Source organism: Gorilla gorilla, chromosome 17 (genome assembly GCF_029281585.2).
Source record: "Gorilla gorilla gorilla isolate KB3781 chromosome 17, NHGRI_mGorGor1-v2.1_pri, whole genome shotgun sequence".
Lineage (NCBI taxonomy): Eukaryota > Metazoa > Chordata > Mammalia > Primates > Hominidae > Gorilla > Gorilla gorilla.
The window spans coordinates 61,790,087-61,862,175 of record NC_073241.2 but is presented as its reverse complement, the minus strand read 5'-3'; the positions used below and the strand labels follow the sequence as shown (position 1 = coordinate 61,862,175).

Below are 72,089 nucleotides of genomic sequence, written 5' to 3'. Positions count from 1 at the left end.
TAGGACATTCTCTTTGACTTAGCATCAGTTATGAAAGATGAATAAGTTCAGCATGTCTACTGTATAGTAATGTGACTATAGTTAAAAACACTTTATCATGTACTTGAAATTTGCCAAGAAGGTAGATTTTAAATGTTCACACCACAAAAATAAAAAGGAAATGGTAACTAAGTGACCTAATAAATATGTTATTCACAATGAATATATGTATCAGAGCATCACCTTGTATACCTGAAATACACACAAATTTTTATTTGTCAATCATACCTCAATACAGCTGGAAAAAAAAGTAGTTGATCTAGTTAATTATTACAAAAATATTCTTATCTTCAACATTAAAATTAGAAATTTTCTGAACCAAAAAAAAAAAAAAGTTCTATCGGACAGTGCTGCTCTAGATAGCTAAGACACAAAGGAAAATAAGGGAAAATACCAGCTCACAGGACAGTCCCTAAAGGAATAATATTTACTATTTTCTGGTACATGAATGCTAATGTGGCCTTATTCTAGAGGATATTTGCTATGCAAATAAGCACAGGCAAAAATACGTGGTGGGACTTCCATGGGATGAAGATTAGAGAAAGAGGTACCATATGATAAAAAGTGAGTAGGAAATTGAAGCTGCTGGTATAAGAATCATTTTATTGCCAAATTCAAAAGAGCCAGCCCAACCAGGAAATTAATCGAAGCCAAATGAAAACAAATGGATCCTGAGACTGAAAACTGAGACTAGGAAAGAGATGGGAGATCTGGGTACTGATGAATTAGGGAGAATGAATGGGAGTGGGCAAAGTGAAAAGTGAGTCCAGATAAGGAAACCTTAAGGTCTGAAATCTTGGAGGAGAAATAGCATGGGTGATGTGGAAGTCCAGTATGTGCAGTTGCCCATGGTAACTGAAACAGAGGTGAAGTTTATATTCAAGAACTCTTAAGACCAGGATTTTGGAAAGAGTCATCAACATGGAGTGTTTTAGCTTTCTGTTATGAAAAGCTTCAATCATGTATAAAAGTAGAAAATTAATATAATAAACCCCAATATATGCTTCACTCAGCATCAACAATGAATAATTTGTGGCCAATCTTGTCAACATGGATTTTAATGTTACCATTACAGACATTGGAAGATCTGGTCTTGGTGTGGAGAAAGAAAAGTGGGAACAGGTGGTAAAAACAGGAAAAGAAGGATGGGAGGTCCTCCTCCCACGGGTAACAGTGGAACAAAAGAAGAAGTGGAATTGGAAGTGGTGCTATTGCAAGAACAATGGAAAGCACCTAGCACAACATCCGGTACAGAGTACAGACTCAATAAATAAGAAGCGAAGAGACAGTGAAGAGCAAGGAACGTCTTACTCCCATCTCACTACATCTGTGGGGGAATTTAAGCAGCAGGAGACAAACACAATGAAAGAGCAACCCCTTTAGAAAAGACTGAATTTTTAAAAATCTAGGTTGCAGTAATGGATACAGCCCCCATAGCTTATAATTGTAATAATCCAGTGAAGCCACATTATATCAATAAAATGTTGAGCAAAAATGACACAGCAGAGTTCACTCCCTGCTGACATTTGAAAATAAAACACGCTACAAAGAGTGATCTCCATTAATGTGACTCCCACCAGCCCTCTGTCACCTTTCCCTTGTCCTAATGAAGATCAGCCTCACCTGTGTGATTTGCCCTCAATCAGCACAAATATTCTCCATGAGCCAGTGAGCTACTCTTTCAGGTTAAGTGGGCATGACTACAAATGTATAGTCCTATGATGCCTCAAAGGCCTTCAGTGGTTTTCTGAATTTCTTTCAATTTTAATAGAAATTTGCAAGTGACAAAAGCCCAAAATCACAGCAAATGCTGGCTCCAAAGTTGGCCTCTTGGGACATTCTTAGTCCTAAAAATCTAAATGCAGTAAGTAAAAGCATTCCTGTGTGTTTAAGAAAATGTACTAAATTTACCTTCCCTTTCCTAGAGGTTAAAAAAAAAAAAAAACCAAAAACTCTAAGTCTCCTGACATCACACAAGTTCAATGTTTGGTTTCCTAAAACACTCTGGTTCAGTTTCAGTCTGTAAGTCTATTGAACTAGTAAGATGGGTACCACTAATACATGTGGTTTACATTAATGCTATTCATGATGTTTATCCTAACTCTCTGCAGGAAGCAGCTCCACCATATGGTATTCATGTTTGTGTATTGCTATAATACATTCAGAATCCCCATTCTAAAGAATAATTCATCAGTTGCAACATAAATAAAACACATGCCTCTGCATTTGTTATTTAAAGAGCCATTTTCAATCAGAGTGGAAATACTGCAACAGTACACTCAGAATTAAATGTTAAAATCAGATGTCTTCCCAAGCCTGAATTGTGATTTGGGATCAGCTAATACCTGTAAAACAAAACAGATGCTTAGAAAAGAGAATTTCAAATAAGTGAGAGTTTGGTGGCTTTAAAGAGGAGAGCAAGTGATTCAGTGCTAAAAAGAGTAAATTTCCTCAGCACCTTCCTAACTGTGAGGACATTGTGCACATCTCAGGCGGATACTAAGTGATGCAGTAAAGCAGCAAATTAGAAGAATGTAAATTCTTTAGTAGGAATTGCACGCAGGGGAAAAATGCCTCCTAATGCTCATATTTGTTTTCATGTAAATAATGTACACTCTTCCTAAAATCAGACTGTCCGAGGCTAAGTAAGATGTCAAAATCTACAATAGATAATAAGCTGGACTCCAAAATGGCAGGTAGAGTTATATTCCTTCTTGGGTGCAATTCTTCCTGGTAAATGAGAAAGACGTACCCAACGTTGAAATCCAGCAGTTTCAGTCTTTTGCTTTCTCTCTTATTTTTGGTAGGCGCATGTGTTCTTGTTCTTATCCTCTCTTTTTCTCCCTTTCTCTGATTTCTTATTACACTGAATTATATGCTAATTGGTTGAGTAATCCCAGATGATATCATTTCTATTTTAATTGGCATAACTGTTATTGTTATTCCTCCTTCATCCCTGTGTTTGTCACCTTTGCACAGAACTGGTGATGCCTGCAGCTCTCTCTGAGGTTAATCGAAGCCTCATTGTCCCACAGTGGGTGAATCAGAGTTCTGTGTGTTTTCCTCCACTGTCTCTTACAACTGGGTGACTTAGGATAAAGGCTTATAGCCCCATCTCTAAAATGCTTTTAATTGGCTATCAGCCTCACCTTTGTTTTTCTATGTCTAACCATGTTTACAGCACTTATAGACCATATCCCAAAATTTAGCACCTAACTGTAATGTGCCTGGTATTCCACCCTCCCAAGGAAGCTTCTCAAGGGTTCACATGGTGGAGCACAAGGGGTTGTTTGCTGCCTTCTGCTCTGCCCTGGCAATGAGGAAGGTCCTGCCTCAGCTCTCAAGGAGCTCACAACCTAACGGCCAAGACAAACAAGTTAACAGGATTTACAATACAGTGCTCAGAAGGGAGTTAGCACAGGAGGTTTAAGATATCCTAGGAGGACACCTGGCATATTTGAAGAGTCTAGAGTTCTCTGTATAAAGGGATATCTGAGATAGGACCGGAAGGATGTGTAACAGCAGGAAAAGGATTGGGACAAAACAATCTCAGGCAGAGAACATAGGTCAAAGTTTTTTTGGGAGGTGGGAGCAGGGCAGTGGAGAAAGCAGCAAAAACCAGATCAGAAAACCAAGGAGATAGCACTCAAGTTCAGAGATTCTCAAGGAGTATGTATTTAGGTTGAATCATATGAAATTGCAAATCTTTAACTAAAAATTTCTAACCAAAAGTATAGCATTTTTGTACATTATGAAATTTAATATTCTTTCTTTGTACCTATGATTTTAACATATTCCCCTACAGACAATGTTGTGTAGGTAGTTTTCATCTAGCTGGAGGGAGGGAAGTCAGCTGCCCTAATTGAGAATATTCATTCCAGGGTGGTTGGATAGAAATTGAAAGCCTCTAATGGAAACTTCACCCTCCACATGAGGCTCTATCAATATTTCAGCTATCTTGACAACTGATCAACTCCAGAGACTTTGTTAGCATCATGGACTTAAAAAGTGATTTTTTACTGGTGAAATGAGTGATCAAGATGTGTGTATTGACCAAAATATTGCACAAGCATTCCATTCGTGCATAATCAAAATCCATCAAGCTCAATAGCCTATGCAGTTAACAACAGTGCCTAAGGCTTGATTCGGGAATTATCTTGGGTCCAGCTGCTGACTCAGAGAATTCTCCTCTCCTGAATCTGGCTGTGACTTTAGCTAAATCCTGCTACTAAACTATTGCCTCTGTGTCTCTAGTGAACCATTCATGCAAGGAGCTGTTGGAGCACTCAAAGGGATCCAGAGCTAGGACTTTGTATCAAGCTTACAGAACAGGTTCTATGACTGTTTTTGTGACTCTTGGCTAAAAAAATGTTTGTATATGCAGCAGAATTCAAGCTGAGCCTTGCTGACATTAAAACCTGATATCAAGCTTATCCCAAAAGAGATCTATCACTCTCACCAACTTTCAACTATTTGAGGCTATATTTATATGCTAATACCAATATACCAATATTTTTTCCCAAAAAGCTTAATGTGGATGATTAAATTGGCTTTGGTTGGTTCTCAAAATCCCTCTAGCATAGTGATAGGCATGTAGTAGGTAGTCCATCAAACTGTTAATTAAATTAGGGTTTTGACACTGGTTGAAATTATAGGATTATAGATGCATATGGGCTAATAAGAGTATGTCACAGATATTTGGGAAAAGATACTTTCTAAGAAAACATTAGAGAGAACAGCCAGTGTTTTCTCTAAGATATGTTCTGTTCCATAATCAGAATGAATCTCAGCCCTGACCAGGTTTGGCACTATGAAATTTTGTATTCTGGCCTTCACACTCAAGAATGATCCCTAACATGCCCTTGGGTATGTAGAGTGAGTTTCCATAGAGATGAAGACAGTGTACAGAGTCATCTCTAAATGGTCTTTCACCATAAGTGGCCATTCCCACTTATATGACCTCCAGTTGCAAGTTGAAATAGTTTATTTCACTGTACAGTGGCTCTGAAACTCCATAGTCTTCTGATCCTCCATGGGGTCTTTCTCAACTCTTTTGAGAATTACCCACAGTTAACAGATAGAGAAGGTGAGGCCCAGAGATCTTTAGCCACTTGGCCACAGTTTCACCAATACTTCATGACAATTGGCATCACAATCCAGGTTTTCTGACTCCGAGTAAGGTGTTTATTCACCATACAGTGGCTCACAAACTTGTGCATGCATCACAGTTCACAGCTTATTAAAACACAGACTGCTGGGCCCCATCCCTCGAGCATCTGATTCAGTGTGGGGCTGGGGTTAGTCTTTTGCATTTTAATAACTTCCCAGGTAAGACTAATGCTGCTGATTCAAGGACCACACCTTGAGAACTCCTGCACTATGTCATACTTCTTTCTTGCTTCTTAACCACCTTTCCCCTCCAACCAAACACACTCCTTCCTGTATAATCTGGATCAGCTCCACTTATATGACCTCTAACGGCAAGTTGAACCAAATACACTCAAAATACCACTCCATCTTCTTATGACACCAGGCTCTAGGCCCTGCATTCTCATCATAGGTTTAACAAATGGTCTATCTTCAGAGAACTTCAAGGGAACTTTTTCTTTTTTGGAACCTGGGATGTCCAAGAGGATATAATGTAAGTTGAGCCTGGAAAAACTTCTTGGGGCCAGATCATAGAGGGTCTAGATCACATTAAGGAGTAGAGACACCAACTTTTCTCAGTTTTAGCACTAAAAGTTCTTCATCCTGAAAAACTTCTCAGGATTTGGCAAACCAGGATAGTTGTTGATTCTATATAGCATGGAGCTTGATTTATGATTTTAGACAATGAAATCCAGCCATTTTTTCAGCATTCATGAGTTACCATGCTTTGTTCTAGCATTATGTCGGGTCCAGGAAGATGATATACTACCCCAGACCTTTGTGATCAATTGAAAGAGAAAGGTAGGTAGGCAACAAATTATCTTATTAGAGGGTACATAGTTTAATAGAAACTGTCTGCACCATAGTTATGGGAGCAGTATTGTGCTTTAGAAGTAGGAACCCAGAGAATAAAAAGCATGTAATTTTCAAGGACATGTTTTTTATAATAGAGAAGACTGAGTGTGTTCATGGGCAAGAGGGTGGGAGATAATACAGGGGAATAGTTCTCAGTTGAGAGGAGAGAATGAAACAGAGATAGTAGAATTACATGGAGAGGTTTTGGATTTGTTTTCCTTTTACACCACATACCATTAATTTACCTTTCCTGTTGAAAGTGAGCTTTTTTGAGAATCACCCATGCAGTGGGAGAAACTAAAGGTATAAAAAACAGGAAAAATTAATAGAGATTGTCCCAGAAGAGGCAGGAGGAGGAGTCTGAGGAAATCATCTAATTTTGCTGAATCACAATTCGCCTATTTAGAAAATAGAGATAGCATCACCCCTGTAAACTCGTATTTGTAGCTCCTCTTTCAGTTACCTGTGATTCTTAACCTTTAGAAAAAGCACTTCAAGAAAGCTCTAGGTACACCTTGTCTCCAGAAAAGTGCTTATCGATTCTAAATACTATTTCAGGGGGTAGACCAACACTTTGGAGCCCATCATGGATTTTCCCAGATTAAGACCTTGCATTTTAGAGCAGGAACCAATGAAGCAGAATGTGCCACACGATCTATTAGGGATTGGGAGAAATGCATAATTGATATATATTTATATTTTCATTGTTATATGTGCATTAGTGTAAGGTATATAATATTGGTGCTATAGTACCTATATATGTGTGTGTATATATATATCTATATATATATATTTTTTTGTTGTTGTTGAGATGGAGTCTCACTCTGTCACCCAGGCTGGAGTGTGGTGGCATGATCTCAGCTCACTGCAACCTCCGCCTCACAGGTTCATGCCATTCTCCTGCCTCAGCCTCCCGACTAGCTGGGACTACAGGTGCCCATCACCACGCCTGGCTAATTTTTTGTATTTTTAGTAGAGATGGGGTTTCACTGTGTTAGCCAGGATGGTCTTGATCTCCTGATCTTGTGATCCCCTCGCCTCAGCCTCCTAAAGTGCTGGGATTACAGGCGTGAGCCACCGCGCCCATCGAGTACATGTATATTTTAAGGTAACGATAAATCTATTTGGGGTCCTCCTCAAATTCACTAAAGGGTAATATTAAATTACTACCCACTTAGAAGAAATTTATATTTTAAGTGACTAAGGCTTAAATAATAAAAGAAAGTAATAGAATTTCAGAGTGTCCAGTACATGAGGGGACACTGGCAGTCAGGAAGGATTTGAGGCCTTCCTGGAGGTCTTTGCGGTATCCTGAAACCTCCCCCTCGGCTGCTGCCTGCTTCTTTTCTGCCTAGGCATAGCCCTGAAAGGAAGGAAGAGAATGATTAGTATTATCCTAGCCCACAAAGACAAAGAGAGAAGATTTATTGCTGTTCAACACTTAAGACCTCTATATTCTGCCATCATCCATTCCCCCTTAAACAAATGCTGGTTGTCACCAGACGATTATTATTACTATGCAGCCCAGATCCTCTGATGAATCGAAGCTGATGAAACAGTCCTCTCAAGTAAAGAGACTAAACTATTCCCAGGTGGCCTGATTTATCCCCTGGAAGTTGTGGTTTTCCAAGTGGAACCCTGGTTGCTGAAAAGCATTCCCTCATTGCAGTAGGATGGAAAGTTAACCCTGAAGAGCACTGTATTAGTCCATTCTCATTCTGCTAATAAAGACACACCTGAGACTGGGTAATTTATAAAGAAAAGAGGTTTAATTGACTCACAGTTTTGCATGGCTGGGGAGGCCTCAGGAAACTTACAATCATGGTGGAAGGGGAAGCAAATACGTCCTTCTTCATATGGTAGCAGGAGAGATAAGTGCAGTGTGAAGCAGGGGACAGGGAGGAAGCCCCTAATAAAACCATCAGATATCGTGAGAACTCACTCCCTATCAGGAGAACAGCATGGAGGTAACCACCCCATGATTCAGTTACCTCCCACCAGATTCCTCCCATGACACGTGGGGATTATGGGAACTACAGTTCAAGATGAGATTTGGGTGGGGACATAGCCAAACCATATCAAGCAAGTTTCTCCAGAACGGGAGATGGATATGAGTGTACACGCAGGTGACCAAAGAAGAATGAGATTGTTCCCATGGATATCCCTTACAGCAACATCCTCAACCTTGAATGTTTGTAAGAATTCCCCAGAGAGCATGTGAAAACAGTCTCCCGGACACCATCCCCATGGATTCAGATTCATAAGTCAGGGCAGGGCCTATAAATTTGCATTTCAAGTGAGCCCACAGGGTTGTCTGTGCTGCCAGGGTGGTGATCACCCTTCGAGTGACAGAGCTGTCTGGCAAGCACCCTGGTTAGAGACCCCAGACAGTGTCACATCAATAGCCTCCCTGGTGGTCTGCCTCCCTCAGTACTCCCTGCTTCTGCCTCTCTAATTTGTTGGCCACTAGAATGACCTTTCTAACACCATAATGTATCCTTATCTTGTTTAAAATAATGTTGACTGTGGCCCCCAGCTAATTCTACAATAGCTCAACATGACACCATCAATGATGTAGTATCGTAGGCCAAATTTGTTTTGTTTTGATTACAGTTTTCAACTGTGCCAGCACAGGCACATACACATCTCCTCTCCAGGAATTCCTTTTTCTCCTGTTAGAGAAAATCTGAAGATGATCAGGGACATGCCAAGTCATATCGGAAGGTCAGTGAGGTGACATTCACCAACCACATACTTTCTCTTAGATTCACCTTCATTAAGACACCTTTCCACAGCACACATCACAATCTTATTCTCGCCAAAACTAGAATGTCCCAGCTCCATTTGGAAAAATTCCAAAAAGAATTTTTCTTTTCTTACTTGCTTTTAATAAAATCAGAGTGTTTCCTCTTCCATGGGGTTTTAAAGATTTGGAGAAACAGAGTGGCTAGACTCAAACTCGTGGGCTCAAAGGATCCTCCTGCTTCAGCCTCCTGAGTAGTGGGGACTACAGGCATGCACCACCATGCCTGGCTCAAAAGTGTTTCTTAATCACACCCTTAGTCTAGGTCATTCTAAGAAAAAGCCATTTGTTGCTCAGCATTGCTTGGCAGTATACTGTGAGAATTGAGAACATGTGACGATCTTAGTCTCCTTATCATAGCTGACATCTACAAGTTCTCCTGTGTGTTTTTGTTTTAAGTCAGCCGGCACTAATGACCCTGCATTGGTCATCTTGTTAACAGTCCTACTGTACTGAGAGTGGGAGAAACTGAAACAGTCACAATTGAGGAAGACAGAAAACACTTTGGAACTGTCCACCAAGGCCTTTAGAAGAAATTCTGTCTAAAGACCTCTTATTTAGGTAACCACTGAAACAACTGAGAGAAGAAAAAAATAACCAAACATATCACTGGGAAATTAGTTTCTCTTGAAGAAAGCCTAAGATATTTTTGCTAAGATATCCCAGAACAGTGTGGCTGAATCTGCAGCGCCCATATCCCAGAACAAGCCCCACCTCAGAACCTGCCTCCACCATTCTGGCCCTTCTACTTGCAATTTCCAAAACCAAAATGTTCAGGAACTTAATTCTTAAGTTTTCAAGTTTTTATTTCAAACAAAAATTGTGAATAGATTTTCCTTAAAGAATAAATTGATCTGATCAAATAATTTAGAAATGTATGTTTATTGTAGGATTTATCTAAGTCCTTAGCTTATTAGAGTAGAATCTAGATGTGAAACCTGGCATGTATCTACACACACACACTCACACAATCACATATATGAAACTTAATTCACTTGCTACATTAACAGTCTTGCTGGCACTCTCTCATCTTTCAAGAATGGTACGGTTGGCTGCCTTTATGTTTTCATTTAGCATCTCAAAATGGGCACTTCCTATTTGAGAAGGGTTACGGCATGACTCAGCCATTTAGTTAATCTGACTAATTCGCATTCTGTTGCCCATTAACAGAACTAAAAACAACAACTGGAGTTCCAAATATTTCTCAGATTTCTGAACAGACCTTTTCAGTGTCAAGGACGTTTGTTGCTTCCTGACCTTGGTAAATTTTGGCCTAGTTAATACCCCAGAAGAAGCCCTCTTACTACCCTGAACAGAGAAGGCATCATTTTAAATGACCTCCTAAATTGGCAGCCTCCTAAACCATACCACTTTTTAAAAATACAATTCCAAATTAAAATTCCGTGTCAGGAAGAAAACATTAACCGAATTGCAAGCGTTCTTATGAGCCTCATTTAACTCAGGTGCATGAAGTTGAGAAGGCAAATTTACATAAAGCTTGTTTTGAGTTTCTGGCGGGGGCTGGGGGAGTGGGATCTATATATTTATAACTGTGAAAAGGCTGTAGCTAAAATTTAGATATAAAATTACAAAATTAAAATTCAGCATTTGCTCTAGGGCAGTGGGGAGGAAGAACGAGAAAGCTAGCTAAAATTGAGACAGCATAACAGTATGTGGATTGCGTGCCATGCAAACTTATTAGGTTTCCTTGATTCAAAGAGGGAAACCTAAGTGGCAACTTCACTGAAAGATTCAAAATACTCATGAATCAAACCAATGTTTTTAGTATTCTTAATTTCTCATTTATTTTATGTACACCTTTGCTGTAAAAATGTGAGAAAAATGCACAAATGTTTGTGCAATTTGTCCTGATTGTATGTTGATGATATCCAGAATAAAGACATGATTCTTAATATTAAAGAATCCACCCTCAAGGGGAAAGACCATCAGGAGAACAGTAATGTACCTGAAATGGGCAGACATGACCCGAGCAAAGAGGAGACCCCTCCTATAGGCAAGGGAGTGGGTCAGAGAATGTATTCTGGAAGAAATGACCCAGGAAGTGAACCTTTTTACTTCCTTTTCCAGCTAGGCAAGCACTTCCTTTCTAGGTCTGCAGGTTTCTTCTCATCTAGGTTATTTATTTAGTAGTTACTATAAGTAAATGTGTTAATTGTATTATACATATTTTCTCAATTATTCTTCCCCAAATCATATGAAATAGGTTTTACTATTATCACGTTTTTTATGGGATAAATGGTGTTCCCTGCACAATTAATATGTTGAAGTCCTAATCCCCTGGACCTTAGAATATGACTATATTTGGAGCTAGGACCTTTAAAGACGTAACTAAGTTAAAATGGAGGCATTAAGATGGGCTTTAATCCAATATGACTGGTGTCCTTACAAGAAGCAGTGATCAGGATATAGAGAACACAGAGGGACAACCAAGTGAGGACGCAGCAAGAAGGTGGCCATCAGCAAGCCAAGGACAGGGTCTCTGAAGAAATCAAACCTGACCTTGGACTTTTAGCCTCCAGAACTCTGAGAAAACTTTATTGTTAAAGCCACTTAGTCTGTGAGATTTTGCTATGAGAGCTCTAGCAAACTAATATACCCTTTTTACAAATAAGGAAACAGAAACTTAGAATAGTTGCTCAAAGTTATATAAAAAGTATCAGAACCAGGATTTGAGACTGGGTATCTCTAATCCAGAGCTTCTGTTAACTCCCAAACACAACTGCATCCTATGAGCCCTCGCCTGTCCAGGTGTGCTCTGAACCCCATCAGGAATAATCCCCTTTGTAGGGCTTCCCACTCCCTTTATGAGCCCTCTTCAGCATACCTAATTGTCATTAAATAAGAACTTGCACCAGCGGTGTATTCATTAGCATGGCAAATTCTCTCTGGGACTTAGGATCGGAGACAGGCTGGGACCTGAAGGAGATCACAATCCCATGGGAGATGAAAAGTAGCAGTTAAATAGCATCCCAAGGAATCAAGTGAATGCTGGATGACTAGTGCAGGTGACAGAGAAAGAGCTATCTACCTCCCCATTGCCATACTCTCCCTTACTACTATATCCGGTCCCCACCCCTAATCTGAAACTGCACTTGCCATGGTCTCCTAGTTTCCAAATCCAATGGACACTAGTTATCTTACGTGACATATTTGTAAGTTAGACACCATTGGCCCTGCCTTTTAAAAAAACAAAACAAAACAAAAAAAAACCCTTGTCCCTTAATATTCTTGGCATGATTCTCTGGTTTTCATTTTTTCTTTCTGATTACCCTTGTTCTGTATCCTTTTAGGTTTCCTTCTCTTTATCCCATCTTTCTATATTGGTGAGTCTTGGATTCTGTTCTCAGTCCATCTCTTTTCTCTCTGCATACTCAACCTTGATGATGGCATCCATTCCCATATTGTCAACCCCACCCACCTATGACTCCTATATCTATAGCTCTGGCCCAGACCTTGTTTCTGAGCTCTAAACCCACACATCCAGCTGCCACAAAAAGAAACCAAGCATCTTCTCCCAAAACTTATTCCTTCTCAATTCCGCTTCTTGGTGAATTGCATCCAGTCACTCATGCCAGAAGCATAGGAAGCAGAGGTTTAGAAAGTTTAGGATAGGCAGGTATGGGAACCATGCAGGTCTTCATTTACACCAAAGTTTCATTATTCTTTACTTAATTTCTTTGATCTTCAGTGTCCTCATCTATAAAAATGAAAATGATAATATCCACCTGAAGAAGCTCTTGTAAGGATGCAGTTCAGAAGTCCCCAAACCACTCTGACATTCGACAGTTGGCCAGAACTCACAGAACTCAGAAATGCTGTTATGCTCTCGATTACAGTTTCTTACAGCCAAAGAATAAAGACTCAAATCACAAAAGGAAGAGGCGCATAGGGCAGAGTCAGTAGAGACCAGGCACAGAGCTTCCAGCTGTCTTCTCCCAGTGGATCACATGGATAGCAGTAACTTCTCCTAGCAACAGTGTGGCACAAATGCATGGAGTATTGGCAACCAGGGAAGCTCATCTGAGCCTTAGTATTCAGAGTTTTTAATAAGGGTCAGTCACATACACATGGCTGACCACCCAGGTGGCTAACTTTTGCCTTTCCAGATGTCAAGCCCAAAGCCCCCACTATAAATCACCTTGTTAGCATAAACTATCTGGCATGGCCCAAGGCTCCAGGTAAACATCAATATTCTTATCAGGCCTCCAGGTTGATAAGAACCTCTAGGTTCCTAGGCACTGCTCAAGGGCCAATACCTTTATTGCAAAGAGGATTAATGAGTTCACGCATGTAATGTGTTTAGCACAGTGCCTGACACATAAGCGCTCAATAAATGTTAATTGTTGCTAATATTTTCACCTTGTGTTCTTCTTTATTTTCCATGTTCAGTCAGCTACCAAGTCCTAACAACACCATCCTCTTTTCTATTTTCCTTTATGCCCTTCCTTTATATAGTGGAGGAAATATCATAATGAAATAAGAAAATATGTAAAATGAACAGGAGAATTTGAAAAAAAAATCCAAATAAAACTTCTCAAAAAAGTGATCTTTGAAATTAAAAACTCAGTGAATGTCATAAACATCAGATTAGCCACAGATAAAAGAGCAATAAAAATTCCAACTTTAATTTTGTCCTAATTTGTCCACTTTTTTCATAAGAAAACATGCAAAAAGGATTCACTGTTCCATTCTTTGAAATAGTAGGAAATTAGAATCAATAAGGAAGTACATAAAAAATAATGGTGTATTTTCCATGGGATACTATGTGGCCATAAAAAGGAATGAGATCATGTCCTTTGCAGGGACATGGATGAAACTGGAAGCCATTATCCTCAGCAAACTAACACAGGAACAGAAAACCAAACACCACATGTTCTCACTCATAAGTGGGAGTTGATCAATGAGAGCACATGGACACAGAGAGGGGAACAACACACACCAGGGCCTGTTGGGGGGTTGGGGGCAAAGGGAGGGAACTTAGAGGTCAGGTCAATAGGTACAACAAACAACCATGGCACACGTATACCTATGTAACAAATCTGCACATTCTGCACATGTGTCTTGGAACCTAAAGTAAAATAAAAAAATTAAAAATTAAAATAAATTAAAAAATAATGTTGTATTTTTACAATGGAATGAGATTCAGAAGTTAAATGAACTAGATTTAAATGTATAAATTTGTATAAATGCATAATAAATTATAGTAGTGAAAAAGCAAGGTAAAAATGGATAAAGTATTATGCCATTTATGTGAATTTCTAAAATTCAAACTATAACACTCAGTACTTTATACACATTTACATATTTTGAAAATGTATAAACATAGATTAGAAGGATACACACCAGATGTAGAATATTTCTTATCCCAGGAGAGGAGGGGTAGTGAGTGGGGAAGTCAAGAAGAGATTATAAGATTTTCTACTGCATTCTATTGTTACATTTTTTAAAAAAATTTCAGCCTGGGCAACATAGCATGACCCCATCTCTACAAAACTTAAAAATTTAGCCAGGTGTTGTGGTGCATATCTGTAGTCCTAGCTACTCAGGAGGCTAAGACAGGAAGATCACTTGAGCCCACCCAGGAGTTCAAGGTTGCAGTTAGCTATGACTGCATCACTGCACTCAGCCTGGGTGACAGAGTAAGACCCTGTCTCTAAAAAACCTAAATAAATAATTTTTAAAAATGTAACTCGAGCAAATATAGCAAACATGCACCATGGATTACTTTCAGTTCTACAAATGTGTCATGCTCTCTCTTTCTCTTCCTTCCCCCATATCATACCTTTGTATTAGCCAGAGTTCAACCACGAAGAAAACCCAGTAAGAGATATATATAGTAAAGAACTATTGCATAGAATTATCATATGACCCAGCAATTTTATTCTTAGGTATACACCCACAGGAATTGAAAGCAAGGACTTACACAAATATTTATAATTCAGTGTTCGTTGCAGCATTATTCACAATAGCCAAAATGTTCAACCCAAGTGTCCAGCAACTGATGAATGGATAAATGAAATGTGGTATATACATACACTAGAATATTATTCAGCCATAGATACATGCTGCAACATTGGCGAACTTTGAAAACTTACGCTAAATGAAATAAGCCAGACACAAAAGAATAAATATTGTATGATTCTACTCATGTGAAATATTTAGAATAGTCAAATTCATAGAGACAGAGAATATATTGGAGGTTACCATGACCTGAAAAGAAAGAAAAAGGGAGAATTATTGCTCAATGGCTACAGAGTTTCTGTTTGGAATGATGAAAAAAATTTGGAAATACATAGTGGTGATGGTTTCATAACATTGTTGATATAATATAAAGCCACCGAATTGTATACTTAGAAATCTCTAAAACAGTAAATTTTGTTGTCTATATATTTACCACAATTTTTAAAAAATTAATAATGTAATATACCAAAAACCATTGATTTATAAACTTTAAATAGGTAAATTGTATTGTATGTGAATTATATATCCAAAAAAGAGAGAGAGATTTGTTGCAAAGAATTGGCTTATGCGGTTGTGGAAGCTGTCTAGGCAAGTGGAAATCCCCGGGACAGGCTGTGAGGAAGGGCAGTCTGGAAGGCTGACATGCAGACTAAAGCTGCAGTCCATAGGAGGAATTTCTTCTTCCACAGGGAAGCTTTTTCTGCTCTTAGGGCCTTGCGACTGATTAGATCAGGCCCACCCAGATTGTCTAGGAGGATCTTCCTTACTTGAAGCAAACTCATTATAGATTTTAGTGACCCTGCAAAATATCTTCATAGCAACACCTTGATTCATGTTTGATTGCATAACTGGCAGGAGCCTTGCTAGGTTGACCTACAAAACTAACCATCGCACTCAAGGTTTATGTAATGAGTACATCTTCTTGTCCTTGACACTTACATGGATTCAAATGGCCAGAAGTTCCATAGGGTCCAAAAGCACCATGGAATCATTTTGAAAAATATAAATTACTTAATGTATGATATGCAAATAATGAGTATCATAATAACCCAGTAGTTTTTAATATCTCCTGACAAAGATGACGATTAATGTATTCTTCAAGTGTCTAGCAGAAATTCTACACTTATCCTTTAACAAAAATAAAGTCTGTGCCAGGCATTGAGCTTAGGTTGAGGATATTAAAATTAATAAGGCACAAAAACTGGCTGAAGGGAGTTCCCAGTCTACTCCTATTTACACAATAATAAAACATGATCCTTCCCCAGTCACAGGATGATGGGCTCCACTGATTACCTGGGTCTGCCCTGCTGTCCACTCTGGCTCAGATGTCTGTGTAAACATCCTCTGCTGACTGGCTTCCAAACCTCAGGCAAAAGGCTATACCAGTTGGAAAATTCAACAGTAAAAAATTAAAACACCTCACATTCTTTCCGAAACATTACAGCCATTTCTCTCTGCTATACTTCTTTTCATGAAGAAATTTCGGAAGGCAAAATTTCAAACTTTTAAAGAAGCAAAAGCAAGACATTTTTTGCAATTGAGATGTAAGAAAACAATGGTCCCCATAGCTTAGGGTGTCTCCCTGTTCTCCAGTTTATCTGCTTTTCATCTTCTCCCCTACATTCTTGCTCCTGCTCTTCTTAGCTACTCTTCTTCTATATCTTTATTTTCCGTGGCACCTTCAGCATTTCCTTGATCATCATTTCATCCTGTGGTAGCACTCAGGATTCAAGAGAATGCCATTCAGAGAAATGCAAACCAAAACCACAATGAGGTACCATCTCACACCAGTCAGAATGGCCATTATTACAAACTCAAAAAATGACAGATGGCAGATGCTGTGGAGAAAAGGAAATGCTTACACACTGCTAGTGGGAATATAAATTAGGTCAAGCCACTGTGGAAAGCAGTCTGGAGATTTCTCAAAACACTCAGAACTACCATTTGACCCAGCAATACAATTACTGGGTATATATCCAAAAGAAAATGAATCGCTCTACCACAAAGACATATGCACTTGTATGTTCATCGCAGCACCATCCACAATAGCATACACACGGAATCCACCAATCGTGGATTGGATAAAGAAAATGTGATACATATATAACATAGAATACTACACAGCCATAAAAAAAAGAATGAAATCATGTCCTTTGCAGCAATGTAGTTGCAGCTATCACGAGGTCAGGAGATTGAGACCATCCTGGCCAACATGCTGAAACCCAGTCTCTACTAAAAATACAAAAATTAGCCAGGCGTGTTGGCACGTGCCTATAGTACCAGCTACTCAGGAGGCTAAGATAGGAGAATCACTGGAACCCAGGAGGCAGAGTTTGCGGTGAGCCGAGATCACGCCACTGCACTCCGGCCTTGGCGACAAAGTCAGACTCCATCTCAAAAAAAAAAAAAAAAGGAAGCGATTATCCTAAGCAAATTAATGTAGGAACAGAAGCCAAATATTGCACTTCTCACTTTTAAATGGGAGCTAAACTTTAGGTGCATATGGAATAAAGATGGGAACAACAGACACTGAAGACTACTAGAGCAAGGAGAGAGGGAGGGGGGCAAGGGTTGAAAAACTACCAATTGGGTATTATGCTCACAGCCTGGGGAATGGGATCATTCATACTGCAAACCTCAATGTCAGGCAATAAACCCTTGTAACAACCTGTACATGTATCCCCTAAATCTAGAATAAAAGTTGAAAAAACTGAAAATAAATAATTTTTTTTAAATGAACAGAATTCCACGAATCACTTTCTAACCTGTTGGGTAGAAAGACGCAAAAAAGAGCAAAGCAAAGAAAAACTCTGTTCAAGGTGAAATGGTAAGTAATTGGAACTTCTAAAATTGTTTTCTTTAAGTTTGTCTAACGGTATAATTTATTAAAAGATGCCCAATAATTATCTCATGTTGATGATAATGATGAACTACAAATGACCTTGTACTTTTAGGAAACTCTACTTCATGAAAAGAAACCACTGCTATAATGTTGCAGTATGTTCCTTTCTTAAGGCTTAGCAGTTTCGCCTCCCTGCATTTTCACTGCCTTTAATTATTGAATGTCTTTGGAAAAATAAAATCAATATTTTGCAAACTGAAACGACAATCTCCACCCTTATTGAACATCAGACAGCTGCAATCATGCATGTAAACTTAATTGTGAAAAAATGAATCAGAATTCTATGAAAATTAATTTAATTATGCTCTCAATGTTTTCCTATTGATAGAATGTGCATATAACTCCTTTAGGACAAAAACAGGGGTTATGAAATCTAACTCATATGAGCAAAGGGGTTTTTGTTGTTGTCGTTGCTGTTATTGAAATTATTTAATTTCTCATTTCTCTCAGGAACCATTTCATTCAAGTGAGCAGTTCCATTGCCATTTTAAAGGAGAAACTGAGGCAAATATATGATTAAACCAGGAGATTCCTGAGCAACATTACAACATATTCCTGTTTCATTTGCCTTCTATGCATCAAAATATCAGTGCAATGTTGTATGCTATTAGGCAATACAGAATCCCAGCACTGTATTATTTCCTGACATTTTAGTTGAGCAAATACCCAAAGGACCTTCCCAGGTGGATGTAACTTGGCTCTGGGCAATTAGTGTCCAAAGCCACATTAATGTTGTCTTCCTGAATCTGCAACTTGACAGTCTGATAAACAATAGCACTGAGAGAGGTGTGAACTTCCACTATTTATCTCAATGGGCTGTTAACTTTGAAACCTAATTATGATCACTTAAATGCCAACACTCTTAATCATTTCACTGCTGATCACTGTACCAGAAAAGTCCAGGCGCAGTAATGTGCTTCTTCCTGGGGCTGCTGGACTCAATGGCCATGTCCTGATGTGTTTTTTAGAATATCCTCTTGTTAGTAGTGTCAACCTCAGACTGGCTAAATGGGTATATTCAGCACTTGAGTTCTTGGTTAAGCAAAGCACCTATGATTGTGCTTTAAACAAAGAAAAGGAATGAATATCTGTTGCTTCATTTTGTTTATTTCTTTTTAAATACTGGGCTTGATGACTTTTCTTCATGAGAATCTCTTAAGTCCTTACAGAAATCGAAATCTTTCAGAATACCAGAGTCACCACTGGGAATAATGTAAAATAAGAGCAGAGAGGATGATTTTCCAAAAGTCACTGGCATGAATTTACAGTATAATCGAACTTGAGAAATTTCCAATATCATACACTTCAACTATCTAAAGCGGGAAATATTTTATACAGTCTGACCAAAACCATGCAGCCTCTCTCTTAATATTTTCTGGTTTAGCACATGGACACAGGAAGGGGAACATCACACACCGGGGACTGCTGTGGGGTTGGGGGAGGGGGGAGGGATAGCATTAGGAGATATACCTAATGCTAAATGACGAGTTAATGGGTGCAGCACACCAACATGGCACATGTATACATATGTAACAAACCTGCAGGTTGTGCACATGTACCCTAAAGCTTAAAGTATAATAATAATAAAATTTTAAAAAAAGAAAAAATATATATATTTTTTCTGATTTAGGTAACTCACTGCCCCACACAGAAACCCATCCCATTGTTTGCTTCTTGCTTCTTAGAAGGTTCTTTCTTGTATTCAATGTGATTCTCTATTGTACACTGTTTATCCTTTGGCCCGAATTCTCGTATCACACAGAAAATATTTATCCTTTCATCATCTTCAAATATTTTTAGCATTTCTTCCAGATCTTCCATCCTAAATACTAGCACGTCATTGATAACAGCCTCTTTTATTGAACACTTACGTGCCAGGCTCTTTGCATGTAACTCATTTAATTATCAAAACTTCAAGAAATAGATAAATTACCATTTTACAGATTAAGAGATTAAGACTCAGCAAGATTAAGCAAAAGGGGTTGGTAAGTGAAAAGGTGGGGCTTGAACTCCCAGCTGGCTCTCTTGCGTCCTCACCACGCTGCCTTCCAGCCACAGTTTCTCCAACACACCTTCTCATTGCAATAGGGCCCCCTCTTTTGAATCTCTTTCCTAGATTAACAGCATCCTCTAATGAATACATATTATTATCCTTATTTTACAGTGAAAGAACTGAGGCTCTTCTAATTCCTGTATCACTGTTTCAGTACTTATTGACATTTCAGGATCAAATTGCTTGATCTTTCCTGTTTGCATATGATATTAAAACAAGCCAGAGTCCACCAGCATGGGATTCACATGCAGCCATGTTCCCCACAAGACTCAACATTGACATGACTGATGATGGCATTCTTCCCCACTGAGCTCAGATACAGTCAAAATTTTTCTCAATCAGGGCTCCAAGCAGCCATTGTATGCCTATCAGTCAACTGAAAGCATAAACCCTGTTAGGCTCTTCAACAATGGCCACTAATTGGTTTATAGAAATAATATACTAAATTGAATATGACAAATTTCAAATGTGACAAATACGGGTACATTGGGATGAATAACCTGACAAAGATATTATAATGAGAAAAATGTACAACAGCAGCCAGGTTAAAGGCCATCATTAAATAAACAGCAACCATTTACCAAAAACACAAGTCCAAATGGGGTCTTGGCCTTAAAGGGTATACAGTTAGTTTGTTGATGTACAACACTCAGAAATTCAATAAACAAAGACTAAGAGCAAAATAAAACTGGTTCCTTCCCACTCCAGAAGGAATTTACATTGTCACTTATTTGCAGTGCAGAGGAGGCATGCATAATATAAATTTATTTTGTCCAGAAAAATCACCCAAAAGGTAGTAGGTGTTGCTTCACACATGGAGAAAGAAAAGATGATGGAAGGAAGAAAAATGAAATGAAGGGCTCAAACTGTCTTTGAGTTCAGTATATGTTATAGCAGGATTTCACTTTGACTTAAGTAAAATAGGCATACAATAAAAAATAAAAATCAGCAGAAAGTGGAAGGAAGGTCCCCTGGAAAACAAAAGTTCATGCCTTCCTTGAGGCGAATATGGAAAAAAAGACTGAATATTTTCTTTCTAATGAGCTTCCCACTCTGAGGCAAGAGGCAACGTACTGTCACACAAGAAAGGACCAGGACAGTTGTTCTCTAACTGTGCTCCTAAAAATGCAAATTCTCAGGCTTACCCCAGACCAAATGACTCAGACACTCTGGGAGAGCGGGGTGTGAGACTAAAACAGCAAGCTTCCAGGGATTCTGATGTTCTCTGAAGTCTGAGAACTATCGGTCTATGGGAAGCCTACAGTGAAGAAGCCAGGATTGGCCCAGCCACAGCCAATGTTGTCTTTATTTAAAACCAGCCACCAACTAGTTCTCTGCCCTTATTACCATTAATTTAATTGCAAAATTAAAAAGAAGGAAAATCCATATACTCATATTTAAAATCTGTGCTCCAATGTGCCACTGACCAAACCCTGCCTGGGAGCTCACATATTTGGGCTATTTTTTCACACAGTGTCCTGAGTAAAAGGACTGAGTTTTTTCACACAAACCCTGCGCCTGAGCTGCTAAGCAGAAAATTTTGGAAGAGATTAGATATGTGCATGAAATTTTAAGTAGTTTGAATAAAACCTTTGGGTTCAACCTTTCAAGTGTATGTCTTTTGCATACAACTTAGGAAAACATTCCTAAAATCTACTGAAAATTTTGAAAACTCACAATCTTTTGCCTCATATTCTGAAAATGCACAGTATTCAGAATCATTTTATTAAAATAAAATTATTATTCTTTGTACACTCTAATGTTCACTTTTTCTGAGCCAACTCTACAACTATAGTTCCTCCAGTAAACTTGTAAGATTTTCTCAAACAAGTGTTATTTATTAAAGAACAGCCCTTTTCCTGAATTCCTGTTTCTCTTGGCACTAGATAGGTTCTGTTGTTGATAGATGCGTGCCAAGCTCTAAAATAAAAATCCAAGTTGAGTGATTTTTCTCTATGTTTATTTTATCCATCCAAATGAGTCCACATCCCTTAAGGGAACCAAGCAAGTCAACTCAGCAAGGTCCTCATCTATTTTGCAAACTTAGGTTGGAAGCTCTGTTTGAAGATATTCTCAACCAGAATTAAGCTTCTTGGCTACCTCCAGAAAGTGATATTCTCACTTACACATTGTATTCGTTATTTAAGAGGTGGAGAAGAGCAGCAGCTGATACCAGGGATATACTACATGACAGCAGTTCATCAGAGATATTTGGATCATTGGACAGCAACTAGCTCTCTCAAAATATCAGGTTACTTTTTAGTTTTGGTGCTTTACTAGTAGCTGAAAGAATCATACACTCCATATGGAGGCAGTCAAAAATGATGAAAGGTCTGGGAGGAAGAGGCTGATTAAGATGGCCAAATAGAACCCTCCAGCAATCATCCTCCCCACAGTAACACAAATTGAACAACTATCCACTCACAAAAAAAGCACCTTCATAACAGCCAAAAATCAGGTAAGCAATCACAGTACCTGGTTTTAACATCTTATCAAGGAAGGAGGCACTGAAGAAGGTAGGTAGAAAAGACAGTCTTGAACTGCTGACACCACCCCTCCCCATCCCCCTAGCAGCAACTCCATGACACAGAGAGAGAATCTATGTGCTTGGGGATGGAAAGCACAGTTGTTTGTGAGATTTTGGACTGGAACTCAGTGCTGTCCTATAACAGCAGAAAGCAACACAGGGCAGAAATTGACTGGCACCTACAGAGGGAGCCTTCAGACTTGCCCTAGCCAGTGGTCGGAATCTGAGTTCTGGGAAGTCCCACCACCAAGGGCTAAAGCCCTCTGGTGTCCTAAATAAACTTGAAAGGCAATCTAGGCCACAAGGACTGCAATTCCTGGGCAAATCCTCATGCTGTGCTGGGCTTGGAGCCAGTGGACTTGGGGGGCATGTGACTTAGTGAGACAACAGCAGAGATGCCCAAAGTGTGTCACCTTTCCCCCAACCCTAGGCAACATAGCTTGCAGCCTCAGGAGAGACTCCTTCCTTCTGCTTGAGGAGAAGAGAGAGGCTATTAAAGAGGGCTTGGCCTTCCAATTGGGTTATGGTTACCAGCTCAGCCACAGTATAAGAAGGCAACAGGCAGAGTCTGGAGACCCCAATTCCAGGCCCTATCTCCAAGAAGAAATTTTTAAACACACCTGGTTCATAAGGGAACCCACTGCCTTGAAGGGAAGGACCTAGTCCCAGCAGAATTCATCAGCTGCTGGCTAAAGAGTCCTTGTTAAGTTTTTTTCAGTTTAAAATAACGTGCTATAAGGTCTTATTTGCAAGCTTCATGGTAGCCTCAATTAAACAAACCTGCAACCAAGAAATAAAAAATAAAAAGCAGGAAATTAAAACATTCCACCAGAGAAAATCACCTTCACAAAAGAAAAGAAGATAGGAAGAGAAGACAACAAAACAACTAGGAAACAACAAAATGGCAGGAGTAAGTTCTTACTTATCCACAGTAATATTGAATGTAAATGGACTAAACTCTCCTGTGAAAAGACACAGAGTGGCTGAATGGATTAAAAAAAAAAACAAGACCCAGTGATCTGTTGCCTACCAGAAACAGACTTCACCTATAAAGACACATATAGACTGAAAATTAAGGGAGGAATAAAAGGTATTCCATGCAAATGGAAACCAAAATAAAAGCAGGAGTAGCTCTTTTTTGTCTGATACTTATATCAGGCAAGATAGATTTCAAGACAAAAATTATAAAAAGTGACAAAGAAGGTCACTATATAATGGTAAAGGGGTCAATTCAGCAAGAGAATATAACAACTTTAAATATATATGCACCCAACTGGAACACCTAGATATATAAAGCAAATAGTATTAGAGCTAAAGAGAGAGATAGATCCCAATACAATAATAGCTGGGCACTTCAACACCCCACTTTCAGCATTCATCAGATTATCCAAATAGAAAATCAAAAAGGAAACATAAGACTTCATTTGCACTATAGATCAAATGTACCTAAGAGATATTTATGGAACATTCCATCCAATGGCTGCAGAATACACTTTGTTGTCCTCAGCACATGGATCATTCTCAAGGATAGACCATGTGTAAGGCCAAAAAGCAAGTCTTTAAAAATTCAAAAAAAATTGAAATTATATCACGTATCTTCTTTGATCACATTGGAATAAAACTAGAAACCAACAACAAACACATGGAAACTATACAAACACATGGAAATTAATACATTACTGAATGACCAGTGAGTGAGTCAATGAAGAAATTAAAAAAGAAATTAAAAATTTTTTGAAACAAATTAAAATGGAAACACAACATCCCAAAACCTATGGGATATAGTAAAAGCAGCACTAAGAGGAAAGTTTGTAGCAATAAGCAACTATACTTAAAAAGTAGGAAAACTTCAAATAAACAACCTAATGATGCATCTTAAAGAAGTAGAAAAGCAAGAGCAAACCAAACCAAACCCAAAATTAGTAGAAGAAAACAAGTAATAAAGATTGGAGCAGAAATAAATGAAATTGAAATGAAAAAAATACAAAAGGTCAATGATATAAAATGTTCCCTTTTTGAAAAAAAATAAAGTCAACAAACCTTTAGCCAGACTAAGAAAAAAGAGAAGACCCAAATAAACAAAATAAACATTTTATTAAGAAAAAATAGCCAAATAATAAACATTTTACTAAGAAAAATGAGAAAAGACCCAAATAAAATCAGTTATGAAAAAGGAGATATTACAACTGATACTGCAGAAATTCACAGGATCATTAGAGGCTACAATAAACAACTTTATACCAATAAACTGAAAAACCTAGAAGCAATGGATAAATTCCTAGATATATAAACTACCAAGATTGAACCATGAAGAAATCCAAAACTTGAACAGACCAATAACAAGTAACGAGATTAAATAATAACAAATAATAAGTAACGAGATCAAAGCCCAGCAAAGAAAGTCCCAGGACCCAATGGCTTCAATGATGAATTTTACCAGGCATTTAAAGAAGAACTAATACTGATCCTACCCAAGCTATCCTAAAAAATAAAGGAGGAGGTAATACTTCCAAACTCATTTTATGAGGCCAGTATTACCCTGATACCAAAACCAAAGATGCATTGAAAAAAAAAAAAGAAAACTACAGGCCAATATCCCTGATGAACATGAATGCAGAAAATCCTCAACAAAATACTAGCAAACTGAATTCAACAATGTATTAAAAAGATCACTCATCATGATGAAGTGGGATTTATCCCAGAGATGCAAGCATGCATGGTTCAACACACACAAAACAATCAATGTGATACATTGTATCAACAGAATGAAGGACAAAAACCATTTGATCATTTCAATTGATGCTGAAAAAGCATTTGATAAAATTCAATATCCTTTCATGATAAAAACCCTAAAAATAAAACTGGGTATAGAAGAAACATACCTCAACAAAATAAAAGCCCTATATGGACAAACCCACAACTAGTATCTTACAGAATGGGGAAAAAGTGAAAGCCTTTCCTCTAAGATCTGGAACACAACAAGGACCTTTCACTACTGTTATTTAACGTAGTACTGGAAGTCCTAGCTAAAGCAATCAGACAAGAGAAAGAAATAGCTGGGCACGGTGGCTCATGCCTGTAATCCTAGCACTTTGGGAGGCACAGGAGGGCGGATCACCTGAGGTAGGGAGTTTGAGACCAGCCTGGCCAACATGGAGAAACCCCATCTCTACTAAAAATACAAAATTAGCCGGGCATGATGGTACATGCCTGTAACCCCAGCTACTCCAGAGACTGAGGCAGGAGAATCTCTGGAACCCAGGAGGCAGAAGTTGTGGTGAGCTGAGATCGCGCCATTGCACTCCAGCCTGGGCAACAAGAGCGAAACTCTGTTTCAAAAATAAATAAATAAATAAATAAATAAATGGCATCCAAATTGGAAAGGAAAAAGTCAAATTATCCTTGCTTGCAGATGATATGATCTTACATTAGGGAAAACCTAAAGATTTCACCAAAAAACTATTAGGACAGATAAACAAATTCAGAAAAGTTGCAGAATACAAAATCACCATACAAAAATCAGCAGCATTTCTATACACCAATGTGAATAATATGAAAAAGAAATCAAAATGTAATCCCACTTACAGTAGCTACAAATGAAATAAAATACCTAGGAATTAACCAAGGAAGTGAAAGATCTCTATAATGAAAACTATAAAACACTGATGAAAGAAATTGAAGAGGACACAAAAAATGGAAAGATATTCCATATTCATGAATTTTAAGAATCAATATTGTTAAAATGTCCATACTTCCCACAGCATTCTACAGATTCAATGCAATCTCCATCAAAATACAATGACATTGTGCACAGATATAGAAAAAAAATCCTAAAAATTCATTTGGAACCACAAAAGACCCAGAATAGCCAAAGCTATCCTGAGCATGAAGAACAAAACTGAAGGAATCACATTACCTGACTTCAAATTATACTACACAGTTATAGTAACCAAAACAGCATGCTACTGACATCAAAACAGACACATAGACCAATGAAACAGGAAACAGAATCCAAAAATAAAACCTTACGTCAACGGTGAACTCATTTTTGACAAAGGTGTCAAGAACTTACACTGGGGAAAGGACAGTCTCTTTAATAAATGATGCTGGGAAAACTGGATATCCATATGAAAAAGAATGAAACTAGGCTGGGCACGGTGGCTCACGCCTGTAAGCCCAGCACTTTGGGAGGCCGAGGCAGGCAGATCATCTGAGGTCGCAAGCTGGAGACTAGCTTGACTAACAGTTTGTCCAACAAACCCCATCTCTACTAAAAATACAAAATTAACTGGGCGTGGTGGCTCATGTCTGCAATCCCAGCTACTCTGGAGGCTGAGGCAGGAGAATTGCTTGAACCCAGGAGGCAGAGGTTACAGTGAGCCGAGATCGCACCCTTGCACTCCAGCCTGGGCAACAAGAGTTTAAAAAAAAAAAAAAAAAGAAAGAAAGAAAGAAAAGAAAGAAAGAAAAAGAAAGAAACTAGACCCCTATCTCCTCTCACCATATACAAGAATCAAATCAAAATAGATTAAAGACTTAAATCTAAGACCTCAAACTATGAAACTACTACAAAAAAAAAAAAAAAAAAAACTTTGGAAAAACTCTCCAGGATGTTGGTCTGGGCAAAGATTTCTTGAGTAATACCCTATAAGCACAGGCAACCAAGGCAAACATGGACACATGGGATCACATCAAGTTAAAAAATTTCTGCACAACAAAGGAAAGAATCACCAAAGTGAAGGGACAGCGCACAGAATGACAGGAAATATTTGAAAACTACCCATCCGACAAGGTATTAATAACCAGGATATATAAGGAGCTCAAAAAACTCTATAGGAAAAAATCTAACAATTCAATTTTAAAATAGGCAAAAGATGTGAATGGACATTTCTCAAAAGAAGACATACAAATAGCAAACAGGTATATGATAAAGTGCATGACATCATTGATTATCAGAGAAATATAAATCAAAATTACAATGAGATACCATCTCACCTCAGTTAAAATAGCTTTTATCCAAAAGATAGGCAACAGCAAATGCTGGCAAAGATGTGGAGAAATGCCAACTCTAGCACACAGTTGATGGCAATATAAGATAGTGTAGCCACTATGAAAAATGGTATGAAGGTTCCTCAAAAAAACTAAAAATAGAACTACCATATGATTCAGCAATTCCACTGCTAGGTATATACCCAAAAGAAAGAAAATAGTCTACTGAAAAGATATCTGCACTCTTATGTTTATTGCAGCACTATTCACAATAGCTAGTATTTGGAAGCAACCTAAGAGTCCATCAACAGATGAATGGATAAAGAAAATTTGGTATATATAAACAACGTAGTCCTATTCAGCCATGAAAAAAGAATGAGATCTTGTCATTTGCAACAACCTGGATAGAACTGGAGGACATTATGTTAAGTGAAATAAGGCAGGCACAGAAAGACAAATTTTGCATGTTCTCACTCATTTGTGGGTGATAAAAATGTAGTAGTAAAAGGGGAATATAATCTTGCCCTACATTGGCCAGGATGAACACTTGAGTTTTTCAGGCAATGGGTGGGGCCATAGAGCTCCCAAGAGTCTTTTGTCTTTGGCTACCATGGCAGGTAGAGAAAAACCATCAGGCGGGGGCAGAGTTGGGGAGGTCTGAGTTAAGACTCCCTGGGTGGGGTTTGCTGTGGCCACTGTGGGGATAGGAGTGTAGTTCTTAGGCCAATGTTCCCAGGGGGATTATGCCTGCCTCTGCTGCATCATACAGGCTGCCAGGGAAGGGGGAGAGAGCTGGCAGTGACAAGTCTCACCCAGCTTCTATCCAGCCAGCAAGGCCAGTCTCATTCTCACTGTGCCCCCCACCACCACCCCCACCACCAACTGCAGAATTTATACCAAGGCAGCCAGTGAACAGAGCTCAGATCTTGCCCCAGGCTGTAAGCCTCCCCACTGAGAAAGCAAGCGGGGTTCTCAGGCCTCACCCCTCCCTGCCTGCCTGTTGTGACTTCTGCACTCATATCTGTACTTTCCCTTCATTCCCTACCTCCATCCCAGATTCTGTTCAGGAAAATTTGTGCTCAGTCAAAATTATTACAAAGTTCAGCAAGGAGCATCCTTCACCCTATGGCCCTTCCCCACTTTCACTGGCTGCCTTCCCTTCCCCAAGGACCTCTGTGAGATAAGGCCAGTAATGGCTTCCCTGGGCTCAAGCTGGGGACTGGGAGTGCCTACAGGGCTTTTCCCACTTCTTCTACTTTTATATGTCACTTGGCTCCCTAAACCCATTTCAGCCTAGGTAAGGTTGAATCATTCCCATGATTCAGATTTTCTGGTTCTCCCATGGAGATGTGTGTTCAGAAGCTGACATTTCCCCCTCTCACACTTTGATAATTCACAGTTTTTCATCTATCTTATGGCATTTGCAGCAGCAAGTGCTTCTTTCAAAGGGTCTGTGAATTCTTTCAGTTTTCCTAGTATGTTCCTGAGATGGTTCTTGGAGCAAGAGTTCACAATGTGAGTCTCCAGACACTGTTTTGCCTGTCCAAGTGGGAGCTACACATTAGTCCTGTCTCCCATCTGCCATTTTCTTCTCTATTTGAGATTTTAATCTAATTGAAAGCTAACAAGTTAGCCTCCCACAGTTTCATAGAAAAAGACATGATACTCAGATCAGAGACAAAGGATTTTATTACTCACAACAATAGTGGTATCCAGAAGATCAGCATTCATACCAGTTACTCTAGCCTCAATTCTCACAAAGTGATGCAATGAGGGCCAGGTAATGCCTGCACACATGCAGTGGCTTACTTTATAGGAGAGGAATCATGAGCTTGGGGTACCTGCATCTTTTATAATGAACAGTAAGCCTGCCTAACTAGAGAAAAGGCACTGAAGGAGACCATCTTCCTGGGTTCAAATCACAGCTCTCAGTATGCCTCTGAGAGAAATTCAAACTTGGATTTCAGCCAGATATCTCCTTTGGACAAGATGCAGAAATGTGGTCTGGAAGAAAACATAGCTCGGTAGACTTGTAGGAGGTTGAAAAACCAAGTAAAGAACTTCAATTAATTAGAGGCAATAAGGTTTACTAGAACAGCATGATTTAGAGAGATGTAGAATCCAAATCTAAGTTCAGCACTTGCTAGCTGTGTAACTCTGATTAAAGATTAAATGTGATAATGTATGCGGAGAGTTATATGTAGTATCAGAAACATGGTAGATGTTCCATAAAATCTGTTTTCCTTCCATTTCCCCCATTAATTAATCCATGCCAACCCACAGGAAATTTTGCAGGGCTTAAAGAGCTTTGTCTCTGTCCTCCTCACATTTTCAACTATTTGGATAAAGGTGACAATGGTATAATTATAATATTTGCAAATGGCACAAAGCTGGGAGAAATAGGCAATGTACTGAATAGCTAAAACTCTATTCGTAGAGCACTGAACAGCCTGGAAACTTGGCCTCATTCAAAATCACAAGATGACATTTAATAGAGATATATATAAAGCCCTCTACTTGGTTCCAGGTTCCAAAAGTTTAGCTCCATAAATGACATGACAGAGAAACTCAGACTTGTAATATTTTTAAGTTAACAAGAGCTGAATATGATTCAGTGTTTTCACAAAAAGTAGATTGTGAATGTCTTTCAATTCCAGGCTCTGGGGCTGACGGTCCAATCTGTTTTCCATATTCCGACTTTCCTTAAATCCTAGAGTTTGTGGGCAGAGGAACTGTATCCAATACTACTGGATTACTGCCTGTTTTATTACACTTTCCTGAATGGCATTTGGCATGCAGTCCCCTTGCATTCAGCTGGGGGAACTTAAAACAGAAGGCCTTTCAAAGGGACTCCACAGGCATCTACCAGAGTCACCCTGGAGAGATGCAAGCACCTTCCTTCCCCTCCAAGGCTGAATGCTTCCACCACCTCTCCTGCTGGGGCTGCTCTAAAGCTATCCTTATATTCTCAAATTATTAAACAATTTCATTAAAGAAATTAAATTACACTTAAATTATTGACATTTAAAAGGACTTCATGTTAATAATATCAGATAGGAGAGAGAGAAAAGGACATACTTAAAAACCAATTATCTTGACTAAATTCAATCTTGCAATTTGCCTGCAATTCATAAAATGATTCCAGCTGTGTTTCTTTTGGTTTTTGCTGCTAGGAGTGCTTTAGTGAATAGTCCCCAAACCTATACTGTGTCTTTCTTGATTCCCCTTAGGAATCTTTTAGTAAAATCACCAGTTTTTCTTCCCTAATACCTCAATATGATCACATGATAAATTCAAAAGACTATGGTACTATTGTTGGAAATAAAGGGCAATGGGCCTGAATCTCCCCTCTGAGTTTAGGAAGTGCTGACTTCAGATTCCAGATCATCGAGGGGAGAGGAGCTGCTTTGCATCCCTTCCACCACCATAAATTCTTTCTTCCTGTGATGCTCTACCTGATCCCCTCATCTTGCCTGCTGAATTGCTGAGCTCGCTTGCTCTGAAACTGCAGGCCTGGCTATGCCCTGGAATCTAAAGACAACCTTATATTCACCCTGAGAATTGGGAGCATGCTGTGGCAATGCTGGAGTGCTTCGGCATCAGCACAGCTTAACTTCTAGTCCTTCCAGCAGCTTGTGTCCAAGCAACTGGGCTTTAATCCCAACATGCCCTTGTTCCCAAGCTCCACTACAGAGTCGCCATTTCATTTCCCTATGCCTGAATCCCTTTTCCACAGAGTGAATGTCCCTCTCCTCAGTTGCACTGAGTCCTTTCATTTGATAGATAATCCCTCACCCTTTCCCCAAAGTTCTGCCCTTGAACTCATGAGGGTGGTGAGGAGTGCATGGAGAATGCTATAATCCGCTTGCTGATACAAACTAAGTTCTATTAACATCACCCAATGAATCCATTCTTTGTTGTTTCTTAAGGTAACCAGTGACTTCCTAATCACCAAATTCAATAGACAATCCTCATTTTAATCCATCTCGTTTTTAAGTAGCTAACACCACTGACCATTCCTCTGTCATGATCCTCTCCCCTACCAAAGACAATTTAGTGTCTTTTCAGCCTTCAAACATATACTCCACTTTGCAGTTATGGTAACACCATCCTTCTAGGCACGCACTAAAAATCTGAGTCTTCAAGAACTCCTTCCACCCATTTGGTTCGTGTATCCCTCATAAATCCTGTTGATTCTCCCTCCTAAGAACCTTCCCCGTCTCATGATCTTCTCTGCCACTGCTTTAGCTCAGTTCCGATGATCTCTGAGACATTTGTAAGAGCCTCCAACCAGCCTCTTCCCCCTCCATGCCATCCTCCATCCCATTGTCAAGGACAGCTTTCTTAACCAAAGATCATGCCAGGAGAAGATTCAAGTTTTGAGAAGGCTGAATATTATCCAGTTGGAAGAGCCCTCTGTAAAGTAAATGATTTTTATATCTTACTTTTTCAAATTTTAGAAAGATATATGGCCACAGGGATACATTGCTTGGGATCTTCCCAGGTTCTTGGAAGGGTCCATGCAAGTGACAGGCCCTAAAGCTTTATTGTGGTGAGTTTCATGGTAATTGCACGTCTAGCAAATGCCAATCCCATGATGAAAAGTTTCAGTGGCTCCCTGCCAGCTGGAGGATGGTATTCAAAGTCTTTTATGAACACCTATCTTGTTATCATTACAGTCACATATCTTTTCACTTTCACTACACACGTTACACTCTAAACTCTTAGAATTAGTTACCATTCTCCAAACACAAGATGCTTTTTTCATCCCTTCATCCTCTTTTACAAGCTGTTCCTGTATCTATAACACTTTTCCTTCTTTTCAACTTGGCCAAATTCTCTGAACCTTTCAAGGAAGATGCAACTTTTACCTCATTTACCTAATTTGTGAAGACTTCCCAGTATGTTTTAGTCATGTACTTTCCTTGGATTCATAAAATTTTGTGTTTAACTCAATTCTACACAACCCATTGTATTGTAATTGTTCAGATTTTGCTTCCATTGCTGGGTTGTAAGGAAGAGGCTATGTTTTATTCATCTTGTATTTATACTGCCTAATATAATGGCTGTCCCACAAAAGGCACTTAATTAATGTTTAATGAATAAGTAAATCAATGATTCTAAGCTTGAGGTCTCTTGCTTCAAAACTTGTGGACACAGCTGGGTGCGGTGGCTCACGCCTGTAATCCCAGAACTTTGGGAGGCCGAGGCGGGCGGATCACGATGTCAGGAGATCGAGACCATCCTGGCTAACATGGTGAAACCCCGTCTCTACTAAAAATACAAAAAATTAGCCAGGCATGCTGGCGGGTGCCTGTAGTCCCAGCTACTTGGGAGGCTGAGGCAGGAGAATGGCGTGAACCCAGGAGGCGGAGGTTGCAGTGAGCCGAGATGGCGCCTCTGCAGTCCAGCCTGGGTGACAGAGTGAGACTCCGTCTCAAAAAAAAAAAAAAAAAAACTTGTGTACATCATGCCCTGTCTAGCTTACTTATGCTCCCTTTATGAACTACCCTGACAGAGCCCAACTTTCAGAAGCGTTGTCTGCTGCCCCTACCTGCTGCCTGTCATCACACTCCTTGAATAACTTTATCCACCTGGCTGGATTCCTTGTTATCAACTATTGAGTCCATCTTTCTATTCCCCAAGCACATGCTTCAGCCCAGTGGAGATATCTTTTTATGTGTGTGCCACAGACATTGTACTGGGCACTAGTTTCTTCTTTATATCCATTCGTTATCTTAAGCAAATAACGTTGCAACGTAAGAGTGAGGTGGTATAACTTGAACAGTACATTATTATAACTACCACAAGTTATTGGAATGTAACTGTAATTGTAATAGGGACAAGTGTAATAGGAGAAAATAACTACACCCTGCCTGGAACATACATATCTTTCACTTTAGGAAAGTCTTCTAGTAAAAAAAAAGATGGAGGAGAATCACCTCTGCTTTTTGTTCATTGGCTTTCCTATAAAGCATGCCATTTTAATGGCCTCTTCTTCCATGCTGGTCAGGGAAATTGAGCTATACGATATATTGAGATTGGGTCTCTCAAAACTTGCTCCACAGAACCAGCCATATTTATGTGCAAACATTTCTAAGAAACAATTATCCTTTGAATTGCATAATGGTAATGCACATAGTAAAGAGTAGAGAACATCCATTCTAGAGCCATCAATCTGACCTGTCTGGGGCTCTCAGAGCGTTTGCTGTCTTCAGGCCTTTGGAATCACAGTACTACCTCTTATGAGCTGTGTTAAGACGTGTCCAATTTTTTGGACAAGTTATTTAACCTCTCTAAGCCTGTTTGCTCAGCAGAAAAGTAAACAAGGTTAAATGAGATTTTGAACATAATACATTTAATGCAAGAGTTTAATGAATGTTGTTATTACTCTTAACCCATCTGCTCTTGGCTAAATGTGCACACACACACATACACACACAATCACACACACATTACTGCTTTATGGGTAACTTAAATGCCTGCTAAATAAATACGTTTTACTGACTGCAGTTGAACAAACTTGCACAACTTAAATGTGGTGCTGTGGATTTTAGCTCCAAAATATATCTGAAGTCAACTATACTAACGTAGGAAAAGATTAAAATATGAAATAAATAGAAGTTTGTATGATCAATATAAAACAGCTACTAGTTCCCTGAATCTAATTGTTAAACTACTGTATATATTTATGAATATCTACTCAAAGTAAATTGACAGCATTGCTTTTGGGCTGTACAAGTATAATTATGTTACATAAATAGCAAGGTCCTGTAATTGACCAAGTGATGTTCAAGATAGAGTGACATCCCTGATTTTTACTGTCTTACCAAGTTCTTTGTTTATGTCTCTAAATTCAATTAAAGATGCAATTATGGATGTTTTAATACATTTCCTTGCTCTGCCCAGGGTTTTTAAAGCAACTATGATAAATTAGTATATTCCTGTTAATTGACACACACTTTGTATCCAGTAAATTCTGGCTCTTTTGCTTTGAAAATTGAGGGAAAGCAAGCCGATGCAAAACTACACAAGTTTCATCCCTACTTTTCTAGCCATTCCAACTGTGAGCAGTATTATGTTTTCCCACAAGATCTGCTACTTAGAGAGACTTGTATGAAGCAGTTTTGCCCGAAGAGTCTCCAGGGTAGGCCAGCCAGCCATGAAAAGAGTTTTGAGATAGGCCTAGAGTTCATGATGAGAGAAAATTTCACTGTTCAGAAATGGATACTCCCAAAGATGCAAGTCAAACACAAACAAAATCCAATCTACGGTAGGCTAAAAACTATTTCAAAGAATATGCCTGAACACTTTGGAGGGAAAAAACAACTAGCATCTTTAAAAAAAATAATGAAACTCAAACAATATAAGACTCATTAGCTTTAAAAATGAAAGCTTTTATCAGCAAAAGCTACCCCATAGTTTAGACAGCCCTGCCTTTTGCCTAAAATGTATCTCATGGTGTTAGCTGTGTTAAAATTTTCATAGAACACAGGACAGGATAAACACATATAGCTGAGTTCAAATGCCGAATGTTTGGATTTGATCCTTCTGTTTTGTTTGTTTGTTTTGTTTTTGCTTTTAGTCCCTGAGTGATAATATTCAATCGAACTTTAATTGTCAAATATTTATTGAGTCGCTTTTTCTATAAACTGATATGGAATGATTTTTCAGCTTACATTTTTTAAGTTCAAAAAGCAAGATGAAAAAGAGTTACAGTAGGCTACTTTTTATGTAGTGAAAAAGAAAAACATAAGGATATATAAAATTATTGGTTTTGCCAAAAAGAAAGAATTGTAAACCAGAAACCAATAAATCTGGTGACCCGTAATGGGGTGGGGGCAAGAGACGTTAGGGAAAATAACCTCAGAGAAAAAAGAATCAATTCAAGTAACTTTTGAACATAAATATTCTGACCATTGATTTTTGTGAGATATGATCTAAGGATTGTAAAGTAACCATGTGCTTTAGTTAGTGGACCTATTGTTAGAGTAATATGGGTATTACAACTTTCAAATTACTGTATGTGTATTGTGAGATTAAACAAATAAGGAAATCCGTTAATGGTATCAGGAATATAGATTTTCACTGTAACGGAAAAAAAGATACAAATATAAAGCAAAAGATAGTAAAAAGAAGTTATCTTGATATGCTAAATTTGAATTGGAATATCAGGACACTTCTTACCTATTTCTGTTGAAATGGCAAAGAACAGTGTTTCACAGAGTATGTTCCATGGTCTTTGCATCAGAATTGATTTCAGTTATTTTAAATTTATTGAGATTTGTTTTATAGCCCATTTTTTTCTCTATCATTTGTTCTTTCTTGTTTCTTGATGGTCCAAGATTTCTTTTCTCATTTCCTTCTGCTTAGAGAATTTCCTTTAAGCAGTACTTTGAGTAGATCTGTTGGTGACAAATTCTCTTAAGTTCTCTTCATCTCAGATGTCTTCTTTTTCCTTCATTCTTGAAAGATAGTTTTACTGGCTTTAGAATTCTGGGTTAACAGTTCTTTTCTTTCAGCACTTAAAAATGTTGTGCAAAAAAAAAAAATGTTGTGCCACTTCCTCCTGGCCTCCATGGTTTCAGAAAAGAAACTCAGTGTCATTCAAATTGTTTCTTCCCTATAGATAAGGTATCTTTTGTCTCCTGCTGCTATCATGTATTTTTCATTGTCTTTAGTTTTCGGAATTGTGACTGTGATGTCTTGGTATGGATTTCTTTGGGTTTATCCTGTCTTGGTTTTGCTTGGCTTCTTCAGTATCTTGGTTTATGCCTTTTTCCAAATTTAGGGAAATTTTTAGCCATTATTTCTTTTGAGTACTTTTTCAGTCCCACCCTCTTTCTGAGACTCCTTCAGAGACTCTGATGCATGAATATTATATCTTTTGTTATACTCCCTCAGGTCCCAGAGGCTTTGTTGTTGTTGTTGTTCAGTCTATTATCCTCTGTTGTTCAGATTGGAAATTTTCTGCTATTCTTACTTCCAGTTCACTGATTCTTTTTTCCTTTGTCCCATCCATCCTGATGTTGAGCACATCCACTGAGTTTTTTATTTCAATTATTCCATTTTTTTTAGCAAAATTTCCAGTTGGTTCTTATTTATATTTTCTATCTCTTTGCTAAGAGTTTCTATTTCTTTACTGAGACTTTATTTTTTCATTGGTTTCATGTGTGTTTGTAATTACATGTTGGATCATTTTCATGACAGCTACTTTAAGGTCTGTTGTATAATTCTAACATCTCTGTCATGCCAATACTGGCACCTAATGATTTTTTAAAATTAGGTTTATGATCTTCTTGGTTCTCGGCAGGATGAGTGATTTTCAATTGAAACCTTGACATGTTGGGTGTTAGGTTCTGATAATCTGGATCTTCTTTAACCTTCTATTTTATCTGACATTAGTCTGGCAGAGGAAGGCAGAGAGCACCACTTTGTACTACCAAATGGAGTAGAAGTCCAGTTTGCCCACTTTCCCTTTGGTAATCCCTGAGAGGTGGAGGCTCTTCATTACTGGTAGGTAAGGGTGGGAATTCAGACTCCCCTACAGGCTTCCACTGATACCTCCCTTCCCGGGAGGGGTAGGAGTGACTCATTACTTCTTTCCAGGTAGCCTCCACTGACATCATGGTAGGAGCGCAGAGGTGGTTTTGTCACTGCTGGGCAGTGGTGAAAGTCCTAGCTCCCTACCAGGCTCTCCACATTGTCTCCACTGACACTATAGTAGGGAGAGGGCTCATTACTGTCCAACAAGGATGAAGTTTCTGGCTTACAACTCAACTTGCTCTGATATCCCCCCAGTAGAGATACTGGGGCTCCGTGTTACAGCCTTGTGTGGTTGGAAGTATAGATTTCCCACCCCGCCTTTCCTGGCCTTGGTGGAGTGGTGCCAGTTTTTCCTTTGGTGTTTGGCTGGAATCATGTAGCTACTGTCTAAAAGACTTTTGTTAGGTGACCCTTTTCCTCAACATTTGGCTAGAGGAAGCAGTCCTTTGTTTTGTTCCTGTTGTGCCCACTGGTGTTTCTTTCTTTCTTTTTTTTTTTTTTAGACCGTCTCACTCTGTCTGCCCAGGCTGGAGTGCAGTGGTGCAATCTTGGCTCACTGTAACCTCTGCCTCCTGGGTTCAAGCGATCCTCATATCTCAGCCTCCTGAGTAGTTGGGACTACAGGCGCATGCCACCACGCCTGGCTAATTTTTGTATTTTTTTAGTAGAGACAGGATTTCACTATGTTGGCCAGGCTGGTCTTGAACTCCTGACCTTAAGTGATCCGCCCATCTCAGCTTCCCAAAGTGTTAGGATTACAGGCATGAGCCACTGTACCCAGTCTCCACTGGTGTTTCTTGATTGCCAGCTTCTTCAGCTCCATGTCTGGAATATATGAGGCAAAAAAGAAAATCCAGCCAGTCACACTGGTAGGCACCTATAGTCCCAGCTACTTGGGAGGCCGAAGCAAGAGGACTGCTTGAGCACAGGAGTTCAAGGCTATAGTGCACTATGATTAGTCCCGTGAATAGCCACTGCACTCCAGCCTGGGCAATATTAACATGACTCCTGCTCAAGTAAAAAAGAAAGGAAGAAAGAAAATCCAGGAAACTCACCACTATGTCATTCCTTGTTCCCTGAGGTCACTAGCCAATCCAACTTCTCTTCACTTTGCAGAATCTTCCTATGTTTGTTTTATATGTATAATGTCCAGATTTTTTTAGTTGTACTTAATAGGAGGAATAGGGGAAAGAACATCTACCCTATCTTTTCAGGAGTGAAATTCTCAGGAATATAAATTGTTAAAAGCTCCCTGGGTTATGTTTAATGTCTCCAAAGTCTAACGACAAGTGGCATGGAGGCAATGGCTCCCTGGTAGCAAGAAGGAGCTTGTAGTCTTAAAATACTATTTTCCACAAAAGGAACTAGGTCTCTCTGCAGGAATGACTGATTCTAAGCCTGCAGCAGGGAAAGAAATGGTGAGACTGAGTTTTCTTGTGTTAGAATGTAAGAAGTTGCTCAGGAACTAATGGTGGACTAGTAAAAGGATTCTGAGAGCCATGGTAGAAAACCATAGAACTAGAATACTCCCCAGGCTCACTCCCAACCCCAGCAGTCTGTACTTCTAGGACTCTCAGTGACACCAGGAGCTATGGGGTACTCAAAAGCACATGTCACTGTGCAGCGTGGTGGCTCACACCTGTAATCCCAGCACTCTGGGAGGCGGAGTTGTATGGATTGCTTGAGCTCAGGAATTCAAGACCAGTCTGGGCAGCATGATGAAACCTGTCTCTACAAAAATTAGCTGGGCATGGTGGTACACACCTGTAGTCCCAGCTACTTGGGAGGCAGAGGTGGGAGGGAGGATCTCTTGAGCCTCTCAGGTGAGGCTGCAGTGAGCCGAGATTGTATCACTGCATTCCAACCTGGATGACAGAGCAAGACTGTCTCAAAACAAAACAAAACAAAACAAAAAAAACCTGCCATTGGCTAAAAGCAGTTACATGGTTGCTTCAAGCTATGAAAACTCTACTAAAATGATAATAACCATTATTGGGTGTAAACTAGAATTGAGACATTGCATATTGTCTCATTATAGTTATCAACCCTCTTAGGTAACTTTCATTGTTTCCATTTGCCAATTTTAAGGGGTTCCCGCTGGCCAAACTTGGGACAATTTGAAAAATAAAAAGCATATTGGCAATAATGAATTACAACTGATTGAATAAAGAAAAATCCACTACTAATACTAAAGAAAGAGAGAAGAAAGCTATTATTTATAGAAAAATGCCTACTAAGAAATGTAAAAGGAATGGTTCAATTAGAGAAATTACCATTTTGCAACCACCAACATAATAATTGACTCTGGTAAGAATTATTAATAACTATTAAAATTAGTGAGTAAATAGTTTTTGAGAAATTATGTATACCCATCTCAAAGTATTACCCCATAAATCACTTACTAATTAAAAAAAGACAAAGGCGCTTTTACGAAGAAGAGATTTGGCAGCCACACCTTAGCCAAGTGGTCAAAGTTAGCATCATTAATAGAGAAAAAATGACATTATATGCCACCTAATGTTACTTCGATGCAATAAGAAGTATACAACCTCACCTATGCACTACTTTGACAAAAAAACAAACTGAAATTTAATCATGAAAATTAAATTTCAAGGACTCAAACAGACATTTGCAAACCACTGTTTATAGCAACATTATTCACAATAGCCAAAAGATGGAAACCACCATACACTAGAATAACATCCAGCGTTTTTTTTTTCTTTTTCTTTTTTTTGTTTTTTTGAGGCAGAGTTTCACTCTTGTTGCCTAGGCTGGAGTGCAATGGCCCAATCTTGGCTCACTGCAACCTCCGCCTCCCAGGTTCAAGTGATTTTCCTGCCTCAGCCTCCCCAGTAGTTCGGATTACAGGCATGTGCCATCACGCCCAGCTAATTTTTTTTTGTATTTAGTAGAGACGAGGTTTCACCATGTTAGTCAGGCTGGTCGCGAACTCCTGACCTCAGGTGATCCACCCACCTCGGCCTCTCAAAGTGCTGGGATTACAGGCGTGTGCCACCGTGCCCGGCCACAGCTTTTAATAAGAATAAAGTTCTGACACATACTTCAACATGTATGAACATCGAAGAAATCAGCGTCATCACTGAACAGCATTAGATCAACATTGAAGACATCAATGTGAAATAAGCCAGACACAAAGGACAAATATTGTATGGTTCCACTTACATAAGGTCCCTAGAAGTAAAAATCATAGGGACAGAAAGTAGAATGGTGATTACCATGGAATGGGAGAGGACGAACTGGGGAGTTATTGTTTAATGGTTGCAGAGTTTTAATTTGACGAGAAAAAATTTCTGGAGATAGATAGCAGTGATGGTTGCACAACAATGTAAATGTACTTAATGCTACTGAACTGTAAACTTAAAAATGGTTAAAATTGGGCTGGGGGCAGTGGTTCACGCATGTAATCCCAGCACTTTGGGAGGCCGAGGCAGGTGGATCACGAGGTCAGGAGATCGAGACTATCCTGGCTAACATGGTGAAACCCCGTCTCTACTAAAAATACAAAAAATTAGCCAGGCGTGGTAGCAGGTGCCTGTAGTCCCAGCTACTGGGGAGGCTGAGGCAGGAGAATGGCGTGAACCCAGGAGGCAGAGTTTGCAGTGAGCCAAGATTGCACCACCGCACTCTAGCCTGGGTGACAGAGCGAGACTCCATCTCAAGATAGATAGATAGATATAGATAGATAGATAGATAGATAGATAGATAGATAGATAGGCAGACAGACAGACAGATAGATAAATAAATAACAAAAAACCACCAACCTCACAGACTCTGCATGGCTGCTGGCTCTCTGCCCAGAGATATGAGTGGAAAAAGAATGGGAGAAATCAGAAACTCAGCCCAGCCCCATGAGTAGATGTGGGACAATTCCCCACTGCTCCAGGATCTATAAAATCCCAGCAAAAGCAAATGGGAATGAGTCCTGCAGGAGCATGCCCATGATCCAATGCAAGAAGAGAAGCCAGACTGGGATAGAAATGAAGGAATTTGTTGCTACTTTATTTGGCTCTGCTTTTAAAAAAAAAAAAAAAGTAAACTCTTGGTGAATGTTCTTAGAATTTCCCTTGCCTATTTGCAGAAACTGGAGGGTGGGAGGGAGATATTTCAAGGTGGTGTGGCCTCTCCTCCCTAACCTAGCATTTGGAAATACATTTTAAACCTAAGCATCAAATGTTTCTGTGTGGCCTTAATTAAGTGCCCAATTATTAAATAACTAGTATTACTTGGGGGAAGGAGTGTCATTTTCTTTTTTATTTGGAAGCAAAGGGGCACAGATTGTTTCCTATTAATGTAGCACTCTGGATATTTCAAACGTTCACCAAAATGCATCCTCTCTTCCTGCTTTGGTTATGCATTTCTGAAAGTGACTTCCTCCCAGAGAACTTTCTGTCTTTAATGTTCTGATGATTTACTGAAGAACTTATCCTTCCAGTTCAGTGACCTTTCCTTATCTCTCAGCATTTTCCTCTTCACTATTCTATAATCTACTAAGTGCTGCTTGTGGCTTCCAACATCTGACAGCTTGCAAGGATAAAGGACATTTATGCACACATTCCCAGTAAAAGAGCACTGCTTTTTTTTTTTTAATGCTAGATATTGCCCTGATTGAAATTCCATTTTGGGTATGAGAAAATGGAGATTGATTTTATAGAATGATCAATAGTGATGGTAACTATATTTGGCTTTTTCTACTCTTTCTGCAATCATTGCTCATCTCATAGCTTGTGGCCTTCTCTCAGGACCTAGATACTTTCCACAAGGCCACTTAAATCAGGCCCCTTCTACTAGAACACGTGCAGTGATAGGGGCTCACTGGCAAGCCTGTTGTTCTCTTGATGGATGATTATAATTAGTATAGGAAAACACTTTTTTTGAAGTGATGTGAAAACGGCTCTCCTAGGATTTCCAACAGTCAGTCCTAACTCTTCCCTCCATAGGTAGTCAGTCAATCCTTATGATTTGCAAATTCACCTACTCACTAACATTTATTTGTAACCCTACAATCAGGACTTGCAGCACTTTTGTGGTCATTTGTGCACATGTGCAGAGTGGCAAAAAGACAGAGTCCCAAACATGCACAATCCCAGCTGAGGTCAAACAAGGCAACATTCTGCCTTCTTGTTGCTGCTCACATATACAAGCATCCTTTTCATGGTCTATTTAGTGCCCCCCTTTTTTTTTTTTTTTTTTTTTTTTTTGCAATGTAGTGCTTTTTTTCAGTGATTTTGTTATTTAAAATGGCCCCCAAGCATGCTGCTGAAGTACTGTCTAGTATTCCTAAGCACAAGAAAGCTGTGATGTTCTTTACAAGGAAAATATGTGTGTTTAAATGAGCTTCATTTAGGAATGGGTTGTAGTACTGTTGGCTATGAATTTAACATTAGTGAACCAACGATACATATTTTAAAAGGTGTCTAACAAAAACACACATAAAACAAGGTTACATGTTGATTGGTTGACAAAGGTGTTGTGACCAGAGGCTCTTGGGAACCTAACCCTGAATTTCTCCTAAAAGGAATGGTTCATTATTTACCAAATCAGTGTTGACAGTGAATTTATAATTCTACCTTCAATAATGGAAATCGACTGTACTTCTTTATGCTGGCATATAGTTCACTTGTTATTCAAGAAAACAAACAGCTTAATGTGGGTTTCACTTCTTTAGAGATGGAATAGATGAGGAAAACAGTAGAGACTAGTGAGGAGGAATGGGGAAAGCTGAGGATAGAGATAACGTTTGAATTTTTCTAAGTTCTTGTTAGAAATACACTGGGTGTCTCTCAGTACATGTTGAGAGTCTGAGAATAATTGCACTAAGAGTATTTCAGTCATAATCATCATAACAAGCACTTCACTCGTGGTGTACTTCACATTTCATGAAGTGTTTTCACAGGCATTATTTCACTTGCTTTGTGCTTACAATCACACTGTGAGATAAGGCAGGGTGTTATCCTTGTTCCTAAATGAGGAACTGCAGGACTTACAGAGGAAGCAAATTGATCGGGTGTTCCAGCTTGTCAATAGCATAACTGGAGTTACTTGCTATTATACCACGGTTTTCCAAGCAAGCTGTGGCTCTCCTGTCTCTTTCTGCTCCTCCCCTTTATTAGTGTATCATTATTGACCCTCAATTTCATAATCCATCAAGCTAGATTATTACTAAGGACCAAGCCCTCAAAAGAAAAGATACGTTGTCTTGGTTGTACACACGGTAACTTAGAAACATACCATTGTTAAAGAATCATTTATTAAGGGCAGGCTGTATGCCCTACTCCAGACAGTGGCAACAGGAAAGTAGAAGAAGTTTTGTTTGTCTGGGAAGGCAAAATAGACATAAGTAAAACTGAGTAAATGAGGGCTGTGTAGTTAAACCATTACCACTTAAATCATTTCACGGTTGGGGCATGCTGGTAGTGCAATCTGGAGACAGTAGTGATTTGTTTGTTGGCAAAGGAAAATTCAGCTTGCAGTTTGGAATATATCTGCACATCCAATACATAGTACAGCCATACCCCCATTTAGTACTGAATATACATTCTAGAAAATGGAGAGGTTAAGGGAATCAGCAGAGACCTTGTGGAGAAGCAGTTTCAACATCATTTGTATTGCCTATAATCACAGCCTAAAATCACTACTCAACCGGGGGGTTATTGGCTAATGGTTATATACCTCCGTATTCTACAGAGTTGTTCTAATGATGTACCTAGGTAGGCCATGTTTTAATAATTGAGAAATATTAAAAATATCTATTCTATTCAGAATTAAATGCTAGTTTAAAGGATAGGTGAACGGAAAAGCTCTACTCATCCACACTCCTGGTCTCACCTGGGCAGATGGGGATGGAGACAGCCAATCCTTTTGAACAGAAAATATTTCCTGCTGCGGCTGCCGCTATAGCTATTATTATTATGAGCAATCTACTTCCTTCACAATGGAAAAACGTATTGACTTATTCACCTGATCAAAACCGTTTTGAATGTCTAAAAGCCATTAGGAAATAATTGGGAAGCAGGGTGGGGGGATGCCCCATTGCATTTCTAGCACTTTCCTAACTGCCACCAACAGACTTTGGGTTTGTGTTTTACATAAGAAGGAAATTCTAGGTCTGCCCCTCAGTGAGGGGGAAAAAGAGGAGGAGGGAGGTGAGTAGCAGGTCACTCATTTTTGCCTTTCTGACAGAAAGTGACATTTATCCTTACCACTCTGCCAGATTCCTGAAACTCTCATGTCTTTACAAAATATTTTTCTATTTAGTTGAATCAGGCAGCACAACTACAATATGTCTTCTCTCTGTGACTGCCTTTCACAGCCTTTGTCTTCACGAGACTTAGATGAGGTTTGGGTGATTCATGGCGCTTAAACTTCTCCAGAGCACTTTTTCAATTGGAAAATTCTCCTAAACTGAATGCATCATCAGCACGGTTGTCCATGCATAAAAGAACTACAAGCAAAACAATGAGCACCATTTTTTAAAACCTACGCTTAAGCCAAGAAAAACAGTTATATCACAAAATGTTAAAAGACCTTATTTTTCAGTTTCCAGGAATCTTTCATGGAGAACATGGCCTATCTTAGTCTTAGAGCCCCTTATTCTAGGCTTTCTAAATTACAAATAAAAGAAATAGTTTATATTCAGTTTAGCTTGTTTTCAAGTTATTAACATGATATATAGCAACATAAGTAATGCCACCTGCTATATTTATGTAGAAGTGATTATTCCTCACCCTCATTAATTCTTTTCTGCATTCTCTGTGGAAATGCTTAGAAGTTTCTGGTGTTTTAGGTGGTTTTCTCATTATTTTTATTTTTTATGTATTAAAGAAGCAGTCCTTTAATATATTTTAATGTAGAAGTTGGTCTTTTGCGAAAACATAAGTTATACTGACAAGCCCCGAATCTTACCTGGAACTTCAAATTAAAAATATTTGCCTGTATTTTTGCTTCATAAATCAGCATTTTATAATGGAAAGGGTACCTTAGTAAGAGTTGAGAGACACAGACTCTAGTTCTGCTCATTATTGACTCAGTTTCCCCAAAGGTAAAATGGGTATCATATCCCAATGTCAGAGATATTTATTCTTTCATTTAACAAGTAATTACGAAGCATAACTATACATCAGGGAAAGCAGTGGAAGGCACTGGTTAAGAAACTGACTATACAAGATTGAATCTCAGCTCCACCACTGATGAGCTATAAACATCATTTCTCCATCTGTAAAATGGTACCCACGTCCTAGGTTTATTGTGAGTATCAAACAAGTAAAACATATGCATCTGTGCCTGGCACACATAGTAAACACTCAACATGTGTTAGGCACTATCAATATTGTTTTAACTGTTTTCTAAAGATTTTTCTAAAGGGAAATACATAGCCCCCATCCTCAGGAGGCTTACAGTCCAGTGTGAGGTTGATAATCAGAAGAAACCAATGACGTAATTCCTACCATAGAAAACAGTTTAAGAATGTAGTGGCACATACCTGTGGTCTCAGCTCCTCAGGAGGCTGGGGTGGAAGGATTGCTTGGGCCCAGGAGGTTGAGGCTGCAGTGAGCTGTGATCAGACCACTGAAACGTAGCCTGGGTGACAGAGCGAGACCTTGCCAAAAAAAAAAGAAAAGAAAAAAAAAGATTTAAAAAAACTAAAAAATAAAGCTATGTAGGAATGACTTGAGTAGACATGAACTTCACTTGCTAGGTTCTGTTGAAAAAAACTGAAGCTACTTTGTTCTTCAAAAGTTACATTTAAATCCACAGGGTTAAACATATGCTGTTGCATTGTGTCTTCTCCTTGCAAAAATGAACATTTTTCACACCAATAAAAATGTTAGAAATTTTTATAATAGGACTTGAAATCAGAAGACGTATCAGTTAGAACTCTTATTATATGGAAAAGAAATTCAAATCAAATTCACTTAAGCAAAATGAGAATTCATTGACTCATGTAGCTGAGAAATCAGAGTTCAGCTTGCTTAACAAGGTCAGTATCTCCGTCTCCCTCTTTCTTTATTCAATGTGTGCTTCCTTCTCAGGCACGGTCTCCCCAGGGTGGGACCGGAAACCTCCAGGCTCATGTCCTCCCCTTTGAGTAGCCTTGGCATGAATAGAACTCCTCTGCCCATGGGCTCCAATCAGAGTCTCCATGTGACTCTGATTGACCTAACTTGGGTCACAAGTCCATTCCTGAACCAGTAGGGGGATGAACTATTCTGCCAGATTTTGGTCACATACCCACCTTTGGAGCTAGGGGTGTGGTTATTTCCATCAGAACCACATGAATAAAAATGAGGAGTGGGCAGTTCCCACGAGGGAAAAGGGATGGTGTGATCTATAATCAGGAAGAGAGTTCAAGACCCAGATATAACATTAATAGCTGCGTAAGCTTGGGAAAAATTTCAGAACCTTCCTGAATTTCAGTTCCAACATTTGGAGAGGATGGGTATGGAACTAAATTACCTCTATTACCATTCTACCTTTTGAATTTTCTAACTCTATTACCCTTCTTTTCTAGGAAAATGACTAATATAGGGCATGTTGAAAGACATATGATTCTTAGAAATAAATTATTCTACAGGAGGAAGATTTTATAAATTTCCTCAAATGGAGTCGTGATACAGAAGAATAAAGATGAAATGAAGTCAGATCTAGGTCTTGGGACACAACTTCCTCGTGGGGTGGAGGCGTGGAAAGGGTCATTACAGTCAGAGGAAATGGGTGCAATGTCCTGAGACAAGAAAGAGCATGAAAGCCAGACATAGTGGTATGTACCTGTAGTCCCAGCTACTTGGGAGGCTGAGGAAGGAGGATCCCTTGAGCCTAGGAGTTCAAGACCACCCTGGGGAACATACCAAGACCCCCATCTCTACAAAAACGTGAAAGAAAGATGAAAGGAAAGAACATGAAATTTTTGGTAGGCTGTAAGTATGCTGGAGGGTGTGTGGAGTGCGGAGACAAAAAACTGGTGGAGCTATGTCATGATGATACTTTATGCCCCTTCCTCCTGTGACCACTTGAGAGTGTCTCCTGGTAGACACTGGGGGTTCTAAGGGAAAACTTTAAAGGATGAAATGGAGAGAGGTAAGACTTACAGATCTGAGAAATGTTGAGGAGATGGACAAGACAGTACTTGCTCATTCAGTGAATAATTCTGACCTGTTTAAATCAGATCAATGAAACTTTAAATTCACAAATTACATGCATAAAAGAGAAGACAATCTCATTCACGGATGTTTGTAAAAAGGTGCATTTTTTACTCATATTCCCAGCAGTTAATCTTTTAAAAAATAGTTCATAAATTTATTTATGTTTCCAAAGTGCTAATATTAAAACCAATATTCATCATCACTTATGATTATCAGGGGAACCAGCCCCCAATATTTCAACATAGGTTCTTTCTATTTTCCTTAAGTGTCGGCCTGTCTGAGAAATAAAGAGAAAGAGTACAAAGAGAGAAATTTTACAGCTGGGCCTCTGGGGGTGACATCACATATCGGCAGATTCCATGATGCCCCCTGAGCCGCAAAACCAGCAAGTTTTTATTAAGGATTTCAAAAGGAGAGCGGGGTATGAACAGGGAGTAAGTCACAAAGATCGCATGCTTCAAAGGGCAATAAAAGATCACAAGGGCAGAAGGGCAGAGCAAGATCACAAGGCCAGGGCAAAATTAGAATACTGATGAGGTTCCATGTTCCGCTGGGCACGTATTGTCTTGATAAACATCTTAACAGGCAACAGGGTTCGAGAGCAGACAACCAGTCTGACTAGAATTTGCCAGGCTGGAATTTCCTAATCCTAGCAAGCCTGAGGGCACTTCAGGAGACCAGGGCATATTTCATCCCTCATCTTCAACCACATAAGACAGACACTCCCAGAATGGCTGTCCACAGACCCATCCCTGGAAATGTATTCCTTCCCCAGGGTTATTCCTTGCTGGGAAAAGGATTCAGTGATTTTTCTCCTATTTGCTTTCTGCAAGAAGAGAAATATGATGCTGTTCTGCCCGGCCCCGCGGGCAGTCAGACCTTATGGTTATCTCTCTTGTTCCCTGAAAATCGCTGTTATCTTATTCTTTTTCAGGATACCCAGATTTCATATCATTCAAACACACGTTTTACAAACAATTTGTACAGACAACACAATAATCACCAGGTCCTAAGGTGACATACATCCTTAGTTTACGAAGATGATGGGATTAAGAGATTAAAGACAGGCATAGGAAATTATAAGAGTATTAATTGGGGAAGTGATAAATGTCCATGAAATCTTCACAATTTATGTTCAGAGACTGCAGTAAAGACAGGCGTAAGAAATTATAAAAGTATTAATTTGGGGAACTAATAAATGTCCATGAAATCTTCACAATTTATGTTCTTCTGCCGTGGCTTCAGCTGGTCCCTCCGTTTGGAGTCCCTGACTTCTCGCAAAATATGACGTTGAACATTTCCTATACAATCTTCTCTTCCTATGGCTGGCTTCATCTCAAAAGCTTTCAATAGGTGCTTTATGACTCAAAGCCATAATAACACTTTGGTGACTGTCATTCCTAATTAAATCTAAATGGCTATTTTCTACTCCTTATCCACGTTTCAGTGTAGATACTACTTCTTCCAGGAAGCCTTTCTTGATCTCCCAATTACCCCCATCCAAGTTAAGAGACTTTTCCAAGTATTCCCAGAGCCTCTGCCCTTCCACCATCATAGAACTCACCTCACTGCATGATAATTGCCTATCAGTCATCTGTCTCAACCATCAGAATGTTGGCCTCTGAGGACCATAACTATGTTTAGCATGTTTACTATTATCCGCTTAATGTTTGATTCAACATCTGTCACATATTGAGCATTCAATACTCCTTGAATAATCAAATCAATGCATGAATAAACAAGTAGGAATTGAGAGAGTCGCTGTCAATCAATCACCATTCCACAATTTATAAACATATAGTGAGTGCCAACTATGTTCCAGGAATAATGACAATGTTGAATTTATATTTTAAAGGACAATAATTATAACCACTTTTTTCCTCTTACCAAAATGAAATGGTATTATATTGCTTAATCATTCAGAAGGTTGCTCTTTAACTAGTTAGTACATAGCAGTCAGTTTTAGCCTTCCCAAGATGGTCATCTTTGGAATGCCAAAAATGAAATGCTTAGAAAGACCATAGATCAAAATAAGCTGTAGAAACCCCATGCAGAAAAGGCTACCCCTAGAGACCTGATAAAGGAGAGCCACAAATCAAGTGAGCTCTTTTTATTTACTCCTACAAAATTTATCACCATTAAAGCTTTTTGTTTGTTTAACACCCTTCATTGCCAGCATCTGTCATTAATACAGTTCTTATCTGTTACATCTATTGTAAAGATCACTTAACCAGCAATTGAAACTTTGTATCAATATAACTGGAGACAAGGTATATAAAGTATAATAGTATAAAATGATCAGTGCCTAACACGAGGCAGGAGCTGGGAGACTTGAGTGTAGATGGGATTCAACAACTGAGTTTTACCGTCCAGTAGAGGAGTATGGTTGTGAGGGGAAGAAAACAGAGCACCTGCTAACTAGAAAGTGGGAGGATATTTAGGATTGCAAGGATATTGTAAATGAGTTGATATTTTAGTATATCTGGGTCTGCAAGGAATGTGTCAATTAAGAGGGAACAATTGAAAATACAGAAAAGAGGGAGGAAGAAGGCCAGAGAATAGTCCAGGGGGCTCCAGAAAGACAGGAGAGAGGACATACCTAGAAAACATCTACCTGGGGAAAGTCAATGGAATCAGAGGATGCTGACCAAGGAGCACTTCCTGGCAATGCTTAGAGTCTAGTCCTCCAGGGTACTACTTCTGATCCAAGCTTCATAGAACCCTGGGACCAAGGGATTAGTACAACGGGTCCAGGAATTCAGAAGTGAGCTAAGCATTATAAGCTGACAAAATAAACACTTATTCCCAGCTGGACTATTTATTTAAAGTACATAGATGCTGTTGTGAATACTTCCATACAAACGCACTTAAAAGTGTAGTGAATCCATTCTAAGGCAGACATAAGGTGCTTCTCTTTTTTTAACTTTAAAAGGCATCCTTATTACTCTGAAAGAGTGGGAGTTTGGGTCTAGATAATGTGGAATCATTCATGATTCCTGAAATAGGGAATAACATGATCACTGCAGAGTTTTTTGAAAGATCCATGTGTCAGCAGTGGATCAGGTGAATTGAAATAGGGGAGAGAATCGAGGCAGGAAAGAGTCATACAAGCCAATCCAAAAAGCCCTGAACTACTCTCCGCAAGCATCTCACACCACCTATATACATCCTGTCTCTTCCTGACATTTCCTCTCAGCTTCCAAAAGAAAACAATGCTCCCAAGGATCCAATGTCGTTTAAAATAGCAAACCTGGTTTTTGTTTTGAATGCCCTCTTTTTCTGAAGATAGAATCAGCTCCAGCATCTGGACAAAACAATGGGATCTGTGGTTCAATCCGGCCACAGCTGTGCAGTCCTTTCTAAAGAGTGTGTCTGTCTTAACTTGATAGAATTCTGCTGGGAGAGCAGCAACAGCGGGCTCTGACTACGGCACTTGCAGCCCCCTAGTGGGGCCTCAGCGGTTCCAAGTTGTAATAAGATTGGCTGAGAACAAATGCAGATAAAATAGTAAAACCATAGTAGGTGAATATAAGAATGTCTTGAGGTGTAATGAAGTATTTTCTATAAAAGTCCCATCATGGAAAAAAAATACAACAAACAATAACAGCAACAAAAGCTAAAGCTGATACAATGAGACTGAGTTTAAGAGAAACTGAACATGGAGACAGGAGGAATGCTGATAGAAAAATAAAGATTAAAAGAGCAACATCGTTTGCAAAATGGCTACATGTTGAAATGTAACTGACAAAACTGCTGTCCTAATGAGGGAGTAAGGGTCTTTTCCTTTTTTATTTTTATTATTATTATCTTTTTTTTTTTTTTTTTGAGACGGAGTTTCACTCTTGTCACCCAGGCTGGAGTGCAATGGCATGATCTCGGCTCATTGCAACCTCTGCCTCCCGGGTTCAAGCGATTCTCCTGCCTCAACCTCCCAAGTAGCTGGTATTACAGGCGCCTGCCACCACACCCAGCTAATTTTTGCATTTTTTGTAGAGACGGGGTTTCACCATGTTGGCCAGGATGGTCTCTATCTCCTGACCTCGTGATCTGCCCTGCTTAGCCTCCCAAAAGTGCTGGGACGACAGGCGTGAGCCACTGCGCCTGGCCAGGGTCTTTTCACAAAGGGCTGGCAGCACAGCCTGCGAGGCTGAGGATCACAGCCACAGCTTCACTGGGTCTCCACAGTCCACACGGTTTTCTTCTGGTGGTGTCACCCTACTAGATTGACTGCTTGCTTAATTTGGAAACTTGGGGTTGGTTAGGGGAGGAAGAATCGTTGTTTTGTTTTGTTGTTTTTCTCTAGAATTTTACTATCTTTTCAAACACAACAGTAAAAACTAACTGGAATGGTGATGCTTAGACCTGTTGTGTCCTCTGTGCTAATTACTACCTTCCATACAGTCCTGTTGTGTCAAAATGCAAAGCACACTGGTAGCTGTTGGTGACTCACTGATAGTCACCAAGCTTGTGGACCCTTCAAGGAGCACGAACTGCTTGAAAGCCAGGGCTGTAGGTTGGCAAGTCACACCTAAGACTGTGGGACTAGTAAAGAAAGGCCATTAATCTCTTCATCCCTCTCATCACCCCACATCCTCCCACTGCACTCACTCTCCCTCCACTGCAAACTTAGGCTTCAGTTCAGGATCCTACTTTGTCCAAAGAGAGAGAAATCTATCCTACTCGAATATCCCATGCTCCCTTGTTGATTCACACCAATAAATAATTCTCACAGTCTGGAAAGTCTTCCTTATCTTCAGCCAAAATCTAGGGAGACTGTCACCCTATTTCTTCTTTTCTGTCCTTAGGGAAGATATATTAAAGCTGTTCATTATCTTTTGTGTAAGAGCCCTTTGTGTCAAAGAAAAATTAGATTTGCTCCTGATCTTAGAGAAACCTCACATTTTACAGCTGGAAGTGATATTAGAAATCATCTCAAGCAATTACCCTCTCATTTTCATCCCACCCTCCACAACTTAAAATATGAAGGAACTGAAGCCCAAAGAGGTTAGGTGACTTGGCTAAGGACACACAGTGAGTTGATCAGGTTTTTCCAGGGCACTACATATTTTTTCCCTGGTTCCTTTAACATTTCCTCACGTATTTTTCAACTACAAAAAAACGCTGAGCTTCTCTTGAAAGTAACAACCTGTACCCAGGTGATCACAAGCCCTAACGCACAAAGAGGCTCCCAAATGTGAGAGGAGGAAGCTAACATAATAGGAGTGGTGTATTAGTCTGTTCTCACGCTGCTGATAAAGACATACCCGAGACTGGGTAATTTATAAAGGAAACAGATTTAATGGATTCACAGCTCCACATGACTGGGGAGGCCTCACAATCATGGCAGAAGATGAAGGAACAGCAAAGGGATTTCTTACATGGCTGCAGGTAAGAGGGCATGTGCAGGGGAACTCCCCTTTATAAAACCATCAGATCTCATGAGACTTACTCACTATCATGAGAACAGCATGGGAAAAACCCACCCCCATGATTCAATTACCTCCCACCAGGTCCCTCCCTCAACTCACGGGGATTATTACAATTCAAGGTAAGATTTGGATGAGAACACAGAACCAAACCACATCAAGTGGCAATACTGTAGCAAACTAAATTTCCTATGTCTAGTATAAAGGTGGCAACCCTGCAGGATGGTTATTATCATCACTATTATTCATATCAAAAACTATGACTCCAAGTGGCTAAGCAGCTTGTCCATGGGCCCCAGCAGGTGGACAGCACAGGCAGCCTCTGAACTCAGCTCTGCCTCCAAAGTCTTAACAACATGGGACATATTGGTTGTGATTAAGAACATTCGTTGTTATTAAAAACATAGGGCATATTGAAAGTGCTTTTTTAAATTAACAGAACATTTGTTCCTAAAGTATTACATGCTTTGTTTGTAAGTTTCTGCATTGAATCTTCAAGACTTCATGTAGAAGTTAATCTGAGTGTTGTCTCTTTTAGCCTGTAAGATGCTGGAGAACAGAAATCATATTTTTTAGAAGAGTGGCATAGGCAAATATGCAATAACAAATACTACATTTTACTGGTCTGAAGTTGACAATGCTGAGTATAAAAGGAACATTTTCTCCAGTGTCAATATGCCCTGCCTGTTCTTATCACTGAACTAATTTTGCTTTTTAAACCAACTGGCTACATGGCTGGCCCAGATCCAGTCTCTATTCTGCCATTACTGCCCATTACGACTACATGCACTATTACATGACATATTTTGTGTAGCCCATCGCCTTCCCATCGTTTTTCAAAGGTTGTTTTTATTTCCCCTGCATAATCACACTACCTTTCACTGTTCATGCTTCCAGTCTCTCCTCCCAATTCACAGGGTCACTGTAGACTCTGATCTTACTCCCCAAGGATCTAGAAACCTGATGACTCTGTTCTGCCAAGCTTTGGAAAATGTCTCTCATTAACTGATGTACTGTAGTCAAGGCTCTTCTTGTTACATGGAACATAAATTCTCTCATGCCCGATCAAGAAAGCAAGAGGGGTCTGTTCAGAGAATGTGAGACAATCTCATGCTTTCTAAGGGCAACAAGTAAAATGGACTATTATTTCCAATGTATTATGCCCACTCATTGGTTGATGGGCATTTAGGTTGGTTCCATGTTTCTGCAATTGTGAATTGTGCCACTACAAACATGCATGTGCATGTGTCTTTTTAATATAATGACTTCTCTTCCTCTGGATAGATACCCAGTAGTGGGATTGCTAAATCGAATGGTAGTTCTACTTTTCATTCTTTAAAGAATCTCCATACTGTTTTCCCTAGAGGTTGTACTAATTTACATTCCCACCAACAGTGTAAAAGTGTTCTCTTTTCACCATATTCACTCCAATATCTTTTTTTTTTTAATTTTTTAATTATGGCCATTCTCACAGGAGTAAGGTGGTGTCTCATTGGGGTATTAATTTGCATTTCCCTAATAATTAGTGATGTTGGGCATTTTTTCATATGTTTGTCAGCCATTTATACGTCTTCTTTTGAGAATTGTCTGTTTGTGTCCTTTACTCACTTTTTGATGTGATTATTTGTATTTTTCTTGCTGATTTGTTTGAATTCCTTGTAGATTCTGGCTATTAGTCCTTAGTCAGATGTATAGTTTGCAAATGTTTTCTCCCACTCTATGGGTTGTCTGTTTACCCTGCTGATTATTTCTTTTGCTGTGCAGAAGCTTTTTAGTTTAATTAGATCCCATTTATTTATTTTTGTTTTTGCTGCATTTGCTTTTGGGTTCTTGGTCATAAATTCTTTGCCTAAGTCAATGTCTAAGAGTTTTTCCGATGTTATCTTCCAGACCTTTTATGGATTCAGGTCTTAGATTTAAGTCTTTGATCCATCTTGAGTTGATTTTTGTATAAAGTGAGACATGAGGATCTAGTTTCATTCTTCTACTTTGCAGCTTGCCAATTATCCCAGCACCATTTGTTGAGTAGGGTGTCCTTTCCCCACTTTATGTTTTTGTATGCTTTGCTAAAGATCAGTTGACTATAAAGATTTGGCTTTATTTCTGGATTCTCTATTCTGTTCCATTGTTCTAATATGACTATTTTTATACCAGTACTATGCTGTTTGGGTAACTATATCCATGTAGCATAGTTTGAAGTCAGGTAATGCGTTGCCTTCAGAATTGCTCTTTTTGCTTAGTATTGCTTTAAGCCCTCACTTCTGATTAAAATTTTTAGTGTGATACAAATAGAAGCAACTTACTAAAATTGACAAAGGATATAATACAGAAATATATGACAAACATCTTACTTACATGTTACTTAAAAGTAAAATATTATAAACATTTACATTAAAATTATAAACTGAACAGTGGTGCCTGCTAACAATACTTCTTATTCCACATTATTTTCTGTACCTCTATATCCTAATATTTATTCATGAGAAGACAATAATATGTTTGCTGAGGTGATATAATTGTATATCTAAAAATGCCCAAAATAAGTAACTGAAAAACTATGAGGACTAATAAATATACTCTAATGATGCACTAGATTTAAACATAAATTCAGTGCTTTCCTATCTAAAAGCAATACTCAGAAAGAGTAAAAAAAAAAAATGCATTGACAATTGCATACCAACAAACAGTATACCTAGAAATAATCTTTAAAAGCAAGCAAGAAATACAGACAGGAAATAATATTCTGCTGAAGGACATTTTTAAGAGGAACTGAGTAAACAGAATACATTACCGTCATCTTGAGTGAGAAAACTCAATATTCTAATTGCTCTTAAATAATTCACAAAGTCAATGTAATTCCAATAAAAATATCATTGAGAATGTATTTGTGTATCTGTCAAAATTATAAAGTTTATCTAGAAAAGAAAACGTATAAGAGCCAAAATATTTTGAGAAGGGAATAATTTAGTCAAATTTGATCTATTAGTTATCAAAGCATAATATTAAAAAAACACTATAAAGTTACAGTAATTAGAACAGTGTGATATTAACACTGGTATAGAAAGATGAATTAGCCAAAATAGAAATACATACGCAGAGCCACGTACATATGAAAATTTAGCACACCATTATGATGGTACTTCATAATAATAGGAAAGGATATAATATTCAATAAGTGGTATTTTTAGTGGTGGCAGGGATCTGAGTTAAACCGAGTTACCACAAGCGTATTCGTATGGGTCTGTAGCAACTTCAGTCCTTGCCTCCTCAGAAGAACTTGACTGAAGGACATAAAGCAGAAAAAGAGACCAAGGCAAGTTTCAGAGCAGGAGTGGGAGTTTATTAAAAACGCTTCAGAACAGCAAAGAAAGTAAAGAACCCTTGGAAGAGATTCAAGTGAGCCCCTGAAGGTCAAGGAGAAAAGAGAGACAAAAGAAGCACCTTTAAATTTGATCCTGGGACTTTATAGGCTCACCTCTTTTCCATGATTCTTCCCTTAGGGTGGGTTTTCTGCATGCGGTGCCTCCTTACCCTTGGGAACTGAGCACACGCAGTATGTTTAGGATTTGTATGCATGCCCATCTGAGACTTTCTTCCTTTCTCGGGCGGAGTGATCCGGGAAGATCATACTTCGCCATTTTTGCCTCTTAATGTGCATGCCCAAGAAGCTGCTTCTCTCTGGGGCCTGCATTCAATTAACATTTTAATGTTAACAGGTGTGAACCATCAGAAAATGGCCTCTCCCTGGGGCCAGCTGCCAATTTATCACTTTTAAAGATGCAATGCAATAATTGCCGAACCATCATCCAACATTTCTAGTGGGTGGTGGGAAGAGCCCTCTCCTGCCCCGCTCATGCCTATCTACCTGTAACAGTATTGAAACAACTAGCTACTCATTTGGGGAAAAAATTAAGTTTAATCTGTATATTATGCAAGTCATAAAAATATTCCAAAAATGTTAAAAATCTAAAAGTTTTTAAATTAAAACATCTGTGTAGTAAAGAATACTACATCTGTGTAGTAAAGACTACATCTGTGTAGTAAAGAATACTACATCTGTGTAGTAAATTTACCCAAAGAGAGGTATGACCTTTGTGCCAGCTCTTGGGAAGTAACCTCTAAACCCTTAAAATACCTCCAGTGATTGGAGTGTCCTTGTTATTCATAATGGGTTCCTCAGACCACACCTGATAGTCAGATGACTCATAATGGGCCCCTAGATAGTTTGTGCTAAAGAGTTAACTCAAGATGAGGACTGGCCACACCAGAAAGACCAAGGCCATGATTAAAGGGTTGGGGCTTTGAGCCACATGGTATCAGACTGATCTCCCCAACAGAAGGGGCTGGAAATTGAGTTAACCACATGGCCAACAATTCAATTATGCTATGCAATGAAACTTCAATAAAAACTTTAGATATCAAAGCTTGGGTGAACTTTCCTGGTTAGCAACACTCTGAATATTGTCACACACCAGAGCTGGAAGCAGTAACATGATGAAAGAATCCACAGGGAGAAGATAACTGGAAGCTTTGCATTTGGACCCCTCTCAGACATCACCTATGCATTTTTTTTAATCTGGTTCTGATTTGTATTTTTTTGCTATATTAAAATTATAATCATAAGTATAGCACTTTGGGGGCATTCTATGAGTCTTTCTAGTGAATTATTAAACCTGACGGTAGCCATACGAACCTTTGAATATGTAGCTAGTTGGTCAGAAGTAAGGGTGGCCCCAGAGACCCCCAAACTTGCAACTGGCATCTGAAATAAGAGCAGTCTTGTGCAGGGCTGTGCCCTTAACATTGATTTTCATAAACATTTTATTGTTATGGTTTGAATATGTCCCCCAAATTAATGTGTTAGAAACATAATTGTTTCACGAGTGCATGTGAAGAGATCACCAAACAGGCTTTGGTGTGAGCAACAAAGCTGTTTATTTCACCTGGGTGCAGGCGGGCAGAGTCCGAAAAAGGAGTCAGCAAGGGTGATGGGATTATCATTAGTTCTTACAGGTTTGGGGATAGGCGGTGGAGTTAAGAGCAATGTTTTGGGGGCAGCGGTGGATCTCACAAAGTACATTCTCAAGGGTGGGGAGAATTACAAAGAAACTTCTTAAGGGTGGGGGAGATTACAAATAACAGTGATCAGTTAGGGTGGGGCAGAAACAAATCACAATGGTGGAATGTCATCAGTTAAGCTATTTTCACTTCTGTGGATCTTCAGTTGCTTCAGGCCATCTGGATGTATACGTGCAGGTCACTGGGGATATGATGGCTTAGCTTGGGCTCAGAGGCCTGACAATAATTACCATTGTAACAGTACTAAGAGATGGGGCTTTTAGGAGGTAATCAGGCCATGAGGGCTCTGCCATCATGAATGAATTAATTCCATTATCACAAGAGTGGGTTAGTTATCATAGGAGTTTGACCCCCAATTTGTCCTTCTGTCTCCTGCACTGACTTCTGCTTTCCACCACAGATGACCCTTGCCAGATGCTGGCACCATGCTCTTCGACTTCCCAGTCTCCAGAACCATGAGCCAAATAAAATTCTGTCCTTTATAAATCACCCAGTCTGTGGTATTCTGTTATAGCAGCAGAAAATGGACTAAGACAACATCCAAAATAAAATAGAGGAGAATATTTCAATAATATTAGCATATGCGAGGCCTTCCTAACACAACTCAAAATACAGAAACTATAAAGAAAAAGATGGACAAATCTGATGATATAAATATGTAAACTTTCTGTACAAAAAAAGGATACCATAAAACAAAATTATAAGAGACAGAAAATGAGATATATTTGAAACCCATAATAGACAATGAAATGTTATTTATTAAAGGAATTTCCTTAAATCATAGGAAAATGACAACTCAAATTTTTAAATGGGTGAAGTCTATGAACAGGCAATTCACAGAACTACAAATATCAAAAAAAATCGCCAAAAAAGAGACCTCTTCAATCATAATCCAAAAATGCAAATTAAACAGTGAAATATTATTTTTTAGTCTTTAGAATGGCAAAAAGTAAACATCTAGTATTCACGAAGACTTGAGCAAAGCAAGAACCTCCTGAACTGGTCAGTGGAAGATACTTTGTTTCAATATTTTTGCTCTTGAAATTTGGCAATATCTGACAAAATTTAAATATGGATGCTTCTGAATTTGAAGAATCTATGCCATAAAATCATTCACATTGTAGTGTCCCCCTTCCCTCTCAGCTTTCTTTTTGTGTCCTGACCAGAAATCACAAGTGTCTTGACCACTCTGTGACCCAGCCAGCTGCAGGATTTTTTTACTCAAACTGGGGCCTTGAACATTTCCAGGCACTGATAAAGGTATCTATGTCGTTGCCAAAAACACTGAAAGAAACTGGTCCTGGCCTTGTACCAAATTCCTTAAACTCTCACACAAACTTCATACCCTGACCCTCTTGCTGTAGACGTACCTAGATAGAACACCCCTTCTCTCTTGATGTCCATCACAAACATTGCTGCAGTACTCTATAAGTAGGTTCCCCTAATAAGCGCTTTGGACTGATTACCCTGGTATTTAGTGCTTCTTTCTTTGAAATCCCAACCAGCCTCATATCTGGTTTGGGGCAATCTCTTGTGGGAATTCTCTTGCCACCATTTTTGGGGCAATTCAAACTGCATGTTTGGTGGATGAAAACACACATATGCACCAAAATGTACATGCAAGTACGTTTCTGCTGCAGTTTTAGTTCCAGCAAAAACTAGAAACAACTTATATGTACAAACCACACATTGTTTAAAAAAAGGGGTGGGGGCTCCATTCACATCTACTCATGAAGAAAGCTCTCTAAGACATATTTTGTGTCACAATACAATATGTTTAAACATATTATACTTTTATGAGTCATATACTACACATGTGACATAATTAGGAAAAGCTGTATTTAAAAAAAAAAAAAAAACCTGCAACAGTTCACCACATTTTGGCTTTCTCAATCACCCTTATGGCCTCATCCTAGTTGGAAAGGTTGAAAACCTAAAAATCACTAGGATTCTGGATACGAATAAGGCTTAGCATATTAGAGAAACTCAACACAAGATTTGGGAGGTGGATGTCAGGCAGAGGCAATTTCACTGTTCATCTTGGCTGTCTATTTTGCTTTTTCTTTTTTGAATTTTTATTTATCTGAGACAGGGTCTTGCTCTGACACCCAGGCTGGAGTGCAGTGGCGCCATCCTCCTGGGCTCAAACAATCCACTCATCTCAGCCTCACAAATAGCTGGGACTACAGGCACATGCCACCATGCCCAGCTAATTTTTTTTTTTTTTTTTTTGAGAGACAAGGTCTCCCTAGGTTGCCCAGGCTGGTCTCAAACTGCTGAACTTATGCAATCCTTCCTCCCCAGCCTTCCATAGGGCTGGAATTACAGGCGTGAGCAACTATGCCCAGCCTTGGCTGTTTATTTTGGCAAGCAAGGTTATAGAAACAGCTTTTCTTCAGAAATATTCTAGCTTCCTGGTGCTGACATGCAGTTGTGGTGACAGCTTGTATAGTAGTGGATTCTTGATTCTGGCTTTCTAATCCATGACTTACAGCCATAGGTGTCCACCTTCCAGCTTTCTGGATGTCAGGCGGCTGTTTCAGTAGTGAGCATGGCAGCAGCAGCAACTTTTTGAACTTGGGGCCGCATCTACAGTGATGAGTTGTTCAACTCATGCTAGCTCCCCTAGTGAGTCAGTTCTAGATCATTCTAGAATCCCAGCCTATACCTTATTTCCATATCCCTTTCAATGATTTTGTAAGCACATAAAGCTCTGTTATGGTTTGAATTCTTGTCTCCTCTAAAACTCATGTTGAAATTTAATTGCTATTGTGATGACATTGGGAGGTGGGATGTTGAGGAGGTGTTTACGTAATGAGGACTCTGTGCCCACAAACGGACCAATGCTATTACCATGGGAGTGGATTTGCCTTCTTTTACTCTTTCTCGGGCACCATGTGATGTCTTCCACCATGTACAGTGCACCAAGAAGGCTCTCACCAGATGCTGGACCTTGATATTGGACTTTCCAGCCTCCAGAACTATGAGCCATCATTTTTCTGCTCATTATAAAGTACCCAGTTTCAGGTATTCTGTTACAGCAGCACAGAATGGACTAAGATAGTCCCTGTCTTAAATCTCTCTATGTTTAGAATGCCTAGAGAGTTTTTCATTTTCTTCACTGAATCTTTACTAGGGGAGAATAGGGAAATTGGCACAGAGACCCAAATCATTTCACACTGGGAAATTCTCAGGTGTTTCAGCCATATTTCATTTTGAGATGCAATGCTTTAGGAAGTGAGTGTCTGCCTCAAGTTTCCCAAATATATCTGTAATACAATTTGATTGGCTTCCTAAATGCCTCAAGACTTGGGGTATCACCTAGAGGCTTGGCAACAAAGATGTCCCTACTGGGTAGCAGGGCCTCTAGTTAGCTACGCTAGAGCTCACTGAGTTTATAGGTTTGGGAGGAGTTATGTCAACACAGAATTACTTGAATTACTTATTTGACAAGATTACAATAAACTGCCATCTAAAGAATAATTTTTCCAGTTTTAATATAACTTAGGGTTTCCTGGCTTTATAGACAATCACAGAATACATTATGGTCAAATTTCCGCAGTTCACATATAAGTTAACAACTGAGTATACAACATTATGCCTTTAAAAGAACTCAGAAATCCTAACTTGCATTCTAGTGCTTTTTTTTTCACCCTGACACCATATAATAGACATACGTTGCCTTTATTTTCCCAGCATCCTTTTCCCCTTATTTTGGTAACAGCATCTCAGTGTTCCTCAGGAAGCCATGCCTCCCCCACCCTCAGTGCAGAGTGAGCAGGCCAGCCACCGAGCCCATACTCGCAAACCCAATGATAGGCTTCAAATGGGTACATAACCATTTTGGTCCAATTAGACTCCCTTTCAATATTGTAATTGGAAAGCCTGGGAAAGAGAAGCTTTCTTTTCACTGGGGGTAACTACCCTGGAGCTGCTGCGGGGGAGATTCCACCCAGGAATGAAGCCACACAGACCTGAGAGACAAGGATCCTGGAGGCATATTGAGGACCAGGACCTCTTCATGCGTTTCAGCCTCATGAAGCAGTAAACTTCCTTTTCTGCTTAGGCCAGTTTGAATTGGATTTCTTTCACTTGTGGCCAAAAATCCTGACAACAATTGCCCTGAAAATTATAAAATGTCTTACTTAAAAAAAAAAAAAAATTCTTCTTGGCCTGGCACAGTGGCTCATGCCTGCAATCCCAGCACTGTGGGGGGCCAAGGCAGGAGGATCACTTGAAGTCAGGAGTTTGAAACCAGCCTGGCCAATATAGTGAAACCTTGCATCTATTAAAAATACAAAAATTAGCCCAGCATGGTGGCATACACCTGTAGTCCCAGCTACGCGAGAGGCTTACGCAGGAGAATTGCTTGAACCCAGGAGGCGAAGGTTGCAGTGATTTGAGAGTGTACCACTGCACTCCAGCCTGGGTGAAAGAGTGAGACTCTGTCTCAAAAAAGAAAAATAAAGTTCTACTTGACCGCCTACTATTTGGTATTTATAATTCAAAAAGAAATGAGGCAGCCAGTTCTTACTCTTCCTTCAGAGATTCAGTCTTACAGAGGAGACACATAGGTTTTGTTGTTGTTGTTGTTGTTGTTTGTTTTTTATTTTTGTTTTTTTGAGACAGAATCTTGCTCTGTCGCCTAGACTGGAGTGCAGTGGCGCAATCTCGGCTCACTACAACCTCCGCCTTTCGGGTTCAAGCGATTCTCCTGCCTCAGCCTCCTGAGTAGCTGGGATTACAGGTGTGCACCACCAAGCCCAGCTAATTTGTTTTCTATATTTTCATAGAGACAGGGGTTTCACCATGTTGGTCAGGCTAATCTCAAACATCCACCCACCTCAGCCTCCCAAAGTGTTGGGACCACAGGTGTGAGCCACCGAGCCCGGCTGGTTTTGTTTTTTAATGTAATACAATGAGGGAAGTCACACAGGTCAAAAGAGCTCTTGATGCAGAAATGGGACAAACTAAATCAGCTTGGAGGTTGGTCAAGGTCTTCGCAAAGAAGGTGACATTTACATGGGCCCTAGAGAGAAAGCATAGGGTTTCCCCCAAATAAGGAAGAAAATGAAATCAAGGCACTTCAAGTGGAGGATTTTCAGGTCAAGAATGGCAACTCGTTCTGCGGAACTGAAGTACACAGGACACTAGAATGAAAACCAGAAGTGGAGCTGAAAAGGCAGATGGGAGCCAGCATGCAAATTTCGTTACTGTGACCAGATAAGGAAATTAGATTTTCATCCTGGAGACACTGTGTTGAGACTTGCAGGGATTTTTAAAGGATAGTGTTAAGACTGGATTTGCACTTTAAAAAGATAATTCTAGTTGTACTGTGGAGAGCAGATCACAATGTGTGACCATTAGGAGCATGTGGCCACTGTATTTAGGAGTCTATGTCTACAGTAGTTTTCTGCGTGAGGAAGAATATTAATAGATGCTTCATCAAGATGCAAAGGAACCTGAGATCTATTTAGCAAGACTCTGAGAGACTTAAAGAGTAATTACACATAATGAACCAGAAGGACAAGGGCAGTGGGGAGTTAAGATTTCTATTGTGAGAGGCTGGGCACAAGAGAGGAACAGCTTTGAAAAGGAAAGTAATGAATGGCTTGGGACATAATAAATTGGAGATGTTAGACATACATCAAGGCTAGAAGACAAAGATCAGTAACAAAAAAGATAGGGTAATTACAATCACAGATGCAATAAATAACTACTGAGATAACATACAGGCCTCGGTTAAAAATCTTAATTCCAGACCAGGCACAGTAGCTCATGCCTATAATCCCAGCAATTTGGGAGAACAAGGTGGGAGGATCACTTGAGGCCCAGAACTCAAGAATAGCCTGGGCAACATAGCAAGACTCCATCTCTACAAAGAAATTTTAAAAATTAGCCAGGCAGGTTAACACGCACCTGGAGTCCAAACTATTCAGGAGGCTTAGGTGCGAGGATTGCTTGAGCCCAGGAGTTCGAAGTTACAGCGAGCTATAATGGTAGCACTGCACTTAAGCCTGAGTGAAAAAGTGAGACCCTGTCACTAAACCTTAAAATCTTAATTCCACCATGTTTTAACTGTGCAATCTGCTTGAGATTTTTCTCATGTGTATAATGGGAATAATATCACTTCTCAGAGTGGCTGAATGAACAATATGAGACCACACACGGAGAATAGCTATACATTTCATGACACAAGAAGTAAACCCTAAATAAATGTCAGTATCTTTCCTTCCTCCTACTGGTTCTTGCTCCCTGAAATTTTATAGCTAACCTATGTGGCCACAGGAGTGAGGTAATGACCAAGCATTACTTGGATACATCTACTCTGCTGTATTTGAGAGAAAAGTACAGCGTAGTGGTTAAGAGCAAGACCTATAGTTCAGACATTTAATCACAAAGACTAGGGCAACCTCACCTGTTCTTTACAGTTACATAAATATGCCATACCTTTAACACAACTGCATAAATTCAATATATTCTGAAGGAATAAAAGGTAGATTATAATCACATATTCCCATATGTGGGTTTAAAGAGGAATGCTGACTTTACCAGTAAACCACCTTTTCTTCTGGTCCATCAACTGGAGTTTTTGTATTCCTGTCAATGAGCCTTTAGCTCTCGTAATTGGTAAATTTAATAAGTATTTTATTGACTATGAACAGGAAGTTGATTCTTAAGGGAAGAAATATTAAAGATTGATTTTGCAACTTTCCATTATGTTACATGATGGTTGGTTTCATATTAAGAAACAAGTTGCAGATGTTTTTTTCAGAATAATAATCAATGTCAGTGTATGATGTTTATGGGTATTTCTTGAGAACATGGAAAATTTTATCTGAAATCAGTGAGCTCTCTTGGTGCTTCTTCTTTTTCACTTTTTCCTGACCAGTTACTAAAATTGCTTGAAATGTCATAGAAAGACAAAGAATTCAGGCATGCAATGAATACTGACTTGTGTATTTTTCACTAACATTTGCTGACCTCTTAGGTCAATATGTTTTGAAGTTTACTTAACAAGTCAATATGATTTATTTCAGTTGAGATTTAGATTGTTTTAAAGTGTCAGAATTGTTTCTTGTTTACTAACACAAAACCACTGCCAGAATATAATAACATATATGTTAAAAACTAGTTCTTTTGAGAATTAGAAGTGTCCTGCAAGATTATGGGTTTTTTTTCAAAATAATATAAGCAAATTTAAAATGACCCTTTGTCTTTCTCTCTTTCATTTCATGTGCCCTTATTTCCTTTAAAGAGCTCTAATGTCTAGAAAGCTGTACAAACAATTAAGCTAAATCATTTTGTAAGCGGTTCTATGAAATGCAAGAGTGATTTTTTTCTTAAAGTCCAAATGTGTAACTCAGCTTACATGAGCATATAAGCATATTTTGCTTAAATTACATTTCCATCTGACAATATTAATTTCATCAAGGAAGCTTAGTATAAAATTAATTATAGCTATCATTTATGTTATTTCATCTTCCCCTTCCATTGAAGCTTCAATGAGAATTCATCAACTGAAGGGCATGATTCACATTTTAACAACAATAATAAAGAAAATAACCAAAACTACATTTTCCCCCCTACTAGAATTCTGTGACTAAAGACCTATCTCTTAATGTCATCCGAAATGTAATAATATATTTTGAGGTTCAGAGGAAATGCTTCCAATGGATATAATGAGAGCACTTCTAGTCATATTCTCCTGCTGACATCGAACATTTCAGTTTCATTGACTTTGGTGAATAACCTCCTGTGATTTTTTAAGAAACAAGTTTCAAGAAAGAATCTGTGCAGGTATTCAAATGCCACACTGTTAAGCATGAAGACAAGGACACCAGCTTTTATTCACTCACCGATTCCAGAACATCGAGATTTACATAGAAAATAACCTCAGCTGGGCACAGTGGCTCATGTCTGTAATCATAACGCTTTGGAGGCTGAGGCAGGAGGATCACTTGAGGCCAGGAGTTTGAGACCAACCTGGAAAATAAAGCAAGACCCTGTCTCTACAAAAAATTTACCAGGCAAGGCGGTACACACCTGTGGTTCCAGCTACTCGGGAAGCGAGTATTGCTTGAGCTTAGGAGGTAGAGGCTACAGTGAGACATGATTGCGCCACTGCACTCCAGCCTGGGCAACAGAACAAAACCTGGAGGAAGGAAGGAAGGGAGGAAGGAAGGGAGGGAGGCAGGGAGGAAGGAAAGGAGGGAGGCAGGGAGGGAGGGAGGGAGGGAGGCAGGAAGGGAGGGAGGGAGGGAGGCAGGCAGGCAGGCAGACAGGCCAGGCGGGAGGGCGGACCCATACTTTAGAACTTCTCCCCAGCCCAATTTCCCATAAAAGTTCACTGTTGGCAATGGAGTAAATGCTTCTAGGAATTGGCAGTAAGGCATGATTCGGGTTGCAGGGAGCAACATCAAAGCAAACAATAACAATACACACCTCAGGCTGGGCCAGTGGTTCATGCCTGTAATCCCAGCATTTTGAGAGGCCAAGGCAGTTCACTTGAGGCCAGGAGTTCGCAACCAGCCAGAGTAACATAGTGAGACTCTGTCTCCATCAAAAATTAAAAAATTAGCTGGGCATGATGGCACATGCCTGTAGTCCCAGCTACACAGGAGGCTGAGGCAGGAGGATCACTTGAGCCCAGAAGGTCGAGGCTGCAGTGAGCTATGATTGTGCTACTGTACTCCAGCCTGGGCAACAGAGTGAGACTCTGCTTCCAAAAAAAACATACACATTTCAGATATCCAACAAAGTGAGAAGATCCCTGAAAAAGACAAAGACTTTCTGAGGTGTACAGAGATATGGATAATTATTTTAAAAGTCAATTTTCATATCTTCAACTTTATTTGTACATCTTCCTAGAACTGACCTGCCTGAGAACCTGGGGGAGGATTAGCCTGTTTCTCTTTCATTCCTTCCCCTCCACAGCTGTTCGGTACTGTAGGGTTTCCACTTCAGGAATAAAAGACTCACCTCTCACACACTGTGAATTGAATTATGGTGTAAAAACTTCCAGGATGACACAGAATGGGACATTCCAAACACTGGTATAGGTGAAGCCTCCCTCAGTCATCATGTTCATTGTACTGGAGAATGGGGAGGCAGAAGTGAAGACTATTTCTTTTAACCTTACCTTTTCCACCCCTAATTATAGTCAAAGAATGAAGCACTTCTGAGAGAGAAGCCTGGGAAGGCAAAGCAACAAATGTGGGTAGAAATGGAAAGAGTGTCACTCTTATTCCATCCAGGTGGCAACACCCAGCAAGATTCCAGGCCTTTTCTATGTATCTCACAATAGGAGATGTTTGTAAAAAACAAAACAGAGTGTGCTGAGAAATACCAATTTGCTGCAAAGCCAGTCTTTCTGCAATTTCACCGTTTTCAGTAATAACGGTTTAGTGCGAAGATCTATAGATGAGATACTTATTGCATCCTATTGTCTACCTTTTAGGCCCACCTTTGCATGCCAGCCAACCAACTGCATTCCGGGGTAACCTCATTATCACTCATCTTCTACCCCAGTGCCTTTCTGCTGCTGCCATGTGGGATGCCACATTTGATGTTTGCATAAACCTGGAAGTGGGGTAGAATTAATATCTCATGAGGTGACCCTTGACCAATAGTAACAAGACCCAAAGTCTAAATACTCCTCTAATACATCCCTCGGGTGGGCAATTTTGAGGCATATCTGACACGGTTCCTCAAAGGGTCCCTAAGAGAACTGAGCTGCAGTTGCCCACAGCGGTGACCCAACTCAATAACATTCCCCTTTGATTAGCTTTTCCTTCTTCTTTCTTTCAACCCTTCCTATCTCCCACTCCCATTCCTTGGGAATCACTTCTCAAAATAAGCCATCTGCATGCAACACCTTGTCTCAGGCTCTGCTGTTTGGGGGAACCCAGGCCAAGGTGTCTCCGTTACAAATTTTGCATGATTTCAGAAGAAAGGGTCAAAATTTCCGTTATCGCTTCTGTAGAAGGACAGTATAACTTTGAGTATAAAGAATATATGGTAATAGCTAAGTTAACGTCTTTTTTTAAATATTATTCACATAGGTAGAAGGAACATTTTATTAACCTTTGCCAAAGCATTATTAGATGCTATAGGCTGGGCGCGGTGGCTCACACTTGTAATTCTGGCACTTTGGGAGGCTGAGGCAGGTGGATCACCTGAACTCAGGAGTTTGAGACCAGCCTGGCCAACATGGCGAGATCTCATCTCTACCAAAAATACAAAAATTAGCTGGGCGTGGTGGCACGTGCCTGTAATCCCAGCTACTCAGGAGGCTGAGGCAGGAGAATTGCTTGAACCCGGGAGGCAGAGGTTGCAGTGAGGCGAGATAGCACCACTGCACTCCAGCCTGGGCAACAAGAGTGAAACTCTGTCTCAAAAAAAAAATTTATTAGATGCTATAAACAGATATTTGTTTTTCATTCAGGCACAAGTCTCCCATTTGTCTGCATTTGTCAATTACTTCCATGCTTATATAATCCAGACTTTAGAGTTTAAGATTAAAATAAAAGGGTTGTTATAGGTGTCTATCATAAATCATGTACTGAGAGCAATATTTAATCCATCTTTTAATTTAGTGCATCTTTTAACTTAAAACATCTTTTATAAGCCCTATAATTAATAATGGTCTATAGTTTTTATGTCAATTTTTACAAAAATATAAACCTATAGTCTTAAAACGGAATATCCTCCTTTATGAAGGTGTCAGACAAAATGTTTCCATATCATATTCTAGTATATAACAAATTAAATCCTAGAAAACCAGCTTCATTGAATTAGAATTAGTTTCTCTTTTGAGGATTCAAATCTCTTCTAATTCTGTCAAATATATAATTGTAAAAATTTACTTTCCATTAAAACTTAATATTAGAATTTATATATAATAATTCTCAGGTGTCATGACTTTTAAAGACTTTTGAGATAACTTCCTAATTAATTGAAATTTGGCATTAATATATAGATCTCTGCTCAGAAAAAAAATGGGTACATTCCTAAAGTACAAAGCATCCAATTTATGGAGTTATTTTTACCCCAGTTTTGTGTCATTTTAGCACCATAAACAAGGGTCTCTAAGTTAAAGACTAATGGGAATAATAGCTAATAAGTTGTATTAAAGTCTTTTTAATACATTTCCTAGATATTGAGAAATTAAATGATTTGCAAAATCAGAGGGTTTCCAATGCTTGCATTTTACAAAATTATATGAGGTCATTATGAGGTCATCAGCTGCCAAATAATTAAAAATATTTTTGATTATGAATTACTATATTGTTCTGGCATACAACTTAGAGGGACTTCAAATAACTGAATGATAGTCCTAGCTCAAAACTTCTTCCATTCCACCAACTTTTGCCAGCAAGTTTTCTCAGCACCCACCCCTAGGTTAAGAAAGAAAGGGAAAAAGAGAGTGAGGAAGAAGGATGGAGGAGGTGGGGAGGGAGAGAGGGAGGAGAAAACTGAAGGTGAATTCTGTCCCATTATAGTGATAAGCAATATTCATCTGTAGATTGACAAACTGATGGGGAAAAATGCCATCTTTATCCATTTCAATAGGAGATGCATTTTCAATAAGCTTTACACTTTATATTTTATAATTATGAATTTTGCAATACATTTATATGCTTTTGATGAAGTTTACACAAGTAATTTTGTAGACAGTTCGGCACATTAAAAACTGTTAGCAGTTACAGACTCATCAAGGGTAGTAACAGCTCTTTAATTTAAATGTGCAGGCATACTTTTATTGTCATAGCAGTGTGCTTCTAGGAAGCAATTTTAGCAATCCAGGCTTGAGATGATTAGGTCACAGACTGATGTGACTTTAGATGTAGAAAGGAAGGAACAAATCTCAGATATTTTTAAAAAGATCCTAAAGGCACAATGACTCACAGGATATGGGAGATGAGATTAAAGAAGGTATCAAAGAAGACTCAGGAATTTTGACTCTGGGTGCTGGGAGAACTATGATTTTAGTGACCTGATAATGATTAAGCCACTGCTTTTATGAAGCTAAGGCTTGTGAGGGTAAGTCAAAACTAGTGTTCAACATGGTCTTACAAATGCAGAAGATAGGATAGCAGGGGGCTGGTAGTCAGAGCATGGGTGAGCTTCGTATCACCCGGCATCTTTGTTTTGTTGGGTTTTTTTTAGTATTTCAGCAATCTTGGACCAAATTAGGCAAGCTTGGACCTTGCAGCTAGGCTCCATCTATATATAATGGTCATCTCTATTTAGATTATTAGTGGCCTCTGACATCATTTTAATTTGAAAAAGTCATTATGATTTTATTCTTATTTTTCACAACACTCATTGACTAAAAGCTTAAGCACCAACCGTGCCCACTTTTCTCAGGAATCCTGCGGCTTCACGGTTCTAAAGAGAAAGTACCAATTTTGCTAAATCTTCCCAGCTATTCTGTATAAAGCCATTCCCCAAGAGTTAAAATGCTAAATCACAAGCACTTCCCTGCTTTCAGACGTGACTCATTCTTCAACTCCAGACCTGAGGGGTTGATGCTTTTTACAAAATTTAATGCTTTTCAAAATGCATTTTTTAGAGCTGTGCACCTCTCTCTGTGTAATTACATGCCACGTGACTCAAGTTTGAGATGCATTTTTTTCTTCTCCCCAGTGACGTCTGCTTATAACCAACTTCTCAACCTTGTCTTATTGTTAAACATTTTAAGTGACACCAACAGCATTTTAATTTTACTTGAAAAGATGTCAAAATTAAAACAATAAGATGGGCTGGTTCACTTTAGCTGCTGTAGTACCATGTTGTGTATAAGTCCATTCTCACACTGCGTAATTCATGAAAAAAAGAGGTCTAATTGACTCACAATTCTGCAGGCTGTACAGAAAGCACGGCTAAGAGGCCTCAGGAAATTTACATTCATGGTGTAAGGTGAAGGGGAAGTAAGCACCTTCTTCAGAGGGCGGCTGGAGAAAGAAAGCGTGAAGGGGAAAGTGCCGCACACTTTTAAACCATGAGATCTCGTGAGAACTCACTATCACGAGCAGAGCAAGGGGGAAATCCACCCCCATGATCCAATCACCTCCCACCAGGCCCCTCCTCCAACACATGGGGATTACAAGTCAACATGAGATGTGGGTGGGGACACAGAGCCGAACCATATCATTGTTGTTTTAAGAAAACTACATTTCATGGCTCATGTAATGGTCCATAGTTTCATCTGCTTTTAATAGTCTTTTCCGCCGGGCGCGGTGGCTCACGCCTGTAATCCCAGCACTTTGGGAGGCCGAGGCGGGCGGATCACGAGGTCAGGAGATGGAGACCATCCTGGCTAACGCAGTGAAACCGCGTCTCTACTAAAAATACAAAAAATTAGCCGGGCCCAGTGGCGGGCGCCTGTAGTCGCAGCTACTCGGGAGGCTGAGGCAGGAGAATGGCGTAAACCCGGGAGGCGGAGCTTGCAGTGAACGGAGATAGCGCCACTGCACTCCAGCCTGGGCGACAGAGTGAGACCCCCGTCTCAAAAAAAAAAAAAGTCTTTTCCTCATTGCAAGTTCTATTTCATAAATTTGTCTACTTGACAATAGGTTAAGATTCCTGCCATCATTTGTTTACCTACTTTATTGTATAAATCATTAAATGTTGACCAACGAAATTATGCTTACTTTTGCCTCTACTAAACTTCAAATATTATGATTCTTGAAGCATATGGCAAAGATTATTTTGCTTTTTTGTAATTTCAAATGGCTTCCCCCAAAAATAATTTTTCCATTCTTTGTTAACAGTGCCTCAAATGGCTTTTTTTTTCTGCTTCTCTTTCCCATTCCCTGTAATCATGCTTTGTCTTCCTCACTCTACTTCATTTAGCTAACTGCAACTCCACCTATATTTCTTCTAACGTCTGGTGTAACTTCATTCTTCTCCCATTACCACATATGTTTTTCCTTTTCACTTATCTCCTTCAAGGAGGGAGAAAGAGGTAGGATGGGTAAGAGAGGGAGAGAGAGAAAGAGAGAGAGAGGGCAGGCACCTAAAATGAACATTGACAGTTCTGCACTCCTCTTCATGCTTGGACCGCTCGAAGGCCCATTCAGCTGTGTGTCCTTCAAATAAATTGTGCCTTATTTAGCCGAAGGCATTTACTGATGACATCCATCCATACACATATTTCTCTCTTCATTATTGTTACGGGAGTGAGTTATGCCTTCCTGTTCATTAGACTAGAACTAATAGAAAGGTGATATTAAAAATTATTATTTTTACCCTAAGCAAGTCAATCTTTCATGAGGTCTAGAGTAGGCTAAACTCCTACATATAAAGAATAAAGCCATGTGTGCCTTTGCCAATACTGCAGAATGGTTTCTTGGGTTTTCAGTATTGCTTTAGGAATGTGGAAGCAGTGAAGTCGCAATATCTGAAACTCTATCATTTATATAGATAGCTGATTTCAAGATTGTTTTTAAAAACCTTGACTTCGAAAGTCACTTCTATGGAGCTTATTGAAAATGATCGTTTAAATTTAGTTTTTAACAAAGAAAAAATCTTTGGCTCTATACTACATTTCTAATATCATTAAAAATTTCATTA

The 72,089-nt window shown here is 39.3% G+C and overlaps 1 long non-coding RNA gene across 1 annotated transcript; it reads right to left on the bottom strand.

Annotated features, from left to right (window-relative positions):
* Positions 1-45,375: 45,375 nt before the first annotated feature.
* LOC129528318 (uncharacterized) lies at positions 45,376-66,305 on the bottom strand. Its single transcript, XR_008673554.2, has 3 exons — positions 65,955-66,305; positions 65,369-65,495; positions 45,376-45,461 (listed from the first exon to the last, which is right to left on the bottom strand). It is a non-coding gene; the product is annotated as an uncharacterized lncRNA (long non-coding RNA).
* Positions 66,306-72,089: the final 5,784 nt, after the last annotated feature.